Below are 60948 nucleotides of genomic sequence, written 5' to 3'. Positions count from 1 at the left end.
TTAAGCAAGAAGGAAGCCAGAGCAAGTAAAGCAATCAAAAGGCGATACGCATTTATTTTAAAGAGAGCCTTTGCCTTTGCCACTGTTTGTTTAGGTCCGACTGAGTCGTCCTTTTTGTGGTGCGCTCGGCGTTTTTGGGGTATTCATACGCAAGGCTAGAGGCTGGGTGCAAATTGAAGCATTTCAATTCAATTTGTTAAACGGCAGTCTGTTATCAACAACAGGCGTGCAACTTGAGTGTATAACAAAATTTAAGTGGCACTTGGTCAAGCCATCAAACTGTGCGACACTGTGATAAGTAAAAGCACTCACACACACACACACACACACATGTACACGAGAAGTGGCTTGTCTGCAGAATATGGGCCATAGGGCAAACGTTGGGAAATGTGCAACAAAATATATAAATCAACGGCAACATAAATCTAATCGAGTGTCCATTGCTCTCCGATGATTTCCTTTTCATTTGTTAAATTCAATCGCCAGTAAATTTTATTATCTTTCATTGCTCTTTGAGCTGTTGAGCTGCTGCTGCTGCTGCTGCTGTGCCACAATTATGACACGCTATATAACTGTATTATACAAGTATGTATAGTATATGTGTACCTATACGTATTGGATTTGTGTTTGGATGCCCTGTGCTCCTCTAAGGATCCGAATGCGAGTCTGCATGTGTGTTTGTCGGTACATACTTGGGGATTGTCAAATGCGTAATAAATATATTGCACATACAAAAAGGAATGCGACTGTGTGCGTATGTGTCGTCTGTGTTTTTCCTAGCTTGTATTGAAAATATTTCATCTTTGGTCATTGCTCGCATACCTCACCCAAAGGACTCTTCCACTCGTCTCACGCGCTTTGTGTGAAAAGAATTTCTTGTATTTCTTTGTTTGCCTATTGCCTGGACCCCCTCCCTTGCCCACGGCGACCATGCCTTACACTAACACGCCCGGCCCGGCCCGGCCCAGCCCGGTCCGGCTTTATTTGAGTCTCGAGTTTATTATAGACGCTCCGGGAATTTCATGCCGTGCTACAAAAACGCTAGGAAAACACCAATTCCGGCACAAAAGACATGTAAAGCTAAACATTCTTGCCGCACTTCCTGTTGTTTTCGCTCCAGCACAGAAAACCAAAAAAATAAATAAAGAACATGGCACATACATTTTAATTAAGTCGGTTTTGTATTTAATATTTACATAAATGGTGTTAACAGCAAACTTTTGCCAGACTCGCCTGAAGGGCGCTAAACAATGGCCACCAAAAGGTGAAGTCTAATTAAACGAAGTTTTTTCCATCTCAAAAGTTGTTGCTTGTCTTTAAAGCCGAGATTAAAACAAACAACAAACAAACGAACCATCCAAAATGTTGCAACAACGAGTTACCAAGTCTTCGCAGACGACTGATTTTAAATTCGAATTTAAGAGCAGACCCCCCACAAGTTGTTAAGAGAAAATAAATCACTGGGTGCTCTCTTTGCGGTTCGTCCTCCCAGCGCAGGGCCTTTCGGAGTGCAGGTTAGTCCAGTAGCTGCTGCACTATGAGAACCACAAGTTGGTCCGACTCCGAAATATAGCTAAGTGTGAATTTTCCCACAAGTGGTTGTCGAAAAAGATGAAACTAAATGTCTTCTGTGGATTACAAGTATGGGGGATGGATGGTGGATGGTGGCCAAGGGCAGGTAAGTCTCTCTGTCACTTGTGGCAGAGACATGCATTTTCGGGACAACCAGAGGAGACACAACACACAGTTGTCGTTTGACATTTGCCAGCGCCTTGGGATGTCTTTGCAATCATAGCCGAGTAACCGCAACTGCTAATGTAATTCAACAGTTATTGCAGCAAATTTCGTGTTACAGACCCGAAAAAAGTTCTGGCACCCATTCAACAAGCCGCATATTCATTAGACATTTCAACTAGTTGTTGTGGTAGACCAATTGAATTATAAAACAGCATCGAGCGCTAAGATAAAATTACTTTAGCACGTAGATAGGAATGCATAGTACGTGAGCTTGTGGCGAGACGACACATCTGCCCCACCTAGAATATGTATATAAGACCAAGACCAGAGAGTCACATTAGTATTCCAAATACCAGAACTGTTAGTTAACTGCATGGGACGTTTTAAAAATAGAATACTTTAAGCAAAGCACTGTTATTCCCGAAATTAGCTTACAGAAGCTAGTTATCCATTTGGATGGATAACTCTTTTTCTAAACACTGCACTTGAAAGCTCATAGCGTGGATTGCAAAGTCCGAAAAGGCGGTGCAAATCAATCAATACATGATTAACATAGATATTTTTATATCCCACAATATGTATAATTTGATATTTTGAACTGCTATGGGAATTATTGGTACAAAAGAGTTTAATTAGAGATGAGTGAGCGTGAGATGAAGAGCGTATGGAATGAGCACATTGTATTAAAAAATCAGGTTTAACACAACAACAACAAAAAATACAGAACATATATATATACATATACATATATCCACCAAAACTTCTTATATATTATTGTCATACAAATTTGATCGCAATCTAAGTTAGCTTTTGTATGAAATTTCCCAAAACCTCTTCTTAGTGCCTCCTTTTAAACCGTAGAAGGAAACTTATGTCTAAGAATCAGCTTCCTAGCTAAAAATAATTTGTGTGTTGAATACCAATCAGTGAACAAATCCGAAAGTTGTTTAAATATAATTTAAATATAAATAAAACTGAGCCATCTTAATTAAATACATTTACCATTGTAATAAAAAAGTTGCAAAAGTACTACTGATTTAGTTAACAATCCAAATAATCAAACAAAATTATCAAATTTAACTAAGTAAGGTCTCATAAGAGAGTCTGAATGGTGATCAGTGCTCTAATTTTGAAAGTAATCCCGAGGGTTGAGTGCAGAAAGAGTGAAAAATCCTTGATTTATTATTTAGTTAGTTGGTCTGACTTTCAAGTGTCGTGCATTACTTATTATATATGATTTTAAATAACAACATAATTATTTATATGATATATTTGGAATTTATTATTATTTGTTATTTTAATTCTTTGAGTAGCTGGGTTTGAATGCGAACATGACGTACACAAAATTATTTTCAATTCGTAAGGGGTAATAATTTTTTAAAATATAACCCCCATATTTAGAGATCTCTATCTGCCTATAATATTGCGTTAAAAAGAAAATAACCTATCATCCATAAAAATCAATAGTATCTACGTTTATTATGAGAAACAATATATGTACATATATAAACGATTCATCAAAATCGAAGTATGTAGTACACGTATGTAAATATTTTCGCTAAGAATGCTAAATTTTTTTTTTAAGCAAAAAGTCAAAAAAAATCAATCGGATTATATACTAAAATTTGATATGAAAAAGAGTCTATTTTTATACCTAAAAGGTTCTGTGTTTAAAGAATACATAGAAGGCGTTGCTATAAATATATGTTTAATATTCCACTAAAAACATTAGATAATAATTTAAATACTCGCAATAAAAAAAGTAATGGAATAATCAGCATGCGACTATAGGAGACATTTTTTCAAGGTGAAAAATATTAGAACTATTCAGTTGATTAGTTGTGTGAGTTAAGCACACATGACGCTAACACTTTCCGAGCGCAGCTACACCAGTTTAAGCTGCCTTTATAGGGCATGTCGGTGGTAAGCTCCTGCAAATGCTATTCCCTTCTAGCTACCATTATGTGCGTATCGTAGATAGCGACTACGACTGACCGTAGATAGAAACTTGTGGGGGAGACTGTGATGAGAAGATGGGAAAGCCACAAATGCGCGCAACAAATCCGCTTTTGTTTATCTACTTTAAACTAACATCAGGCACTTCGCCTGTCTAATCCTGACCAACTCGACAGCGTGCTTACCACCATCAGCGTCACTCACTCGTCCTCGTTTGTATTCTCATTCTGAACGGCTTTATGCTCATTTGACGCACTTCGGGGACATTTTATTGTCCTTAATACGCGACGTGAGGCGTGTTTTGCCTGCCAGCGCGGGAGGCAAAGTGTTTGCGCTGAACGTTTAAGTGGCTAGTTGAGCCAAAGGGGTCCAAGTGGTGATGAGGTCCGGCCGGGCCCGGCCTCGCTTTGCCTGGCTCGACCGAGGCTGTCAATTGAATAATCGCTCGCGCCTCGTAGCATTTTAATGGACCTTTCACAAGTTTCCCTGCACTCTGCCTTCACAACAAAAACAATTGGTTTACGAAATAGCGATAGAGGCACAATTGTTGTAGGTTTTAAGTATTTACAATAGAAGACAAAAACTTTAGCCATTCTGTTTTCTGACCAAGTTTCTCTGTTTATTTTTGGGTTCAGTTAACGGTGAAGCAGTACTTGGAAAAACTTTTCTTTCAAACTGTTCTGTCTGATTCTGTGTTGGTGACACATTTCCACCAACTGTTTACAATTTGTCATCTGGAAGTGTTTCATAAACAATGACCAACCTAACACCATAAGAAATGTCTCTACACTCAAGGAAAAATACATAAAACGAACTATTCTAAATCGAGTAGGCTTGTCTTGGTGCTTCAACTTAAATCAATCTAATATAATGAAATCTAAATGTAAATGACTTTTTTCTATATGGTTATAGGGCGCGAATTATATTTAAACTGAGCGTTATCTGTACTTTCTTGTTGTTCATTAGAAAGAAATTGTTAACTGTTTGAATTTGGTCATCTGGGGAGAACTTTCGCGAGGTAAAAAACAACTTTCTCAATATTTATTTTGGTTCCAATGATTGCAGGCAAAAACTCTATTTAAGTCATTTCGGTTATATGACAAAGACGGCCTCGATATAAGTATTTTTGCTATATTTGTTAACTTAATAAACGTGGAAGTAAGTTCTTAAAACAGATAGACCAACAAGGAGTAATGATGATCCTTCTACATGGCCGGAAAGTAGAACTTGCAGAGCAAATTTGTTTTTCCATAGTCAGAAGTGTTGCATCGAATGTTTTTAAATTGAGAGTTTGAACTGTAATTGCCGGGCTAACAAAACAAGTTACTTATTGAATTTTTTCTTATCTGATCTTATCGCTTTTCATTCAACAACAATTTTGAAATAAAAGTGTGCTCCCAAGTAGAGATAGAAGGCTCTCTTTGGAAAATGTGCAATTGAAAGACTGAACAGCCGAATTTATTCACTAATTTATGCTTTTTTATGTACCCCGAAGTGGAGTTTGGCATCAGTATTGTTTTTACGAAGACCGAAACAAACTAAAATCGGGATTTTATACTTTAAAATTAAAATACTTTTTTTTTAGTGTAGTCTCACAACTGTGAGCTTTGTTGTAGATGCGTATTTGTTTAAAACTTTACACCTGAATTCCATGAAAAAGCTTTGAAACTACTTACAAATACTATATAGTAAACATTGTGTTTTTACAAGTTCATAAATTAAAAGTTCTCTTTTAGACCATAAAGGAAATTTAATTTGCTATGACCACCGTTTCGAATCAAACAACTCAGAGTGGAGCTGGCAGTTTAGAGACTTTGTCTGACAGTGCTTCGAACAACATCTATACGTAATAAACGAATATTCGCGAATCGGTCGAAATGTTCGACGGAAATTGGTGTGCTCTTCTTCTTCTTCTTGTCTACTACTGGAGCCCCTCTTGGGGCCTTGAAAATGGTCTGGCCCGAACGCCGCCTATGGGTTGGATGCCCTGGGAGCGATTTCGTTGCATCACCGACTGCGTCAAGTTCCCCAGAGACTGCGTCAGGTGACTGTCCGCTTTAAATGCCTATGCGTCTGCCAATATAAATAACGTTGACATTTTGGATTCTATTTAAAGTGAAGTGCTCTTCAAGCGTACTGCGGATCTCTTGGTTTCGGAGGGCTACGCCGATGTGGGCTACAAATTCTTAATAATTGACGATTGCTGGATGGAGAAATACCGAGATTCAATAACGCGGAAGTTATTGCCAAGTCGAGATCGCTTCCCCAGTGGTTTGAAACACTTATCTGACTACGTAAGGCTGCAATTCTCTTCAGTATCCTCACACCCTCAAGATATTTACCCATCTGTTTTCCGCCAGATACACGAGCGGGGACTTAAGTTCGGATTGTACCACGATGTGGGAAAATTCACCTGCATGTTTCAGGGTCCCGGAGCTGAGGGTTACTTTAAGGTCGATACTCAAACCTTTGCTGAATGGGGTGTGGACTATGTTAAGCTAGACGGGTGTTTCACAGAGAATGAGAAAATGGACGATGGCTATCGAGAATTTGGTAGAGCTTTAAATGAAACCGGACGACCCATGGTCTACTCCTGCAGCTGGCCATTTTACAAATCGCAAGTACAGTGCTACAGTGCTATTGGTTAGAGCGAGTGATATTGGATTCGTAATTACACTTTGTAGCCCAATTATGACGATATCGCTCAGCACTGCAATCTCTGGCGCTTTGGTCCTGATGTTACTGACTCCCCTTGGTCGGTCTTGGATATTATGAATCATTACCGCAGGCACCAGAACACATTTGAGCGCTATGGCGGACCCGGACACTGGAATGATCCGGACATGGTGAGTGAGAGGCGCAAATAAAAGATAGCGTACGAATATATATTCACTCCTCAGTTGGTGCTCGGTAATTACCGACTGAGCTACGATGCAAGCCGTTTACAGCTTGCCATCTGGACAATTATGGCTGCCCCTTTGATAATGACAAATGACCTGGAGACGGTGCGTCCAGAAATCAAGGAATTGCTACAAAATCGGTAAGTTCGGAGAATTCTCCATCATGATAACCAAAAGCTAAAACATATTTATGCCCTTTTAGTCATATTATAGCCATCAGTCAGGATCCCTCTGGAACACCTGGAAAATGTGTGTTGGTCGACGAAAACGTACAGGTGTGATAAATAAATTGAAGAGTGCCTGTATTCTTTACAAAAGAGTTGTGTAATGCAAGAGTCATTAAGAATTGTAACAAATTGATGATTGCTTGATCAAATTACCACTCAAATATACTTCGTTACTAACGTTTAGGTTTTTCAAATCCAGTACCCAAAACGAAAAACGATTTATCAGCGTAGTATGAATGTCTGTTAAAACAACTATTGTATTCCAATTACGATCTGCTAGTTTTAAGTCGTCTTAATTTGTTTCAAGTTTCTTGAAGAGTGGTTAGTTCTCAAAGTTAAAACTTGATCTAAATCCATGCTCGAAAGCAGCTGTTCTTGCTCTTTAGATTATAGATGATTTCTTTTAGGTTTGGGTACGTCCCGTCACACCGCTCAACGCCCTTGGCCAATATTCCTATGCTGTTGCCTTTGTTAATACCGGAGACTTTCCGTCTTGCCCCCTGTGTCCACAAACATTTCAAATTAAGCTGGACGACCTTAAACTGGAAAATCCCACGGGCTATCTGGTACTGGTAAGTAGAGTACAAAAACAGAAGTGCAACCATCCAAAATGTGCCATAAAATATTGCAGAATCTCTTCAATGCCAGTGAAACCTTGGGCAGATTTAAAGGGAAGGATGTATTTACCACGCGCATCAATCCGGTGGGTGTCACATTCTACAAGTTTACTGCAGCGGCCTTCTACTGACAAATAAGTTGATTCTTCTGCAATAAAATCAATTGTACGCTTACATAACAATGACCAACAGCCTGAGGAGCTACAAATATGCCTTAAGGCGCCACACAAAGCAATAAAGACATGCATACACATTCTGGACAATAATACGGGTAATCTATCCATATGCTCTTGGCTCAACACGCGTCGCATGAAATTCAATTTCAAACATTTGGCCAAAACCAAACAAACGTGCTTCACTCTCCAGCCAACAGTTAGATATATATGTATACTTATATTTCATGGGCATGTCGAAGGTCAAGGGATTATTGCCAGCATGCGACATTTTGTGTGGCCAGCGCAAAATAAATATCCCTGTTCCTTCATTGCTTGTCTCAATTGCTTTGCGGCATTCCAATTTTCAATTGTGCACAAAGTTTTTCTAAACTTTGGTGCTGTCCAATTTCTGTTTGATCATAAATTTCATCTCTATACATTGGTCCGAGACAGAGCACGCTGATGTCAATATATAATTGCTTCCATTGCCAGCCAACAACGATATACGAGTACGAGTAAGTACATATGTATGTATGTACTATATATAAACGAATGCTGCCATTGTGCAGTGCACAGCCTGAAGGATATTTTCGTAATTGATGGCTCACGGTACATGCGGTAATTTTTCAGCCGGTAAAAACAGCACGCCGAAGCGAAAATACCCTTGCTAAAGGTGCAATAGTCACAATTCAGAGATTTTCTCCTCTAACTCCGTGTATTTATAAATGTTTTTTTGCTTTTAATAAAGCTTTTTATTCACGGTATGTTTTTTAAAATTTCATGCTTGATTATTTATGAAATATGTACTATAAATCGCTAGGTTCTGTTACTTTCAATCAAAGAGATATTCTAAATATTTTTCCCTAAAATTACCTCGGAACAATTGATTTGGAAGAAAATTTATCTCTATTTGGAGAACAAATAAATTCAACGAATTTAAAAATATAATTAAGTCCTAACTTTGAAATACTCTGTACATGTGTGTAGAATAATTATAGATTTTTATAAAATACAAATTTTAAATAATTTTTAATTCAGAAATACGAGTTAAAGATGATTATCTCTATCTTTTATAGTCTCTGAGATCCAGATGTTCATATGGGCGAACAAACAGGGCTAGATCGACTCGTCTTGTCATGCTGATTAAGAATATATATAACTTTTGGGGTCTGCCACGCCTCCTTCTGCCGGTTACTTTTTCAGCTCCCGCAAACATAATATGTACACTCATGTACATTTCATGTATAGAGTAAAAATACCTACTATTTGCTACAAAAACAAAATAGCACAGATCCTATTTGTATCTTTACAAATGCTTCACATATTTTTTGACATATTTTCGGTTTTCCAAATACGGAATAGAAACCGATTATATTGCAAATTAAAACAACAAAACATTGAATTTGTAAATAATATAGTCTTTATAAAATAGAGAAATTTCTATAACGACGATCTGGCACACTTTAATTAAACAAAAAAGTTGTAAGAGATTTGTTCAGATATAAATGGGTATATTACAAGTGTATAACCAGAATGCATACATGCTGGCTCGTCCTTAAATACTAGAATACCCAGCAAAAGCTAAAAGCTTACCTGAAGATCCTATTTAGTGTGCAATCATGGAAAAAATATATTGTTTAGCGTTGGGCTCGAGATCGACCGATAGAATGGGATTAGCATGGTACGCCCACTTAACCGTACTTTTTATTAAGAACTCTAAAAATATAATCGAGCAATAATAGAAGGGATATCTTATGGGACTGACTTTTTTTGCTTACCATTATTTTTGCTGATAAAAAGACTGCGCACACACATTCTTATTCCATTTTGCAATTTGTGTAATTTGGTTTATTCTTTAATAACTACATCAATAAATTACATATCGTATATATCATATTGTATATCGATTAATTTATTTAACTGTCGACATGGTTGGAGTACGGCCATTTACGAGTACCACACAATGGTGTCTTCTCAATATCAACATGAATATATTGCATATGCATTATATATCGGGCTTGCTTACTGCATACATGCATACATATGTATGGATTGATATTCTTTTTCCACAATACAAGTATATTGGACATATTTGCAAGCCAGCAGATCAGTAAATTTTAAATTACATTATTGGTAGCTTGAATTGCGTCTTTGTTTTGTTCGTTTATTCCATACAAGTAGTAGACATTAGGATTGTTCTCTGGTTCTCTGTGTTGGTTGCTAACATTGAGTTTTACAATAAGTTTCAACTATTTCAGGATTTACATTTAATTTAAGCTTAGATCGATTAATGCTTTTTAAGTGTAACTGTGAGAGTGTGTCTGATCGTGTTGATGTGTCTCTGAAGTGTGTGTGAGGCTGGTGCATTCGTGCATAGAACCGAATTAATAAGGCCACTTAGCATAGTTAATAGTCAGTATTACAAAGACACACACACACACACACACACGCACATATATGCGTGAAAAACATTGAATATTTGTAACAGCTTATGTAAATTTCTGTATTGTTGCAAGTTCTTTTCAGATGTTGGCTAAATCTGCTGACCAGTTCCCTCTTCGCTCAAATCTAAAGTGGCCTTTTTTTGTTGCAATCGTTTATTTGTTTTAAATTTTAGAGGCTTAGTTGTGTCAGTGACTGTGCCATTTATGTGTGTGGTATAGTGTAGGTGATACATAGCATTTAATATTCCTAGCAGTGAGGGGGGTGGTCGGTTACCAGTACTTTGAAAGAGTGCAGCCAATGCTATTATCTATTATTTAACAGATTACTTGAAATTAGCATTTATTGCTATTTTGGTTTGATCATACATACTCGTGCATATATACGAGTATAGTATATAGAAACTCTTATTTCCTCTGGCTACATTTCATTTAAATAATTCGGCTTAGTCCTTTGCATTAGGCATATTAAATTTTGTTTGCTTGCTTGCTAGTTGGTTGGTTGGTTGGTTGCATTGTTTGTGTACTGATTATTATTGAATTCCAATTAACGCTAGATTCGCTCAAATTTAAGCTTTTTCAATTGCATTTCCTGTTACGTAGAGTCGTGTAATAGGATAATCAGATTTTGCATGTTTTTCATCTCTAAGCCCACCCCTCCTGTGCACGGAGGAGGAGGAGGAGGATCAACTAATTAAACTACATCATTATTGTTATGTTCAGCTCAATTATGCATTTCATTTACAATTACATATGTTTAGAAAACCACTGGTTTGGACAGTCAGCCATAAGCTTGTGTTGCTGTTGTTGCTCTTAACTAATCAATATGGCATGACTGTTGGATATTTAACTATATGTTAGTTTATTATTATTTAACTTGCTGTGTGCAGCTTTTTTCTAAATTACAATGCACAACACACACACACGCGGAAGTGCATTTATTCACTGATGTTACTATATTAAAAATCTGTTGTTGAACATTTGTTAATGGTTCCACTATACTCTTGATTTAGACGTTATTTGGCAGGTTTCCAGCAACTGATAATTATTTAAAAGAAAAAAATTGAATCCCTGTGGTTTTGTTAACTGACAAATGACAAGGCCAGCAGTATTTGCGAACTTTCTTGAGATCGTACACAGCAACAAAATATATCGAAAACAAATTATATGCTTATTATATAAGTGGTCCGATCTGAGTCTGAATCGTATCTTTTAATTTGTCTTCATGAACAAACATTTGTTTAAATGATTTTTTCAACTCCAGTGTGGTGTTTAGGTTCTCTATTATACAGAAAGCTTCCGCTCGACATCTCTAGAACTGGCAGAAGACAGACGGAGATCGAGGCATATGATAATAGGCAATATAAGAAAGGGTTGCCGTTTCCCATTATACATTTTAGATCACCAGTTCGGATAATTAAAAAGATTATCGTTCATGTTCCGGACTCCGCTTCAACTAACGCCTCATTTATTGCATTAGTTTCATTAAGTTTTATAATCTTACACATATTTTCAAGGCAAAGTTTAAGTTGTTAATGAACATATTTAGTTCTCTCCAATTGGAATTCGAAACATGCTGCACTTGTGATTAAATGCGTGAAATTTTCTGTTTTAATAACCGGAATTCGCCAGTTTTTGTTTTCGATTAATTTAGTAGAATTTCTATATATATAATTTAGTTTGTTTGCTAATCTGTTTTAAAAACAGATATGTGTGTATATATATATATATCTGAATGTTGGTGCATAAGTAAGCCGTAAATAACAGTACATTGGAAAATAGGTGGTATACATCATTCAATATTAAATTATAATTTCATAGGTGGCAAAAAGCAATAATTGTCTAATCAGTGTAAAACACAAATAATAACTTATGGAGCTCATTATTAGACTAATTCGATTTTAGTTACATATAAATAAGGTATGATCCAATTGGTGTATATATATATAGTTGTGTGTGTGTGTGTGTGCAGAGCGATGTTCGTATTTTTATTTCAGGTTGAACGACGGAGCAACACGCGTCTTAAAATGCAGCATTCTGGACAATAGAGCTCTTTTTTTAGTGGGAGCTAAAGCAAAAGTTGTTGTTCTGTATATTGCCTCGTGTGCGCCAACGAATGCAACTTAACAGTGCAACGCTTGCGGCTTTCAGCAGCACTTGGCCGTAACTGCAACAGCCGCATACGCGACTAAAGCGTTCGGTCAAGGTGCGTCGCCGGCAGCGACGCGGTCGCCAACGAGGCAGGTCTTGCCGGCGACGCCGCAGCTGACGTCACTTGCGACGCTGGAACACACGACGCAACGCCCTGCGCCAAAAGAAACGCTGAGATTTTGATTTGGCTATGCGAGCTCCATCGCCCACCTCATCAGCTCCAGTATCAATGTCATTAGTTTTATCGGCCATTGGTTTATGTCCGCCAAAAATGTTGACGACCTCGCCACCAGCCCTGAGACTGTTGCTGTTGCTGCTGCTGTCGCTATCGTCATCATCGTCATCGTCCACTTCGTCACCATCCCCGTCATCGAAATCTGCCTCCCTTACAGAGATGTTATGTGGAGCTGTGTGTCGAACAGGCGTTGGTGGTGCGGTGCGTGCCGTTACCGCTGTCGCACTTGGTGGCAGTGGAGTTGGCGGGGCCGAGGCAGTTGAAATATACGGCGATATATGAAAGGGACGAGCACGCAAGGCGGCCATGGCTGCGGCCGAGGTGGAGGCTATGGAAGATATGGAAGCCAATGTGGTTGCTGATGCTGATGACTGCACATAAGCTGCTGCTGCTCCTGCTGGTTGGCTGGTTCGCAACCAACAACCAGGCTGCATCGTATCTTATCTAAGCCACTTGTGCTGCAGACATTCCGCAGCCGTGGCACGCTTGGCCGGATCGAACTCAAGCATGGGCTTCAGGAACGCGGCAAATGCCTCAGCATCGACCTGTGACCATTCGTACTTTTCAACCAACACATCTACCAGTCCCCATGGCTTTAGACCCGATATGTTTCGCAACTCTCCGTTGCGGTTAAACGTGTGTTGGGCGTAGGTGCCACGAAATACGATCTGTCGCGGTATAGGTCCCAGCAGCTCGATAATATGCGCGATATGATCCTCGTCGCGTGAGTACGTGTCTCCCGAATGCGGCTCAAACAGGTAGTCACCCGTGGCCAGTTCGAAGACCATGCAGGCCGTGCTCCAAATATCAGCGGACGTATCGTAACCAGCGCCGAGAATGACCTCAAGCGAACGATATTGTCGCGTCTGAATGTCTTCAGTGAAGTGTCTATCCACCCAGCAGGCATTGCCCAGATCGGCTATTTTCACACGCACATTGCAGGCTTCCAGAGCCGGATCCCGTTTCAAGGGCCGATGTTTCATAGGCGGCGGTGGAGGTGGGGGCAGTATGGGTTCCGAATAGGGGCCATTCGCCGATAACGATGAGGACGTATCCAACGAATTGCTTGAGATTTTATTGTTTATAATTCGAATTGAGTGGTTTTGTATCGAATTTGATTTCGCAACGTTGTTGTTTAACTGCTGATCCTGCCGTTTTTGTTGGTGCAGTTTATTTGGCTTCTGCTGCTTGGACTGCGGCGACTTCTTTTTGGAGGCATCATTGGATTGTCCCTTTAGTGTGCTTGAGTTGCTGCTGCTGTTCGAATTCTGTTGTGTTGGCTTCACTACGTTGCTGCTGTCGCCGCTGCTCGTGGAGTTCTCAAGGATCTGTTGCGTATTGGACTGCAATTGTTGCTGGATGGACTTATCTGCGGAAAAAGGAATCAAATACGTGTATAATATGTATAAGAGGAACTGCCACAAATACTTACTCTTATTCTTCTTTTTCTTCTTCTTTTTAGCTTTCTCATTGACCGCCAGGGCGCTTACAGTTTCAGCCGCACCACCACCAGCGTTTTGAGAATATCCCTTCTGCGGTGACTCAGTGGCATCTTCGTCATCACCATCACCCTCGGCATAAACGTCCTCTCCATCATCATCCAGATCCACCTGGGCCAGCTGTTGCACTTGCTTTGCTAGCGGACTTTCGCCACTCTCGTCCAAATCAGAGCCTCCATCGCCATTCTGGGAAGCGTTGTGATTGTCAGCGACTTCCTCGACAGCATACTCCTCAGCACCACCGGGTAAACGCGTATCTCCAGCTTGTTCCAAATAATCGCGCTGCTTTTTGAACAACTCCATGCGCTTCTTCGCTTTTTTCTTTAGTTTCTTTTTCTTGTTTTTACTCATCTTGCCGGTGATTTGCGGCTCACGATATTCCTTGGGCGCGCGACTTACCAATGATGGATACATCTTCGAATTCATACAATAGAGTTGTGTGGCCTCCGTGGCTAAGGAACGGACGTGCGGTTCATCGACGCACAGCAACACGTTCTCTGGCTTGATGTCCGTGTGTATTATCTTGCAACAGCTGTGCAAGTAATCCAGGCCCTCGAGCACCTGTCGTGTTATCGCCTTGACATTTTCTAGCGGTATGCCCCTATAGTTGGATTTGCGTATAAGCTTCAGCAGGTTATCGCCCAGCACCTCAAACACCATACATATATGGGTGCCATTGACGCCAGTTATCTTGAAGTCGTCATACATCTGCACGGTCTTCTGCCGACGCGGATTCGCTGGATCCGTTTCTCGCACCGTTCTGAGTATCTTGATCTCATCTTTAGCCGTTTCGGCAAAGTGTGGCGCTGACTTTACAATCTTGATGGCTACATAACGCTTCTCCTGTAGATCCCAGCAAAGCCACACGGTCGAAAAGTGACCCCAACCCAATTTGCGGATGACATGGTAGCGTCCTGTCGATAAACAAGAGAATTTTACTTTATGATCCATCACAGTGATCTTTTGGGGAAGAGTTGATTAAGGGTCAAAGCTTTGTTAGGTACACACACCACTCAGAAAGATGAAATCACAAATGTTCGCCTTTGATGGCAAAAAATCCATTTTAATCGCGTCAGTATCACTCCAACTATTCGCCACACGCTTTGTGAGTTACTGTGCGGTCAGTCTCTGGGCAAGTGACTGACATCCGTTACAGTTACAAATACAAAAGCACAGGCATAGCGCTGGAAATTCAATTAACTGCACCGAGAGCAAATTGCTCATAAGTCTCCAACTCAACGGGGGGATGGTGCAGGCGGCAAATGGGGTTGTATATTTCATGGCACATTGGCTTTGCGCATAAATGGACAAGCATGATCTTTAGTAACCTATTTAGGGAAAGCGCTAAAGCCCAGTGAATTATTTTAATTTCACAATACGAAAGCATTATAGTGTAATTAAACTATGTATAAATTAATACAGAATAGGTACGTCGAACATGTGCCACCTTATCATTTGTTCTTATCATAGTTCAAGGTTATCGGGATTCTAAAAATTGTTTTGAATTTGTCACTTCGTTTCAGTTTATTTTTAAGAGACCTTGAAATGGCTGTCCATTTTTGAGGGTAGTAAAAGGATAAGTCAATCCTAAATGAAAATGCACTTTTAACTGTCAAATTGAAACTGCGCAATTTAACAAAGCGCATGAATGTGGGATGATGCTTGGGAAGGGGTTGAGAATTTTGAGGCTGCTGTTCTCGTTTCCGATAAAAACAACAACGATGACAGCAGCGACATTGATGTCGCTACCAGCAACCACATAGGCAGCCAAATTTGTGTCCAAACAACCCTTGCCCCTGCACCCACATCCGCATCCCCAACCCAATATCCGCATATCTCCACCTCCATCACCAACACACACGCACTTAATTGTGTATCTGTGCATGTGTAAATGGGCGTTTCGTGTTCGAACCCGTCCAAGCGAACGACTGTAACATTGGCAACCTGTTGTTGTTCACGAAACAAAGGGAATGGTTAAATCACAGCCACTGGCATTAAGGCCACGCTGTGGGGTTGAAATGCCGATGTGGCGCACTGGAAATGGTAATGAACGGCTATGGGACTTAAAAGCTTGTGGAAACGTGAAATGCAATTACATAGAACAGAAGCAACAAACAAAACGCAAAGGAAGAAAATCTGCTTGTGACGGCTGCGGTTGAGCCTGAGAGGTGCAAACAGGTGCCATCGCCAGCATGGAACTGAAGAAGGGTGCACTGTCAACTGATTTAGCGGGAAGAAGGGCACGTTGTTATATGATTATTACATTTACGTACCTTGAAATAAATCTCCAATGTTAACGGGATGATAGCCGCCCTTACAATAGTCCTCCTTAAGTTCCTGCTCCTCATTCTCGCTATTTAACTCCGATTCATCGGACTCGTTAGATGAGCTTCGAGGAGGCTGTTGATTGTGCATATTGTTGGTGTTGGTTTTAATTTGCGATTGCGATTGGGACTGCGATTGCTGATAGTGGTTAACAACTGACTCCGGTGCGCTGACCAAACCGCTCGACGTGGAAGCTGTTGCATTATTAAAGGACAATGCAGCTTTCACAATCTCATCGTCGATGCTGCCAGCATGCAATTCGTGTTTACTAGCGCCCTCTATGTGGCTATTATTAGCACTTTCTGGTGCTGCCGTCGTGCAATTTTCCGTTCCCGTCCTCAATACGTTCGGCTGCAGCTTCTGGGCTGAATGTTGTTGATTTTCCTGCAGGGGACTGACAGCTCCAACACCATTTTGCTTACCGCGTTTTTTGTTGTTCTTATGACGCTTCTTCTTCGCTTGAATGGCCAGCACACGGCGGTTGACGTCAGCTTTTGAGTTCATGCTGTCTGTATTTCTTGTACTGTTTTCGTTTTCTCGTGCTCAGCCAATTTTCACCGTATGTGGTACGGTGTGTAACAGCTGTTGATGTTCCGTTGCAAAAGATGAAAATGAGAAATAGGTAAAACCTCAATAAGGCAATGGACGAGGTTTACGTGTTCGTGATATTTTTATGTGCGCACGCCTTGCCAAACTGGGCTTTTCAGCCAAAATCGTTTACTTTCGTCGTACTGCTTCCACTTGTTCCAATGAGCTGCTGCTTCTGCTGCTGCCGTCGACACTCCACCACTGGAATTTGCCACTGCTACTGCACAGAAAATCGAATTGAAATCACCAATTATACGGTTTACGAAAAATGCACGAATTCATATTTTTGCTTTGCCAAAAGTTAACTGAATAATTTGGCGTTCATCTGAAATCTGAACAATACTTTATTGCTCTGACTTTTGTTAAAGGAAAACGTATTTTACGCGAAGAAAAATCAAACAAAGCTTGGGCGAGCAGAATTATGCCAAGAGGAATACGAGCTGCCAACTTGTTTGCTGGCAAAAAAATGTGCGTTTAGAGACAATAAGAAAAACAACTCGAGTCGCTCGAAGTTTTAATTTTGCACATTGAATTTCTTGGCCCGAATCTTAGCAAACACGCCATTCGTAGCTACTATTCTGAAAATTCAAAATCAATTTTGAAACTAGTTGATAGAATTGAAGTTGGCAGCATTTCTAATAGAGGAAAGTCAGCATTTTGCTCTCGCTCACACGTGGGCTAAAACTGAACCTATTGCTGTCTTTGTTGCACGATGGGTTGGCAATCATTCCTACTTGCAATTTTTTGCGCAGTCTTATTTTGCAGCAGCCGCGTAAAAAAGCTAGTGACGCTTTCCGATTGCAACTTACATAGTTTGTAATGGTTTAATATGAACTTCCAGCGATACTGCGAGCCGCTAGGGTCGCAAAACCCATTGCAATGCAGCTTAAATCGGTAGAATTACGCGCACACGTAAATCCGCAAGTTGTAAAATCTACTCCGCAAAAAGCAACGCTGCATCACATCAGTGTTGAATAACGCACATCACACCACACACTCAGCTGTTTTTCATAGTGCAACACAAGTAGTAAAGGCGCGAAAATGATTGGCGCGTCTTCGGGGTTGCAGATCATTTTGGAGGGAAAAATATCGTGGCAGTAGTAATTTGAGCAGTGCGTTGGCACGTCGCGTACATTGATACTAGAATATAAAAAGTTTATGAATATTTCTTAACAATTGGAGTAAAATTCTCTGCCAAAGAGCTATAACTATTGCACTTGCAACAAATAAAATGGCTCAGCCATCAGTAGCTGCATTCTTCAGCAATCGCAAACGTGCTGCAGTGGACGATGCAGTCTCAATTAAGACTAGGGTAAGTGTACTAAAGAATTGTAATGAGTGCTTATGTGTATATAAATGCCAAGTTCTTCTGTGTTTTTTTAAATATCTACAAGCATACGTACATATGTACATACATATGTATGTATGTTTGTGTAGGAGAGGCTTGCAACGAAATGTTGCGAATTTTATTTTGAGTGTTTGCTGATTAAAAAATGTGCCTTTGCTTACAGCGTCTTGCGGAACCCGCAGAGGTGACGGGTATGCGCACCCGATCAGGACGCAGTGTTAAACTAATTGGTGTGGAGCCGTCACCACAAGTAGAAAAGCAAACCAAGCAACAAAAACTTGTACAGTTCGTTAGGAAGGCATCACTATCGCCTCGGAAGCCACCACCTAGTGAGGAAGGTCCCAAGGCGCAGGAGATAAATGAGCATACACCGAGAATCAACACTACATTTGCCTCTAAGCAGAATGCCACAAATGTGCAGCGCGGCATGCGCACACCAACTAAACAAATTATCAAGGACGTTTCACCCATCAAACATGGCGAACTGAAGCGTCTAGTCAAAAAGGAACTCACTTTCGATGAGGTGAAGGCAAAGGTTAGCCGCAGCGCCAAGCTGCAGGAACTTAAGGCATCCTTGGCGCGCATACAGCAGCTGGAGCAGACGCGCAAGGCTCAGGAGGAGCGCAATCGAAAGCTGCGTGAGGCCGGACCATCGCCAGCCAAGGCGCCGACAGTGCAGCTCAAGGAGTTCGACACCATTGAGCTGGAGGTATTGGCAAGGTGAGAAGCACTCATACATACCTAATTGCCTTCCACAATAATTTTTACGGTTCGCTTTTTGGGTTGGCCTAGAATTGGCATAAACAAAACATTCGTAGAGAAAAAAACCGGGTAACATCATTACCATCGAAAAAGTTCTTTTTCTTCAACTGCTATCGAGGTCGTCTTGTTGGGAATGTCTTGGTCTGTGTGAATGCTTCGGTATATGTACATATGTATAAAGTGGAAGCATTGCACAGTTGTCTGTTATTCAAGCCCCTTAATGCTGAGATTGCATTTCTTGGATCGCACCAAAATGCTTTAACTGCCGTTATTTCATCGTGACGTTGTCTATGAGAACGTCACACACGCGGCCACTACACACATGCATATGTATGCACATACATTCGTACATATGTATGTGTATTGGATGTACTTGAATTTGTATTTCGGACAATTTCCCAGATGCCCTTAACATGTTGTTGGTCTGCATAATGTCTGCTTATGCTTGTGTGTGTGTGTGTGTACCCTTCGGCGTCGCTATGGTTGTATTTTTCCCTTGAAACGGGGGTTGGTTTCTTTCTCTTTGTTTATCCTTACCAACGATCGTTGCTGGCCACAGGCTGACTATGGGAATGTGTATGGTTTTCCAACTCAGGTAGAAAGTCAACTGACGATATTTTGTAACGGACTTTTTATTCCTGGGGTGGATAGCTGAGATAAGAGTTATGCATGCACATGAGATTTATGGATACTTATCAAACAAAAAACAAACAAGCTCAAGAGAGAATGTAACAGCCAAGCAAGCCCGACAGATAAACACCCTACACCCAAAAAAAACCTCTGCCGTTGCACAATCCTAATATGCCCTTTTGTAAATAGTTTTATATTATTATTGATTTTTTTTTTGATATGCTGTATAGCCTAATTAACCACTTGGAGTTCGACGTAAATATTTACATGTTCTATTCTGCCGCACCTTATCGATCTCAGAAGTCCTTTAAACATTTCAATGCAACGATATACTTTTTCTTGTGTGATTTATATGAAAATTGGAACGAATTTTTTTATATTTACTGCCACTTCTTTAGCTCAAGACACTCATTGTATCTGCTTACAAAATAACATAGGTCAGAAGTTCGAATAGATTTAGGCCCATTCCGATTCATAAACTTTGAGCAGAAAATGTCACTTTAAAAACAAGTTCCGGAAATAATTACTAATTGGGAAGTTTGTGAAGGTATCAAACCCCCTTTAACACTGTATTTATGCAGAGTTCTTTTGTGGATGTGTTGAACACATATTTAGCCAAAAAAGTTTGCAGTCTTATGATTAAAAATATTAGGAAATAGAGACAACTTTTCTTATTATCTACCATTTCCACTTGCAGCCCTTCAAAGACCTTCAAAACACCGACAAAACTACCTCCACCCACACCGGACAAACATGAGCTTATGTCGCCTCGTCATACGGACGTATCTAAGCGCTTACATTTCAGTCCGGCCAAGAATGGATCTCCGGTTAAGTTGGTTATGCAACCGGCCTACCAGCGTTTCATGAGCCTGGCCGAAACGAGCAAAGCTGGCCAATTGCCTTTGCCCTACAAGTACCGTCACCTCATTGAAATTTTCAAGGGCGTGGACTCGGTGGTTGCAATGTTTCACAATCGTAAGGAATGCATTACGTTCAAGAAACTTAAACCGGCAGTACAACGCATGCTACGAAAGAATTTCACGGAAACACATTTGGCGCAAATCAAACACATCTATCCGGACGCCTTCATATTCTCACAGATGAAGATGCGGAATTATGGGTCTGTGTCAAAGGCCGACTATTTCCAGTTGGTCATTAGCCCGAACGTGGAGCAGCTGCCGGAACAACAACGCCTGAAGAAAATCAATGAGGACGATGTGCTCGCGTCGGCCCAGTCGACGTCAATGAACCCACACATCATGACTGCGCGCATGCAACGCTTTCAGAGCCTGTTGATGGAGCGTGTTAAGGACACGCACGATAAGTTCATCCGTTCTCTGGACCCACCTCTCTCTATTGACAAGCATAAAGTGACGCGTTGGCATCCGGACTTCGACCTGGAGAGCTGCCCTGAGGTGGAGCGTGGCGCACTGCCACAACCTCCAAATGTGGAAAAATATTCTTCTGCACGCGACATACTTTCAACCGCACGCAATCTCTTCAACTGTGCCACTCCAATGGAGCGCGCCATGCAACGCTACGAGGCCAAGCTGGAAGCCGATCGAGACTGTGCGGAGAAATCGGCCAGTCAAGCAACCCCATCTAGAGTGGAATCCAATGCAGAGCAAACGCCTGCTAGTGGGGAAGCCACAATGGAACCAGCAACTACTTCCAAGAAGGACACACCCGTCCCAGCGCCGACTGAAACCACCACACCAATCAATGCTGCAATCGCAGATGGGACATCCAATCTCCTAAAGGGTCTGCCAAAAAGTCTTATAGAGAAAATTCGGGCCAAACAAGCGGCCAAAGCATTAGACGCAATGACACGCAGGCCATCGCAGGACCAGGAAGCTACCAAATACTCTCGCCTGCCTGAACTAGCACGTCATTTACGGAACGTCTTCGTTACGGAACGCAAGAGCGTACTCACGCTGGAGATCGTCATTAAGAAGATCCAAAACAGCTTTCGCACTAGCCTTACCCCACAGGAAATTGAGACCCATCTGAAATTGCTCGCCAAAGAAATGTCCGTATGGGTTACATTCCATGAGGTTCGCAAAACCATGTATCTGAAGATCGCCAAGGACCTGGACATGAACAGGATCATTGAGAAGCTTGAGGGACTAGCGAACGAGAGGAGCAAATAACTGAAGCACCAAACGGATATCACACGCAAAGCACACATTAATGGACCCTGTGGCTACATCCAGCTATTAGTTTAAGTACACGCCTATTCAGAGCCCTATCTATTTTTATTGTCATACTATATTTACATTGACCTCAATACTTTTGACCATTGGTTTCATTCAAATTAACTCCATCACATTTATATCTGACATTATCTCATACACCATTGTATCATTTAGCTTAATTTATAGGATCATATTATTATATTATTGTAACTTCATTGTTCAAGTTGTGTTTTGTTCAAATAATAAATGTTTATTGCTGGAAACTTAGCTGAATCTAAATCTTGTGCAGTTTAAACTTGGTCACATACATATACAGTGGGCGCCAAAAGTCTACATACGACCCAATATTTTGCTTTCTGACAGAACCAAATGTATTTATTTAAAAACTAATGCAGTTTTATGAAAGAAAAGGAAAAATCATAAACTTAAGATGTGGCCTTACAAAGATACTTGTATAAGCGAAAAATCATATTTCTTCTTTGACAAAAGTGTACGTATGTACTATAAAAACATTTTCAGAGTAGGATTTATTTATTTAATTATAGTACATGAAAGAGAAATCACAATTATATGCAATCGGGGATTCACCAGGAAATATCAAGAAAACGGAGAACCATCGACACGTGGGGGAAGGAAGCAAGGCTGAGTAGCCAATCCGTGATCAGTGGATTGTACACTAGTGCTGTAATCAGTAGTGCGTGTGTTGAGCAGAAGTGGCAAAAAGTTTGACCTAAATTGACAAAGAAATCAACATCACCGGAAATCAATTTGTGTAGAAAAACAATTCCAAGAACTGTCATACGGTTAGCTAACGATATATGGTTGATTTGCAGATCTTGAACATGCTAAAGTGTTGGAAAATAATATTATAGATAGACAAGGAAATAAGTTTCATACACGTTAGTCGAGCTTTACAAAGTTATGGTTCAATTATGTATAAACAAATTGATGCTAATAAAATGCTAAGCCTTTAATAGTTAAATTAAAACAAAAAATTCAAAAACATTGTAAATGAAAATGGTCGTTAAATGACAAAAAATCTACCTTAATTTCGTGAATAAGTATGAACAAGAACAAAATTACATGGACGTGGCTATATCAGACATGGACATGGTTATATCGACTCGGCTTGTCATCCTGATCAAGAATATATATACTTTCAGGGCTCTGCCACGCCTCCTTCTGTCTGTTACTACAAAACTAGTATACCCTTTCACCCTTTGGGTACAGGGTATAAAAATGTGATATATTACACGATATTATTCCATTTAGCACGATTTAAAATAACACGTGATCAATGTCTTTTTTACACGACTTTTTCTGGAACTAATCTACCGTGTAAAAAAAGAATTAGATGTATCTCCCTTTATTTTTTGATTGGTACAATTTGAACATTTTATATTATTTATTCAGAAAGTCGGCCACAGCTCTGACGAAAAGTTCCGTCTGCTCAAAGTGCACCATGTGGCCAGCATCGAGCCATTGAATCTCTGCATTGGGAAAGTGCTTGAGTATCTGCGGCCAATGGTCGTCAGAGACGAACACGGAATTCTTGCCACAAATGAAAATAGTGGGCCCACTATATGGTGGCAGAGTCGATATTAAAGATTTGAATTTTTCAAAGTTGGGTAAACTATCGCGCAAAGCATGGACATTGCAGGCCCAGTAAAACTCGCCTGTGTCGGGTTTCTTCCGAAGATTTGGCATTATGAAGTCAACCATATCCGGATAAGCTGTGGCCTCTTTCATTTGATTCATGACCAGTTTGCGACCCTCGCCCAGGCTTAAGTTGGGCGGCACGGAGATTTTCAGCATTGCAGTAAACACTTTATTCATGCCAGCGAATGTGCGGGGAATAGAAATAGGAGATATATCCACGGCTATCAGGCGCTCCGTTAGTTGCGGATTAGTCAAGGCGAAATACATCATGGTTCGGCCACCCATGCTGTGACCAATCAGGCAAGCCTTCTGCGAGTAAATGGACTTCATATAAGCCAGCACATCGGCGGACATGCCCTCCGAACTGTGAATTGCGGTATGAGGACTATCGCCATGATTCCGCGCATCCACCGCATAGATGCGTCGCTTAGTTTTATTAGTCAGGGATCTACAGATACTCCGCCAGTTTTGTTTCGAGCCAAATATTCCATGCATTATGATGACAGGTACTGCGGCAGCATCCGTATTTGAGCTCTCAAACATCTCAGCACTTAAAGGTACTGCTTCCACATAATTACGAATCGCCGCTGATCTAGGGCAGGCGCCGTACAATAGCTTTCCTACGCGTTTTCCACAAAATTGTTTAGAAAACATACTACAGGGCATACTACATGTATATAATTTTTTCAAATTGTGCATATTTCCGAAAATCTTTTACAGGTGTGTGAGTTTTGGAAAAGACATAATATAATTTGAAAAATTCTATGACATATCTTATGCAGATTTATTAATAAAATTTTTTTATGACCTACATTCTCGACAAATAAAGTAGACTTATTTTATGTGTTTAAATTCTATACGCTAATTTATTTTTAAATAGCCGTCATATTAAAAAAATGTTTCGTAACATTATATGTTATGAAAAATCGTAAAGATTGTTATATTTATTCGATTTTTAATAGTTGGGTAAACTTAAAGCAGGTACAAGTATACAAAGAAATAAACATTATGATAGTTTAATGCTTAAATGAAGTGATGAAGCGGCTTAATGCAGTTTGGTAGTAAACGTTTAAATTATTCATAGTACTCGTAGCGGGGCAACACTTTTTTAAAATTGGTGCTGGGGCAACACTGCACCTACTAAAGCGAATTTCGCGGGTATGCGAAAGAATTTTGTTTCAAAATGACAGAGATTGAGGATGAGGTAAACGTGCCAGTGCCCACAACAGCTCCATCAAGCCAAATCAAGGCCATCGCAAAGGACACAGTGCACAAAATATGCTCTGGTCAAGTATGTACACATGATGTCAAATAAATGCAAAACCAAAGCTATAAAATGTTTTTTTTCCGGCCAACAGGTTGTTCTTAGCCTAGCAGTGGCCGTTAAGGAGCTGGTAGAGAATGCCATCGATGCGGGCGCCACCTTAGTCGAGGTAAAACTGCGGGATCAGGGACTAGAGGGCTTCGAGGTTAGCGACAATGGCAGCGGCGTAGCCGAGAGCAATCTGGAGGGCATGAGTAAGTCTCGCATATTTTAGAAGCCAATTAGGCGGAATCTGTAAAATTGTATTGTGCAGCCGCAAAATACCATACTTCTAAAATACGGGAGTTCGATGACTTGCTTGGCGTGGAGACGTTTGGATTTCGTGGTGAGGCTTTATCTTCGCTTTGTGCCTTATCCGATATGGCCATACAAACGCGCCACAGCTCAGCCGACGTAGGTAAGTCTAATGAGATTAGCATCCTTTTAAATCTATTTTATATTTATATGTGTGTTAAATTGCTTTTAGCCATAAGAGTGGAGCTCGACCATGAGGGCATGATTAAGAAACGTGCGCCATGCGCCCGCGGTGTTGGAACTACAGTGACTCTGTCAAACCTTTTCGCGACGCTGCCGGTACGACGACGGGATTTTAGTCGCAACATCAAGAAAGAATTCACCAAAATGTGCCACATTCTTCAGGCATACTGCATGGTCTCCAAGGGTGTGCGCATTATTTGTAGCAATCAATCAACTAAAGGCGTCAAAACTGTGGTGCTGCAGACGCACGGGTCTCAAGATGTGTTGGCCAACATATCCGCGGTATTTGGTACGCGTCAAGTGGCGGACATTGTGCCACTTAAATCGCCTTTGGAAGGTGGCCAACTTAGTGAGGAGTCCTTGCGCGCTGAGCTGCAATCTGACAATGCGGCTGACAGCACGCAGTTTAGCTCTGAAGATGTAGAACGTCTCAATCAAGATGACTTCCAGCTTGAAGGGTATATATCCAGTTGCCGACATGGTGCTGGTAGATCTTCCAAAGATCGTCAGTTCTATTACGTCAACTCAAGGCCCTGTGACTTAAAGAATGTAATTAAAACCAGCAATGCAAAACATAATATATTTTAACCATTTTATTTTTTGTGCCATCAGGTATCCAAAGTTCTGAATGATGTCTACCATCGGTTTAATGGTCAGCAGCAGCCATTTGTGTATCTGAACATTTTAACAGCTCGCAAGGATGTCGACGTGAACCTAACGCCGGATAAACGTCAGTTGCTTCTAAATAATGAGAAAATCCTGCTGCTGGCACTGAAGAAGGCTCTACTCAACACATTTGGCAACACTCCGTCTACATTCACATTACAAAACTCAACGATTGTTAGCATGTTGGACATCAAGCCTAAGGACGCTTCATTAGCTGTTGCTCCAACAAAAACTGAGATGGAAAACGGTGCAAATTCTTTAAGTGAGGATAGCGACGTACCCGTGTCCTCATCCCAGCGTTTCATGGATGTTCTCACCCAATGGCGTCGTACGGGTGACACTAAAGGAGTCGCGCCGCCAGTGTCTGTAAAGCGACGCTGCAACGACGAACTCGCTGCACGTACCTTAAAGATTCAAAAAATTCAGGCATTTCTATCGCAAGAAGAGCCATCAAAAGAGCTTAGCTACCAATCTGACGGCTCATCAGATATGGACACAGCATCCGCGCCAGCAAAAAAAGAACAGAGTCCAAATAAAAGCATACCAAATGTTGTGGAGCTCAAAACGGGTTCGTTGGGTAAATAACGCACACATTAGGAACCATAGATCAGTATTAATAAAATTATTTTTCCATAGCCTATGACGAATTGACACAGAAGGCCACACCAATTAAGGTGGAAGCTACTCGCATTGATTGCAAGGTCAGCACGCCAGCTAAACCACTCCTTAGTTTTATAGAAAAGAAACCCAAAGAAGAAGCGGAACAGACTACCTTGGGCTTGCGCCAGGAGTCGGTATTGCCTACCACTCAGGACGATTCTAGCGAAGGCGAAATAGAATTGGCAACGCGCATTGAATTCGACGATCCTCAGGCAGATGATCAACACTCCACCTATACATGTGGCGAACTTCGAACCACAATAGAAGAAATCGCACTCAAGTTAAAGGCCGAGGAGCGTCAGATAGGCGAACAAAAGCAACGAGCCAAGCTGGAGCGCTTAAGATTTAAAAGCGATATAAATCCTAACCAAAATCAGAAAGCTGAGGCTGAATTGCAAAAGGAAATTGGCAAAGAAGACTTCAATCGGATGGACATTATAGGACAGTTTAATTTAGGGTTCATCATAGTTAAGCTAGACGATGACTTGTTTATTGTAGACCAACATGCCACAGATGAGAAATATAATTTTGAGACACTTCAACAGACTACAGAACTTCAATACCAGCGTCTAACAGTGCCTCAAACACTCGAGCTGACGACTGTGAACGAAATGGTGCTTCTCGATCATCTATCAGTGTTCGAAAAGAATGGATTCAAATTTGAGATTAATCCAGATGGTAAGTATAGTTGGTGTCTGAGGGAATTTAATTACGTTTTCATGCGCTTCTTTTCAGCACCAAGCACCAAGAAAGTTCGATTATTGGGTAAGCCTTACAGCAAAAATTGGGAGTTCGGCAAGGAGGACATCGATGAGTTAATTTTTATGTTACAAGACGCACCAGAAGGCACCGTCTGTCGACCTTCCCGGGTACGCGCCATGTTCGCATCGCGAGCCTGTCGTAAATCTGTAATGATAGGCAAGCCATTGAACAAAGCAACAATGCGAACACTTATTAACCATATGGGAGAAATCGAACAGCCATGGGTAAGTTTTAGTTTTAATTCTTTATTGATGTACATTGCTTCGAAAACCGCGAGAAACCAGCTTGGCTACATATGATATTTCACGTCCTCGAGTCTCGGGTAGATAAAATTTCGTCAGTAGAAACAAGAGTGCGCTGAACATCGAAAAAAGCAAAAATACCCATGAGCCCCAAGCTGTGTGTAGAGCTGGAAAAATCATGCCCACGATGAAATTGCATGCCCAACCAATCTGGTTGCCAAGTGATAGAGCCACCGATCGCGATGATACCTCAAAAAGCTCTATAGTAGGTGGTGGAATATAAGAAATAGAAGATAATATAATAAATAGTTAAAATTGAGTACATGTATTAGAAGAAATTTGAATATAATAGGAGAAAATACCAAATTATAGTTGCCATAACTAACCTGCACCAATGAACGACGGCATGGGCCCCAAAGCCAATTGAAAAGCGATCAGATACAGAAAAATGGAAGCCATGCATGTTATTGAGAACCATGGTACCTGTGCCTACAAAGATCGTTTATATCTCCGCTCGCAGTTGATAGTTAACTCAATTACTTACGCTGTATTCTACCATCCAGGCAAAAGCAAAGAGGAATACCGCACAGAAAAATGTAGAAAGTTGCATTAGTATGCGTCGATTGAACTTTGCCATAAAGAGTGGACTCATAAGGGCGGTTAGCAGGTTTACATTCCCAGCACATAGGTTCATCCACTCGGCGGCACTTGCGGAAAGACCGCTGTTTCGAAAAATCAATACGGAGTAGTAAAAAATCTGTGGAGTGCAACATACATTCTAGACGTTTGAATTTATAGCACTATGTCCTTTACTGACTGCATTTACGCCCGACAACTGCTGACCACCTTGATAGGCAAACAGCAGAACAAGCGGCAGAAGCATTCGTGGATCTCGTAATATTTCCCCCAAGCGGCGGGTGGAGCACTTCGATTGGGTCTCTAGCTCCATCGCTGCCATCTCCTCATCTATAACAGCAGGATTTACATTCCCACGTAAACGCTGCAGCATCAGCCGAGCCTCTTCCCTTCGATGCTTGACAATGAATAGCCACTTGGGGCTTTCGGCGTAGAAGCGGTAGGGTGCGTAGCAAACAGTCATAAATATTACATAGAAGCAGAGAGCAATGTGCCAATGATCTTCCCCGCCGAATACCGATTGCAAGCTGAAGATCTGAGCAAATACCAGTCCAATGGAGAAGCCCAGCGCACATCCAACACCCAAAGTACCGCGCTGTGAAATGGATGCTATTTCGCTGTGATACATGGGCAGACTGGTGGTAATCAGACCAGAGCCGAGACCGACTATAACGCGGCCGAGCAGCAGCAACTCGACCGAGTGCATCCAACGACAGCAGAGAAAGCAAGCGGCGCCTATTAGGAGCAGCAAACCGCTCAGCAGAAAACAGCCACGGCGGCCAAAACGATTGGCGGCCCAGCCAGCCGCAGCTGATCCAAGCACACCACCAATCAAGTAGATGGAAACTATCAGTGCCCAGAAGGTGTCCAAAGCAGTTGTTGATAAGAGAAGTCCATAGTTTTTGCCAAGCGTGTCATGCACCCAGGCTCGCATATGCTTTGGGATTGGATACGGTTAGGAAAATGTAGCTGCGGACGAGTTGCGAACCTCACCACAGCCGGACTATTGATGATACCCACACAGTATCCGCCAGGAACAGCAGCTCCAAAAGTGCTGCCTAAAGTGGTGCACACCAGCAGCCTTGTCCACTGCGCAGATAATGTTATTAGATAGAGATAACAAGGATGAATCTAAAGACCTCATCGGTGTACCTTAGACTTTGGCTGCTTGGACTCCCCCAAAGAACACTCGGTTTCAAATTCGTAACTCTTAATGCCGGACATATTTGGCTCCTCGTGTACCACCGGCAGAATCTTAACTGCCATTTCACTCAGACATTCTGCTGTATTTAATAAGAAGCCTCCTTTCCAAATTTATGGCGTTTATCTGATTAGGGGATTAGGCTACCTGGTATTTTATTTATTTCCAACTTATGGTGGTACTATAAATCAAGGCACCATCTTATATCTAATGCACTTTAGATTTAAAACCGTCGGCCATCAAAGGGGCTACGGCAGATGAATCGCGACCGCGCGTCTCCGGCAAGTAGCGTTTTGTGAGGCAGAAAATCAGCAGACAAACGAACGAGCACGGTAGAAATACCAGAGCGCCCCAAGCATTTTGTAAACTGGGAAAGGTCATGCCGATAATGAAATTGCAGCTCCAGGAGGAAACACTTCCCAAGGCCATAGCCACTGGACGTGGTGCTACTTCAAAGAGTTCTGCAGAGTGAAGCAAAATAAAAAGTATGGTGAAAATGTTAAAAAGAATAAGCAATTACTAACCTGATCCAATGAAAAATGGAATTGGACCGAGGCCGAGTTGAAAGACGAATATGTAAAGAAAGATGCAGGCGACGCAGCCCATGGCGAACCATCTGTAGGACTCCTTATGAGAGAAAAGCACGAGTCAGAAACTGAGTGTTTTTCCACCAAGAATTACTTACAATATAGTAAAGCATCATAGCAAAGAGAAACAGGAATACCATAGAGAAGAAGCTTGAAAACAGCATCAGTGGACGGCGATTTATACGTGCCATTAGTAGTGGACCGAACAGTGCGCCCGCCAAGTTTACGGATCCCGCACCCAAGTTTACCCACTCCGCTGCTCTCTGGGAGAGACCAGCTTTCAAAAAGATCGACACTGAGTAATAGAAGATCTGTAGAGTATGATAAGTTTGTGATCAATACTTCAGATTGCATTCCACTGACCGCATTTATGCCCGACAGCTGCTGACCACCTGGGTAGGCGCACACAAGAACCAGAGGGAGACGGAGACGGGGGTTTCGTAGTACCTCGCTAAAACCGCTTGTCGAACTCTTGGCTGTGGCTTCCTCTTCCATGTTGGCCAACTCGGTTTTTAATTCTTCAGTGTCTGCTGAATAGCCACGAAGTATTTCCAGCTGCGCTTTGGCTTCCTCCTGCTTCCCCTTCACAATGTATAACCATTTGGGGCTATCTGGGTAGCATCTATAGGGTGCAAAGGAAATAATAACGAAAACCGCATAGAAGCTGAGAGCGATGTGCCAACGATCGGCACCACCAAAAACCGTTTGCAAACTAAAGATTTGTGCCAACACGACGCCCACCGTCAGACCCATGCCGCAGAGTGGTGCCAGGGCACCTCTTTGTTCCAGTGCTGCCATCTCGCTATGATACATGGCTAGGAAGGTTGTCGTCAGCCCAGCTGCTAATCCCACCAACAAGCGGCCCAAAATAAGCAACTCCACAGAACCCAGGAGACGACAAAAGAAAAAGCAAGCCGCACCGCCGGACATGAGCATGCCGCATATATAAAAGCTGCTGCGGCGTCCAAATCTGTTGGCAATTGAGGCACCTGTTAGGGAGCCGGCTGCTCCACCCACAAGAAAGATGGACACAATTGCCGACCATATCAATTCCATGCCCGAGTCGGTCAGGTGAAGGTCATAGCGGTTAATCAGAGTCTCGTTGCACCAGGCGCGCATGTGCTGTGAAGCGATAGAAGATTCAGCATGTAAAGCTTAAAAATGAGTTAACTTGACTCTTGCAGGGTACCCGTCCAGCTCTTTATCACAGTTGTTCTACTAAAATAACTAATCCTAGGGTTTTAGTACTAAGAGTCATTTATGACGCCAGTCCTACATATTTCTAGCCGGGCGACAAATACGACCTCTTACACTAACTAAACTTTCGTGTGTTATCACTGATCAGGTAGAGCGGCAAAAAATCGAAATATTCGATGATTGCCATTTAATTATTGATTTGTTTGATTAATCGCATAAAGTCATTACTTTAGAGGGACGCTGATTATATATGATTTCTCCCAGAACTACAAAAATTGTATTTTGTTCAGTTAATTAATTTTATTTTTGAGAAAATATCCTAAATGCACAAACATCGATTCAGTCAACTTCGATTACTTTTATTTTGCAGTTCTATGATCAGTCATCTTTTAACGATTTGCGCCCAAATTTCAGCCATGTCGTAATAATAGTTATCGTTCAACAATCGACTAAGTCGATATCAGTGCTTTTAAACAAGTTGAATATCCTACAGTTACTATTTGTTTTTGAGGGGCAATACGCCTACGCAAATCGAAAACGAGATAGACGCTATCTTTGGAGACTCTCTCCCATCATTTAAATCTGTAAGTTCTGGGCAGCTGAACTTAAGCGTGGCCGCACGAGCTCGTAAGTTTATATTGCGGCTCTATAAAAACTCATAAAAATCTAAGTTGGTAGATACATATATCTTAGTAAACAAGCAGACATTCTAGCAGAAGTAATTTTTTGCACCGATCAGTCTTATGGCAGCTATATAAACTAAGGAGGCTAGATTATATGGTTTCGAATAAAATTGGTCTGCGTATAGATAAGGAAAGTATACGTGCCGTGTTGTCTCTTTACATACTATTCATATCGATTCGTCTCGCTATGCTGTCGTCTATACATATGTATGTATCTACCAGGTCTACCAACTCAATAGCGAGCTCTAATCTATAAAAAATATTTAACTTCGATCATCGATTTGTTAAATCCACAGATAATGATAATATTTTGTAATATTAGATTACGATTCTACTTACTACGGCTGGACTATTCACGACACCGGTGCAGTAACCCGCTGGTACAGCAGTTCCAAGCGTAGAACCAATGCTGGCCCAAGTCAGCGCTTTAGTCCATTGGGGCCGATGCTATGAGGGAATCAAGAAAAAGAATGGATTTCTGTAAGGTTTCTGAAGAAAACAAAAAATATATTTGTGCCTACCGTTTTTCCACTTTGTGCCATTAGAGGTGCCTTCGCAAGTTCAAGTGAGTCCAGCTGAGTAGCATTTTGAGTTTTTGAGGCCATTATATCTTTTAGACAAGTTAACGAGCCTTTAAGAAATATTGGCTAATGATTTTCCACAGCCTGGCGCCGACGGCTGTAATTCATGTACTGCGACAGACATCCCCAAAGTTAAGTTTCGTTTGTTAACCAGATTATGGAGATAACAAAAGTCGTTTTAGTTCAAGAGCAGTTATTCAAACATTGATAAAGCCCTACCAGATATAGCGCTGCTCCGGCAGCAACAAGTAGCCACTATAAGCAGTACATCATGCATAAAACGCTTCCCTAATCTGCTCCGTTTCAGAACTGCCCGCACGGAAGACCCACCATGCGTCATCTAATCAATATCACGATGCTTATGGATGCGGACGAGGATGCCGACTGAAAAAGCTCGTGCAATAAAGAGAAGCTACAATAAAACGAGCGCTGCAGATTTAGTTATGTCTATTTATTTATTTTATGGTACATCAGATTACTTATTATATGATCTTTATGTCGGATCGTGTGAAAGTATAGAAGTGCTCACACACTTATTGTGCGGAAAATGTTGAAGCCGCTATGAGCTGTGGAGAGCAGAACACCGGGAAGCTGTGGATGCCAATGCAGCTCCTTTATCTCCTTTTGACCCTGATGAATAAACAGCAGCTGTGGCGGCAATTTATTTAGTTCGTCTTCATTTTCTACTGGTGCTTGCGCCTGGTCAGCATCTTTTTCCACTGCCAGATCCCACAGCACGATTTGGTCGTCATCGCCGCCAGAGGCCAGGACTGTTGCTTCGTTCGCATTCCATTCGACTGTGGTCACGTGGTCGGTATGATGCTTAAACGTGGCGATGGGTTTCTTAGTTTGGAACTGACGCAAATCCCAAATGTGCAAGAAGCCATCATCGCCACCGCTGGCAATAAAGGGCTCGGTGTGATTCCACGAGATTACGTTTATATCGCTCTCGTGCGCATTTTCACACGTCAACATGCAAGCTTTTTGAGGTGCCGCGCGACAATCCCAAATGCGTATCGTCTTATCTACGGAGCACGATGCTAAAACGCTGCGTTCATTTGGACTCCATTGTAAATCTTCCACAGACTCTGTATGGCCAATTAGAGGGCGTTGATCGACTTTCCATGAACCATCCTCCAGTGGGCTCCACACGTGTATATCTCGCCGGCAGTCTCCCGTAGCTAATACGCCGTCGGCGCAAGCGCTCCAATCAATGGCGAAGCCCTCCTGCTGATGGCCACTAAATGTGTACACGGGCCGCACGGCTTCTGTTGCCGTTTCACGCTCGTATTGCTTTAACAGGGGAGCCTCTTCGACTGCCTGCAGTTGCTTTGACAAATTCCATATATTTACACGGCCTAGCTCACTCCAGGAGGCAGCAAATACGCTGTTACCCAAGCGACGGGCTCGCACTCGATTCACACAGCCTTGATGTTTAATCAGCGCACATGTCATCTCTGGCTTCTTTAGCTCTTCCCGGTCTACACCTTCGTCCTGGTCGTCCTCCAGCTCCTCGTCATCATCGCCATCATCATCGTCATTTTGTGTTTTGTGCAAGTTGCTCATTTTCATCACAATTAGGTTGTTGACGTGTGTGCGCGCCGCTTGTGTTCCAGCCACAATATACGCCGTCAGGGGATACTGCTCCCTACCCGATCCCAGCTCGTCGGGCACGATATCAAAACTTAGGCAGGGAGCACCAGTGGAGGCTTGGTGCAGCATAACGTAGGCACTTTCATCACACACCAACTCTTCATTTTCATCTAGCGCTCTGCCCGGCAAATAAACTTCTTTTTGATTCTTCGATGATGTTAAGCTATTTGGATCCTCGTCTTCGCTTCCGCTGTCAGGTTCCATATCGCTCTCGGCGTCTTCCGGCTCCACCACCTCCATGCTGAGTTCATCGTTCTCCATTATTCAATCAATTCTAATACGAAAAGTTGTTCCTGCGTGTATATTGTTGTGATAATACACGTGTTGACGTCCAGTGATGAAAAATGCTCGAACATTGTCGTTTGCAGAGCTGCATTCGGGTTTTGATTTTGAAGAAGAAGCAGAGTTTAGCAGCACTTTTGTCGCCGCTGAAGAATAGATTGTTGATTAGGAAGAGATAGAACTCACTGAAAATGGTTAAAAAAGGTTTAAATCCAATCAGCATTGTGAAAAGCATTTACCACAACGAATTTCAATGGTAAGCATAAGCGTACACAACTATTTTATTTATAACGCAAACATGCGTCGTTTACATAACCAATCTTTTTTTCCTCCCCCGCCATTGCAGGAGTCTAGTAAAGAGCTTCGGCTTGTTCTTCCTCGGTGTGCGAATAGCAAAGGAGTTTGTTGGAGTTGAATTGATGCCCGCAGTGGCGCCGGTATAGTAGAGCGCAATAAAACGGTTCACGTACAAACAAATCAAGCCAGTTAAGAGAAACGTTAACTAATTATAATAGTAAAAAACCAACAGATCAACATCTATGTATTTACATTGGGACGAGAATTAATTTCAGTTTCGAGTGACTATCAGATCCTTGATCTTGGATTCGTCCGTGTCTATTTCATGTATAAGGCTCTTGGCGAGTATGTTTGGTGTCATTTCGCGCTGCAGGAAGTTAGCCACCAGTTTCCGACTCGGCACCGCCCCGCCGTGCGCTAAAATCTCGCTACGGTACTTCTCGCCAGACTCTCGATTAAAGGGATTCGCCTCAAAGTACGTTTGCCAGATCCAAGAAGCAATTGTTTTGGATATCAGATATGAATAGTACTTTGCACCATAGCCGACCAGATGGGAGAACCGCAATTGCCATGCGGTGTTGTCCACATATGGAAGACCGTAGTAGCGGTTTTGCACGGATCGTAATGTCTCCGTGGTATTGGCACCTTGCTGTGCCACATCTCCTCCATGGTAGACTTGATCTAAGGCCGAGTAAAAGACCTGCAACTGGGTCTCGCTGGCGGCAAACAAGTGTTTGGAGGCACACAGTCGCTGCAACATATCGTCCGAGATGGGCTTGTGCGTTTGAAAATGGCGGGCAAAGGTGCGGAGCACACGAGGATCACTGGCAAAATATTCCATTAATACAGAGGGTACTTCGGCAAAGTCGGTGGCGCATCGCGTGCCTGTCACGTGTTGGTATTCGGTTCGCGCCAACATAGAGTGCATAGCGTGTCCCATCTCATGGAAGAGATTATCAACGCGCGCTGGCGATAACAGAGTCGGTCCAGTCCACCGTGGCTGTGCCAAGCCCAGCATAACCACAACAATGGGAACTTGGTAGCTGCCGTCGGCCATACGCTTCCCACCTTGTATGGTAAAGTGGCAGTCCTGATTGGGTTTGCCGTTGCGCTCAAAGAAGTCGCAGTAGATGTAGCCAAGCAGTCCTTCTACCTCGTGCACCACAGCTAGTTTGTATATGTCGCTGTGCCAGGATTCACCAGGTTCCATTTCAGTGTTCTCTAGCCGCACGCCATAAAGCGCGTGCAGTAAATTGTCTAGTCCCTCCATGCAGCCACCAAGTGAGAAGTAGGGCAAAAATTCGTTCGAGTTGGCCTCGAGCGATTGCCGCTTAAGCTGGGACGTAAAGTATGGTGTATCCCACACCGCTACAGTGGCATTTGGCTGTCCACTCTCCATGCGTTTCATTTGTGTCATCATGGCGAAGTCAGCATCGGCACGTGGCCGCAATTGCTCCGACAATTCATCAATGAATTCGCGCACCAACTCTGGCGTTTCCATGGTGCTGGCGTTCAGAGCGCGATGCGCGTAAGTTTCAAAGCCACAACTGCGGGCCAATTCATGTCGGCACATCAGCAGGTCTTTGAGAAGCTGCTCCTGACTCTCGGAGGGTTGTAGATACAGTCGATAGGCGGCCTCGCGCATTTGAACATTCTCTGCGTTTGTACTTAGACCTGTGACAATGATGTTGTTGCCGGCTGTGGGAAAGCTGCAAATATAAGCTGTGCGTAATGGCCGGATCGTCGCAACGTTTAATGACAAACTTACTAGCTTCTTATAGACTCTGGCACAGCGCTACGCGCCAGGACTGTCGGTTGCACTGCGCCGTTCATGAATTTCTGTCCTAGCTGGAGTATGTAATCATTTAAGCGCACCACACGCAAACGCTCAGACTCGGGTAAATGAATGCCGCACTGTTCAAAATCGAACAAAAAGAGCTTGGCCACATGCGTATCCACGTCTGTAGTGGCCATCAAATCGCCTTGTTCGACCACATGGCTCAGCGCCTGATACAATGGCTTGTGTGTATTCAAGCTACACAGGAAAGGGAAAATGAGAAGCTTAGATCGGTAAGTCCCCACTTCATCTCAGTTATTCATAGTCCTACCTCTCCACAACACCACAAATGCTAATGCAAGCCTCTTCCGCCGCCTGCATATATTTGTTCTGTGGATGCGCTATACGTATGAACTCTGCTAGATCGGCGACTTTGCACAGCGAATTAGAGAGTTCGTCAAAAATGTCCACCATCTTGCGCCGCCTTTCCTTTGAGATTGCCTCGGCAATTAGGTCCTGCGTTTTCTGCTCCGCATTGTCTCGCAGCAAATAGAAGCCCTCGAACGTCCGCAGCTGCGGCATTCCAAATAGACCCTGTAACCACGCATGTTACTCAAGTTTATTACCATTCGACATTTCTTGTTGCCGGCCACTTACCACATCGTCTCGGGTGAAATTTATTCGTTTAGCAGGCGGCGAGTTGAATGCTGTGGCCAGTGGCGACCATGTCGAGACCATTTTGCGCTGGCGCCATCGCTGCAGCGCTCCGTTTGTTGTGGTTCGACATATTTGCAACATGATCCTCTGTGGGTAGTGGGGCTCTATTAATTGTTTACCATGTATTACATATTCGCACTGCAACAGCAATCAGCTCGTTTGCAGCCCATCATTCTTTCCCGTGAGCGTTGCCAACCCGCTTGCTAATTCGAAAGAGCTGGGGCTGCCAACTCGCCTGCATGATATTTACATTGTGGCAGTTAAAAGGACTAATTCAAAATGTATTTTCCAACAGTATTTGACATTTAAATTGGACAGATCGCGTTCATAATAAAACAGAATTTTATTTACTTTTACAATTGAACGATGAATTTTGAATACAATTTTTTCGTATTTTGAGGTTAAATTTGTAACATGTATTTATGCATAGCTTTGATATTATTCTCAGTTCCAAATCCGAATCTTTTTTAATACTTGTATGTTATTTCATTTATTCATGAGGGATTTAAAACTTACATATGTATGTTTCAAAATATTTTCAAAACATACCCCAGAGACTTAATTACTTTAATAGTTGCGCACTACATATTAAAATCAACTAACATTGCAATTCGGGTTTTATTGTTCAACAATAGATGAATATATTTTTTATGTCATTCCATAGAAGCCATAAAGTCCAAAGCGGGTTTGATGTAATGTTTCCAAAAGTAAAAAATAACAACAAAGAAAGCTTTAGTTTATTTGGTTTTAGTACATAAGTATGTATATAAAATAAAAATAAACTAAATTTAACTTCAATACATTTTAAAACCTACACGAAATTAAATCAAAGTAAAAATACTTGTGTAGAACGTGAATTTTATGTTCTATATCTACGCATAAATTTAGTAAAGTTCAATAGCAACGAAAGTCAACGTCACATATATCAAAGTAAATATGTATATATACTTGTATGTAACATTTTCAACAGTACCCACAATACGTACGTACATTTGTATATTAAATTATGCATAATGCCACTAATAAATATACGCTAACACGCCATGAACGTCGCGTCGGCGGGGAGACTACACACAAAGACAACAAGTACATCATATAGTTAACGACACGTCTAGAGATATAGGGGTGGTGTTGGTAGGGGTTGTGGTGGGAGTGAAACAAGCACACAAGGCGCTCACAAAAGGATCACACAAACATCTAAAGACCCGAATAATAGTTATTTCAAAATGTACATTTTGAGTAATTGTAAGTATGTGTGTGTGTGTGAGTGTGTGTGTGTGAGTGTGTGTGTGTGTGTGTTGGTCTGCTCATTAGACCAACAGATAAAAAACAGATAAAGCTAACGCTTGCTATCTATCGCTTGGCATATGCTATATGGCGTCTGTTCATTGGAAACATTCATTTCCGCTTTGGTAATTTGTAGTTCGGTGGCGGTTGTAGTTTTAAGTGGTCAAGGAAGACTGGCTGCATGTCCGCATGCCAAGAGATTTCCTCACGCACGCGAACTGGCCCATCCTTGCAGGTCAGCCAATATGTGCTCATGAGTCCTTTGCCCTGCAAAGAGATTTTATGTGAATAGAATGCTGACCAACGGTCTCAGTGGTGTCACAGTGAAAAACTAATATTGTGTTTTACTTTTCTTCTCATGCTCACCTTTATGCTCAATTGTTCAAAATTGTCGATTACATTTTCTGAACTCTTTTGTAGTGTACAACTATACGTAGAAGGAAAACTTGCTTCTATCTTGTAATTATTAATGCATTTATGAATTTAATGCACAATTTGGATTACTAGGGAAATTTTTATGAATCTAGATACAAATTAAGTTTAAATGTAAATAAAATACAAAAAATGTCTAGAATCTTCCCAGAATCTCAACTTTGGCTTCTTCTGCGTAATTTTCTAAAGCACTGAACTATCCCTTGATTCCTTTTTCTGAAAAGCTTATAATTTTTCCTTAGATGTAAATTTTGAACCGCTTTAGGGATGCATTTTTCATCATATGTTTTTCATTTATAAATTTAAAATCAAATTTATCAAAAGCATCAAATGTGAACCTAACCAAACCCACCCATATTATGAGGAGCGATCTGACTCACCTTTACGTCGATGAGGCCGCGATGCTCGGTTTTAAAACCGCCCACCTGTTGCAGTGCCTCGTTCATCTCCTCGGTGATATGTATCTTGTGCGCCTCGCCGGTGGACTCCATCCGTGAGGCAGTGTTGACCGTGTCGCCAAAGAGACAGTAGCGCGGCATTTTCGTGCCCACAATGCCGGCGACCACAGGTCCAGTGTGCACACCACAGCGTATCTGTACGAAGGAGTCGTCGGAGGCGCGCGGGATTCGAAAGACCGACGAGGCGTCCAGCAAATCAAGTGCCATTGTTGCGATCTCGCTGATGTGCTTGTTGCCTGAAAAAGTCAACCAAATATATCCATGTTTGTGTGTCTGCCGCGTTGTGGAGGCGTATGGAGGGAGGTTGGGGTTGGCTGCAACATGTGTGAAAATTTTCCACAGCCTTGGCGGCATGGGCACAGCATAAATTAAGGCGCATGTGCACAAAAGTCAAATTAGCGCAAATCTGCGGCAATGCCAGCAATGAAAAGGGTCAACGTTTGCCTCGCTGACAGCGAAATTTGCATAAATTACCTCACTGATGCCGCTCACTCACCGTTTTTAACTGGCAGTCCCGAGGCCACCATATAGGAGTCGCCTATGGTTTCAATTTTGTACACGTCATAGCACTCGATGCGCTCGTCAAAAACTCGATAGATCGAATTAAGGAAAGTTACCACCTGTTAAAAAAAAAAAAAAAAAAAAACTAGAAACGAAACGAAACAATGCCCCATTCCGATGTCCAACTCACCTCGAGCGGCGAGCACTCGGCGGCGATTTCAGTGAAGCCCACAATGTCGCTGAAATAGACAGTCACGGCCTCGTATAGCTCGGCAGGAACCTGCGGGGGGGCGGTGGTAAGATATGGAGAGCATAAAATGAATGAATGGCACGATAAAGGATAACAAAGTTGCATTGACGGCTAATTAGTTGGCTTATAGCTGGCCAGGATAATGGATAATGGCTGCCGTCAACGATGGGCTAAGTAGTCGGAGCTCTCACCTGTTGGGTTTGTTTCAATTGTACGGCCACGCTGGGGGGCAGCATCTGAAAGAGGAGAGAGTCACTTTTTCGCTTCTCGCGCTTCAGCTCCTTCGCCTTCTGGGCCAAATTGAAGGCATATAGCTGGGAAGATATAAATAGTGTGAGGGAGAGAGAGAGAGTGAAAGAGAGAGGTGGAGATAGTGGAGACAGAGAATATCAGCGAGTACGAATTATTTTAGAAATGATAAATGAAAGGAGCAAGGATATTCACACCCAGTGGTTAACTGTTTAAAATATTATCGGGCTATCGAGTTTATTTTCTTAAAAAGTATTTGCAGCTATTTGTTTCTCATTACTTGGCTCATCCGAAATGTATGATATATTTGGAGGAGACAAAACATCTTTTTGTGTTGATAGTGGAGACAGAATATCAGCGATAAATTATAAATGAAAGGAGAAAAGATATTCACGCCCAGTGGTTAACGTGTTAATTGCTTAACAGATTGTCGGTATATCGAGTTTATTTTCTTACAAAGTATTAGAGCTACAGAGATTCTATTTGTTTCTCTTTACTTGTACTTTTTTCTCATCTGAAATGTAGGATATAGTATTTGGAGAAGACAAAACAGCTTTTTGTGCTCTTGGCAATTCAAATGAATGGACTTTTTGTAAAAAGTGTGTGCAGAGATTAATTTTAATTTTCTCACCAGTTAACCTGTTTAATTTCTGGCCATTAATGCCACAAGTGTATCAATAGGTTTGTATTCCTACCTGAATCGTAGCCGCAGCGTTCTTCACCAGAATTATTATGATTGGCGATACAATCAGCACTACCACCAATATAGCTATACCTATGGCCTCTTTTCGATCTGCCTCAACTAGTGTCTTATCCACATATTCCCTACAAAAAAAAAACAAACAAACAAATTAAACACTGCTCAGTTGAGTGGCAACTGGGGTTACTTAATCAGCCTGCGCAGCGCTTTTTGCAGAATTCGTAGGTCGTCCGTATAGTTGTGCATAAATTCGTAGTATTCGAGGGCACTCCGTTCATCCGAAACATTTGGTTTGTTCTTCAACACAATATTGCTCCTGGAAATAGCGATATAAGTTGGATGTTGGAAATGTTAACTATTTTGTTTTTGAATATATACATTAGTTTGACTCGAAGAAACTTCTTGGTGCTGGTAATATTAGTATACATAGGCCGTAACATGGGAGCATAATTTAGTGAAGAATTGATGAGTTCCCGCGCCATGAACTCATACCGCACGTAAGACACAAAATTATCGGCAGATAATGCGCCACGTCCATAATAACGTATGCCGAATGAGGCGGCAATGTTCTGGCATTCGATGCTCTTCAGAAGATTCTTGAAGCCAATAAGGTAACTGAAAAATGAAATACGGGTTGGAAAGTTTTGTGATTCTGTAATACATTTATAAAATGTTGCACTCCTCAGGGGAACGAATAAAATAACAATTTTCTAATTTCTTTCTTTTCTTCGTAAACATAACCTAACACCTTATCTATAGTATTTGGTAAATCCCATTATTTCTCATTCATTCTTAAAGTAATTATTTTGAAGCTGCTTTAAAAACCTTAAAAGCAATCTAGAGTAAAATTGATGTTTTGAAATCGTTGAAAATACTGTGGATTAAAACGAAAGCCACAAACAGGATCGATCGTCTGAACTAAAATTAATATTTAAAATACTTTTATATTATTACAAAAATAATGTCCTAGAGGTAAACGATGTTTTATAATACTTAATTACAGTGAAACAACTGATTTGGAAACATTCTGGACAAACAAAAATATTAAAACATTTAAAGCGAAACATCAAATCTTTCGGATTTAATGAATGGAATAAATGACATATGTACTTTTTTTCTGTTTAATCAAAGCATGAAGTATTTTAAATATGTTGTAATATTCTGGAATAAGATTTCGTCCTTGAATTGAAATCATGATTTTTGCTTCGCTGTTTGATAGAGAATTGAAAATCGCTCGTAAATTACTTATTGCAAATAGAGTTTGATGATGAAGGTAAATATTTCAAATATCATGTGTGCTTACCGCCAGACGCCGCTGCTGTCTGTCTCCTTAACCTGTTCATTTAAATGGTGTAATAGGCCTCGATTGATGGAAGTGTACCAGTTCATTACTTCTGTTATAGAGCTGTCTTCTGGCTCAGACCGCACACGATCTCTGCAGAGTAAATGAACATTAAAACAAGTTAATTTTTCATTGATTTTTTGACTCTGAAGCTCACCGGAAATCGTTGAGACGACTCTGAAATTCACTGCGATTCAGCATCACTTCCATGTCGTCCTCATCACTGTCTGGGGCGGTGGGGACACTAACCTCGCTCCAAGTCGTCATATTGTTTAGGGCATAGTCCGTGATGGCAAAGCGCTGCGTAAGATTGGCGCTGTAAAGATATTGCTTACTGGGAAATCGCTCAATGCAAAACTTTTCTCACTCACCGCTCCTTGCTGCCATTGGTGAAGATATAGAAGGCCACCTCAGAACGTTCTAGTTGCAGACGGGTCACGACTTTGCCCAAGTCTGTGGCTATGGTCACCTGTCATAGGTGGGAGTAACAATTGTACTTCGCATTTTCTTTTTTCGTCCCACTCAGCTATATGTTTTGCATTCTAAGTACGTGACCCCATTCAAAAGTAGCCGAGTACACCCACTCCCTCCCACCAATTCCTCCCAATGCGTTTTAAGTGTTTCGCCTTTTCTAGTGCCGTCTTACGGTCCTGCCGCCCTGTCAATGCATATTTTTCTATGTGCGCTTATCAATTCACTTTAGCATCATATTTTTTATTTCCCATCGAGCTTCATTGCTGAAGTATTTGCATAAAAAGAAAAAAGCACTCAAGTTGGAAAATTTGCTGTGACTGCGCGGAACGCTGCGTGCGTCCGCAAGCGCCGACCGGACTGGGCAAAAGGTTGTCCAGGCACTTACCTGGGTAAACAAACATCGCCTCTGCGAGTATAGACTCGCACATGCATACTTCCATACACCCACCCGCACTTTTCTTCATACTATATACATATATTTGCGCAGTTTCATAGCCATGGCCAGAAGCGACACTGTTTGCTGGTCAAGTGAACATTGACCACTCGCCAAACACTCGAAAAAAATGAAGAAAGCATTTCGATCGGAAACTCTGAAAATTCCCTTCAATGTTGGGTTAATCGGATCTTAGGTCTCTTCTATATAAGGAAATGCAATGCTTGATATTTAAATATCATTTCGATAACCCACTAGAACAACATAATTTCAATACTACGAAACAAAGCCGATGTCTGTATAGCTTTTTTATTATCAGCAGGCTTTGGTCATAATCCTAGTCTAGGAAAATCCTAGCTGTGAAAAAACCTAACTATTATTCATGTTCTTCGAGTCAAACAATTAAATATTTGTCAATTTTTCAAGTCGACTTGAAAAATCCATCGCAAAAATGTTGTTGATATGATTAATTATATTTTATAATACGATTATTTATATTTTTGCTTAAAGGGACATGCAATTCTTTAAGTACCAATATGTGTGCCCATCACTTTAAAGAGTTTAAAATTTCTATGTATACAAAAGTTGGAAACGTTCTCGTTCCCAATAGCGATTGCGATAGATCGATCATTACTGATTTCACATGCTGACCGCTGTGATTTGTGATTCGGATAAGTAAAAATGTCAAGCGAAAGCACAAAACACAATAATAATAATTCAAAACAACAAATCACAAATCGTAAATCGCTACGATGTGCTGAACGCGCCCATTGATAATGCCTCGGAGTATACAAACTTCCGCATTTCGTTGGTATATGAACTATTTTTTTTAATGAAAATATGCTCACTACTTTGAAATGTTATTTGTTTTAATTTAAAAAGCAAAATCTTTGGTCTACTTTATTTAAACAAGATAGAACGCTACAGTCGAGCAAGCCCGACAGTAAAATAGCCTGTACTCTCCACAAAAAAAGAAAAATTAAAAAAAAAAAGTTTAAAAAAAAAATTAAATTATTAAAAAAAATTAATGAATTAATTAATTAAATTAAATTAGAATATATGTTTATGTTTAGTTTTAACAGCATACATTTACATCACGTACCTATGCGTGTTTATATGCGTGTATGTATGCAGCACAAAGTTGAACCAAAGCAGCAACAACAACAACAGCTGCGGGCAGCGCTGCCGACAGAGGCAGCGCATGAGCAGCGATTTTACTTATGGCTATAACTTTCTTCAGAATTGACCTATCATGATGAAATTTGGCACACGGACACATTAGTACTAACTGGATGTACCTACCAAAATTGATTTCAAAATTCCGAGAATTACGGAAGTTATAAGAAAAAACACGAATTGCGGGGGAGTGGGGGGGTGCATCGAAAAAAAACTCAAACTCGTACTTTCTCGGTCTTAGGAGAATATGGAAACCAAGTTTGGTTATTCTAGCTCTTATACTTTCTGAGATCCTTGCGTTCATACGGACAGACGGACAGACGGACAGACGGACAGACGGACAGACAGACGGACAGACGGACGGACGGACGGACAAGGCTATATCGACTCGGCTTCTCATCCTGATCAAGAATATATATACTTTGTGGGGTCTGCCACGCCTCCTTCTGTGTGTTACATACATGCGCACAAAACTAGTATAGCCTTTCACCCTTTGGGTACAGGCTATAAAAAGTTGAAAGGCATTTTAGTACCTTCCGATATAGGAAGTGGTGTTATACGTTTCTTAATGGGAGAATAGTTGATAAAGGGATTAAAAACAATTAGCTTGAACGTAATTATTATTACATTTTTTAAATGTAATGCTATTTCTGATACACAAAGCGCTTAAAGTCTCTTTGTTTGACCATCATATTACTTTGTACTTTAATTGAAATCGAATTATATGAATGCCATTGAGTAGAGAAATATATTTGTGGCATTTCATCTCTTATGTAAAGAGTCCAGAGTCATAAAATTGTTTGAAAATAAAAAACGCACCATTTTTTAACACAACACTTAATAGTATCCCAGACTTTTTGTTATATAATATTCGTATTTTAATTAAATATATCCATTAAATATATTTGTTTGTATTTTTTTTGAAGGCATAATTTTTTACATAAATAGTGATAACAAAAACAGCGAAACTCTATTTTGTATAAAAGGCAATGGGTTTTTAATTTGAACAGAAAATTCGTAGAGGAATGTACTTTAAAACAAAAAGAATTCTTTCATCTGATTTCATTATCTTTATAAATTAATAGAATAATCAAAAACAAAGTAAAATATGCATGGAAAAAATGTCTGTCTACTGTTGGTTCTGCGAAAATAAATTCAGACAAATTGGCTGGCCTTAAGGATTTTCAAATTATTAAAAAATAATTCAATACCCCTGCTCCTATAACTTAAACCAGGGACTGTAATCATTATAAGTGTTATTAAAAAAATTACAAAAAAATGATTATTTTTTAATTTTAATCATTCGATCAAAATGTAATGATTAACTTTGAGTTTTACTTTAAAAATTAACCAATAATTATTATTGATGAGTAAAAAAATAGAACTTATAAAATAATGATTATGCTTTGAGTTTTATTTTTTTGATCAAAAGTGAAACTCAAGCTGTAATTTTGTATTTTCGTAAGGATTAAGGACAAAATGTACATATATCTTTAATCAGTGAGTATTAATTTTTAATTAATGAATTGAAAAAAATAAGCCAATAATTAATAAAAGAAAGTTGGCCAAGAAAAAAACAGATTTTGCATATTTTAAAAAAGGGTTTTGAAAGAGAGAATATTTTTTCAAGTGCCCGCCTACACACACAAATACAAAGACACATGCTCTTTGCTCTTTATCCTGCACTGGCATACTTGGCGTATGATTGAATTTCAGTAATAAATTTTAATTACGCTTCAAACGCAGTCTCTCACACACACACACACACACACACACACACCACATTCATTCATGTCTGTCTATGTTTGTGTTTGTGTTGTGTTCGTGCTTTTGCCTGCTTTGTCTGTCCTGGTCAGGGATATGTGTGGTTGATGCTGCGGCTGCTCCTGCCGCTGCGGCTGCTGCTGACACTCACCTGCGTTTCTATGTCAGCCACATCGGCCCGATACTTGAGTATCTCTTGTAGTGTCAGCGATGTTTGCACAATCAATGCCAATATTGGTATAAATGGTAAAATTATCATCTGGAAATGGAAAATGGATACGCATTGCAATGAATGGCTGGCGACATTGCCAATTGCCGCGCAAGCATTTGAGCGGCTCAAAACAATCTATATCCATTAACTATCGCCAAGTTTGTTGTCTAGCTTGGCATTTCGAAAAAGGGGCGCCCAGTTAAATGAGCGGCCCTGTTCTGCCCTTAATCGGCGGCATCTGTGGGTCAGCGGAAGAGCTTCCGTACTCCGTGATGCGATTCCGTACGCATCGCCAGCAATTAGGGAAGTACCTCTGCCCGCCATTGTGTGGCGTCATTTGGGCAATAAAAACGTGATTAGTCTTTATCGCCCCAACTAATCGTCGCCTCGCATCGCTGGCGCATCCAAGTCGGCGACACTTCATTAAGAGAGCGCACGTGACGCTGCCTTCTAATAATATCTGCTATACTCGTACACACTACTACAAGTAGATATCGACGCCGATGTCGATGCGCTAATTAAGACGCATACGTACCAATTGCTGATTTACGTCGTCTACTGCCAATTTGCTCGACTTTTTTGTTTTCACTTTCGCGCTTCGAGCCCGAATTTGGTCACTCACCTGCATCAGCTGCAAACGACGGCCCGTCTTTATGGCGGGATTGCGGGCGGCGGCACTGCAGCACCGGCCGGTTCCCCCGCTCGATATATCCTCGGAGCTAATCGAACGCACCGACATTCTGTCGAGCTGATGGTTGTGATGTGTGGTGACCACCAATTCCTCGCCCGGCTTCACACAGTTGCTCATATCGATCTTCACGGCTGGCACTGAGATTGTCCTGCTCCCTCCTGCATCGGCAGCCGGTGCGGGTCCGGTTGGTGGTTCTGTTTGCATCGGATCTTTGTTTCTGCCCTTGTCGTCGTCGTTGTTTCCGCTCATTATGTGAGTTTTTCCATTTAGCATATTGTTCATGGGTTTCCGTTACTGTTCGTTTGCGCCAGCATCGACTGGCCAGCACTAGTGTTTACTGGAAAGTTCACTCTCCTTGGCACCTCGACACGCAGTTACCCTTGAAATCAAACAAACTGAACTAAATGCCCTCAAACGTATGTAAGTAGTTAGGCAGCTAGTAAGTCACTAAGTTGGAGAAAGGGAAACCACGATATTAGAGCGTGTAATATAATAATAGTGGGACCTATCCTAGATAGATTATCCGTTTCTACAATGCTAAACGAAACCAGTATCTAATTGAAACAATTTTGTTGGGCTTTGAGAAAGCATTTGTTCTATACACTCTAAGAAATTTATGGCATTATCACAGACATGGATGCATATAAGACCATTTTTAAAAGTCCATCTGGCCAGTACACCTTTTTCATACCCTTTACCCGTAGGGTAAAAAGGGTATATTAGGTTTGTGCAAAGTATGTACTAGGCAGAAGGAAGCATCTCCGCCCCATAAAGTATATATATTCTGAATCAGCATGAGAGTAATCGATCTAGACATGTCCGCCCGTCCGTCTGTCCGTTTGTCTGGATGAACGCCTATATTTCGGAAACGGCTGAGCGTACATAAACCAAACTTGGTATGAAGACGCTCCTAGCACGTAGTCTATACGAGTTTATTTTACTTTTTTGAATTCCATTTAAACGTAGAACTAATCTGAAAGTGTAAAACTCTGAGGAATTCGTTCAGCTCTATACATTGTTGCTTTTTAAACAACTATTTTCAATAATAAACATGTCCATTAAGGTGAGGAAAATAAGAAAATATAAAATTAAACTCCTGATCTTAGTCTGTCTATACTATGAATGACAATTTTTTGTTGTTCTTTGTCCTTCAGCGGTTTTTGCTAAAAATGCAGGACATTTCGGGAACTATCTTACGCTGCCAAGAGCAACTATTAGGGCTGTTTGCTATCTTAGCTAGATATGGAAAAATACATATGTCGTGTCTGCGAGACAAAATTAATGAGAAAGTCAGAATACGCATTCACTTGGCAAGGGTATGGAAAGTTGGGTTTTGTTTTTTTTTTTTACTCTCATATGATTACGACTCATAAACATTAACATTTATGGACACATTTCAGTTTGGCGGCCATGAAAACTATGCATAATTGTATCTAGTTTGTAATTGTTCGAATGGCACTTGCGAAATTCCCGCGCCCGCGCGCCTCTCGGCAAACAGAAAGCACGCGTGCGATGGCAATGCGCAGGATAACACTGTACATAACGGGACATAGGACATGGGACACTTGTTGAGTTTCAATGAGCCAAAGGGGGAATGCAATAATGAGAAAGGCGCGTAAAATAATTGCAAAGGATAAATAAACACATATGGGCGCAGAGACACACACACACACACACACACACACAGACGACCCAGCGATTCATCGACCCGCCATTTCGCCAATCCGGCAATCTGCCAACCCTTCAGCAGGATACTATCAGCCCACACCCATCCGTACACCCCACATACAGACAGAACGCTTAGTTCCCGCACAGTCAGACCATAATAAATTTGATGGATGAGCGACGTTTAGTCAGCGCGTAAAGTTGCGCGTCCAGTTGCCATTGAATGTGTGTGTGTATGTGTGTGTGTGTGCGTGTGTGTACATATGTGTGTGTTTGTCGCACTTTGCGTTTAATTGAAAGGACATTTGATTGTTCGGTTGGTGTGGCACAATGTAAAAAAAATATCAAACTATTGGATTGGACGAAAAATTAATCCTTGGAAGCAACGTGCTGTTTTTCTCAGTGTTTAGGGTGCGGGGTTATCGCTAGCTGCCCAAACAAGTAAACATATCATGGTGTCTCTATATGGATGTGTTGCTTTTCCTCCACATATCCTGTTTGTTGTTCTCTGTCGCTTTTCCTTTCACACTCATCAACCGTTTTTATTGATTAAAGTTTTAATTGCGTTGACAAATTATCCCTGAGTCAAATATTTCTAACTTTCGCAAGTCGTTCCGTTCTCACAAATAAAAGTGCGAGTCCTTTATTAATTTTTTAAATTTTAATATGTTTTTTAGACACAGCACTACACAGCTTTTGAACTTTTATTTTCCATCTGAAACGCTTTAAATTTTCTCATTGCGAATGAGTGCAGGTTCTTTATAGTATAATTCAAATGGCGATATTCTCAATATTGCACACCATTATCCGTTGAATGCTTCACCGACAACCCACAAAACTGTATTATTTCCAATCAATTTGTTAATGTTCACAACGCACACATAAAAATTTTTATTGCCCGAATTTTAAGAATGTCACACAATATCTGCGCTTGTCACAAAGTAACTGTAGATATTATATATTTTCAAAAAAAGGGCCCTTCACCGTCGTACCGTTCCCATAAAGCGCTTTTCCGATTTGGCAATTTCGAAATTCACTCAAGGAGTGCACAGCGGCAACTGAGACTAAACCTGTTGAGTCTGGGCCGTTTATAGTACACACGTCTAATGTCCCTTGTCGCTCGAGCATGTGCGCCACATAACCACCCACAACCACCCACAGCCACAGCCAGAGCCACAGGCAGAGCCACTGCTGCACTGTTAACCCTAAAAGTGTAAAACAAACTTGTACCCTTCATTCTTTGTTTGCTCTGCATATTTGGTAAATGAACACCTTTATTGCCTATGTTTTGGCCGCCAATTCAGGGCACTTGTTAATTCAAATCCGATGACAATTGTTGTTTTTAATGAACTATTAAATCCGAATCAGTTTGAAACATCAACTTAACAGTTTTCTGTTATGTTTCGTTCGTTGCTGTTAACTGCTTGTTGCATCACTGCTTGCACACTGCTTCGCAAGACCTTGCATAGCTGCTTGCTATACAACACATTGTAACAGGAAGCTCATTTTTAAAGCTCGCATGTATAGAACCAAAGGGAATCCCCAGCACAAATGACGATTTAACTCGGACGCTGCGTTCTTAGGAAACCTTGTGCTTAGCAAAATCGTGTAATCGGGATTACACTCAAAAAAAAAAAACACTTTAAATTTAAATATATATTTAACTAAATATCTAACTTTTAATTATATTATTATAAATTAATAAATATAACAAATAAGAATAAAAATTAAATTAAATGTATTTAGATTAATTTATATGATATGTATTGTTATAGCTAGCCGGACTGGCATTTAAATTTTCCCCCACCGGGTTGGAGATTTACCTCTTTCTCTTTCTCTGTCTTTGTATCTCTCTTTCCCTCTTATTTTTTTCTTTTTCCTCTTCCTCTTTCTACACCTTACTTTTTCTAATTAGTTCTTAAGTAGAATTCATTCTTCTCTTCTACTTGCTATTTGTTTAGTTTATTAGGTCTATAATGTCTCTGACCACATTTGGCTGTGAATCGGGGCATAGCTGGCCAACTGGCAAATAAAATTCCCCCAACGTGTCGGAGGCATTAATAGACGTCATTGTATAGCTCTCCCTTAGGCTTTCTTATCTTTTAAGTTTAACTTATAATGTAATACTATAAATGTCTTTATTTTACTTTCTAATATTATCAATTATTTATTGACAGTAAATTTGTTGATTTTTTTATAAATAAATAAATAAATAAAAGGTATGTTGATATAGATCTATGTATTTAGTGACTAGCGTACTAACTTAAAAGTAACCAAATACTTGTAACGCTAGTATAGAGATTACAAATAAAAATTTCAAAAAAATAGTGTTAACAAAAGTTATTCTGTTCACATTTGCGTAATAAATAATATTTTCAGAATTAACAAAAGTTACGTCAACTCTTTATTTTCAAAAACGACAAAAACTTACTTCAAGCGTTTACTATTTAAAATTAATAGTTTAAGCTTATTAAAAAGTCATAAATAACGTAAAAAGTTATATTTATTTTGTTATATTTATAATATAAGACGTATTCTTAATCAACAGGCTTTTTGTGCTTTCGATGTTTAGGGTTTTTTCAAACTTTCTTTTGAATAACTACTTAACGTACATTTTTCCAACCCTCCAGTTGTGCCTGTGTTTGGATCTGATCCGCTCAGAATATACAAAGCAGGATTCCAGGCAACTTGTATATATGCGAATTCTACTTGAAATTTGTCAATGGTTAATGGCATTTTTTCCACCAAAGCCCAGCATTGCAAGATTTGTCAGGTCTTCCTATTCAATGAATCCTTGAATTTCTTGTCGGTATGTGGTAGGTGCTTTATCATCGGTTAATACCAATTCGCCTTCAATTGTGCGTTGAGTGGGGAATCCTTTTTTAAAGCCAGCGGGCTGGAAGAAGGCTCTGATGTTGCTCAAGCGCTTTGTGCGAACAAGATGTGTTCCAAAGTAAACAGGACTTAAAAAAAAAAAACAGAACAAATGGTTTTTTCGGCAAAATCAATTTATTTTATTCAAAATAGTCTCATTTTGCTTCAATATAACTTTTTGCACGATCCAAAAGCAGTTTAGCTCGTTGGCCGGTATGGCCGTCAGTATGCCGGTGCAAGCCTTTTGAATGGCCTCTACGTCTTTCCTTTCATGGGCAAATGCATTTTTCTGAAAAGATAGAAGTCGCACGGTGCTATATCAGGTGAATACGGCGAGTGGTTAATGGCTAAAATGTGATTTTTGTCAAATAATCGGTCACAAGCGTCGATCGATGAGAGCAATTTTAGGTCGTCATTCAATTTCTGCGGAACAAACCGTGCACACACCTTTTGTAAGCCCAAATGTTCGGTCAAAATGCGATAAATCGATGTTTTGGAGATGTTCAATTCCATTTCCATAAATTTCAATGATGATTTCGGCTGATATTTGATGAATTCACGCACAGAATTTTCGGTGATCACGAATTTTGATTGGCCCATTTGTTGATCGTCATTTATGTCCTCACGACCACTTTGAAAACGTTGAAACCACTCGTGCACTCTGCTACGGGATAGGAAATCATCGCCATAAACTTCTTCCATCAATTGAAACGTTTCCGTAAAAGTTTTACCAATTTTAAAACAAAATTTAATGTTGGCTCTTTGTTCGAAGCTCATTTTCGCATCGATAACACAAACATACTGACCCTTAAAACGCAATAACTTCACTTCCAATCGATGAAATGCCATGAAATTCTCACTGGACAATCGATAAAGATAGCAGATTCTAACGCACCAGTCGACATATAGAAAGCGCCACCAGGGGGCGCTAGATTCAAAAAGTCCTCTTTACTTTGGAACGCACCTTGTATTGTTTTTAATCTCGGAAATGCATATTTGGCAATATTAGTTTTTCCACCTTTAAATCAGAAGATTTCTTGCCGTATTTTTTCCAATATTCCAAAGTATCCCTTTTTAATCGCATTATATTATTTATAATGATTCTATCAACCGTGTATGCTTGGTTATTCTTCTTATAGTCTAATCTGCTGTAAACCACTAAGTGTGCATAAAAAGATACATTAAATGAGGCTGACATTAAGGGAGCACCCTTACACCCCAAAATTTTGTATAGAGCTTAAGCGTACTTTTCATAATCTTATACAAGTACAAGTATGTATGCATTACATGTCTATTAAGTAATCATCATTATGTGATGTTCGTAAGCATTTTAAAATAATTTTAGCGCTTAGATAAATACGTGCTAAAATATAATAAAAATCTGTGCATTCTCTTAATTTCATGTTTTAATATAGAAAATAAGTGTAAAATATATTTTTAGGAGCACGTTTTTATTGAGACGGTTCTTAGCTACTTATAATTGTTTTTTCCTAAATCAGAGTTTTTTTCTATTAGAGTGCTTCAACATACTAAAGGCACATATAAGTGGTTTTCAAAATCGGTGTGGACTACCAAATCTGTTTGATTGTCAATTTACATAAAACAAAACGTAAGAGAACAATAAGAGCCAGCTTCAGCAGCGATTGGCTGAATCCGCAAATGAATAAAAACCAAAATTCCAATAAACTTGTTCTAAACGGAGAACCGGCAATACTGTTGGTCGACCACCTTGGCGATCGTCTCATGAAATACAATTGGATCAAGTAACTTTGAACTGTGGTGGTGGTGGTGGTTGTGGTGGTGCTGGTGGTGTTGGTGTCGACTATGGTGTCCAAATTGATGTTTCAATAAAGAACATAAATTTATGACTAACGAACCGAGTGGACATTCTCATGCCCATTCTGGTTTCTCATAGGCCAGGCAAGTAATGAGATGCGAGCTGTTGTGCGTGTGTGTGTGTGTGTAAGGTGAGGTGTAACGGTGACAACGAGTAGGTGTCGGTGGAGGTGCCACAATGAATTAATTTGGACAATTTATGGGCCAATCTCGCATCTGACAACGACAACAACACCTGAAGAATGCTTGACTTCATTGGTGGTCGCCAGTTTATGGGATGATCGACCGCCTCGTGTGTTCGACAGTTTGGCTATTCGGAAATTGAATTATAATTTGATACTTTGCCACATACATGCATACATACATACATACATACGTACGTACAAGTGTATGTTATCGACTGATGGAGTTTTAAAATGCCCATAAATCTAGCCATCAAAGTAATGCCTTTCCCCATGCACCACAGCGACACAATTAGCGCGAACAACACCATTGTTATAGCTGATGCTAGTAGGATAGATATAGTATGTATAGCTATAGCCCTAGCTCTGTCAAATGGCACAAGTCTGAATTTATGTGACCGTGAGCGACTTTAGTGACTGAGACTGAGACAGCCACCCAAAAGTGGCAACAACGCATTCGCCCCAACAAAATGTACATAAATAGCTTGAATTATTTTCTCTAGAGTCTAGACCCATGCCGGTGGCCACGCTCAAAAGAGCCCCATAGCGCAGATAAAAGCCGCCAGAGCTGGGCCATCACACACATATACATATAGTATGTGTAAACAAACATAAATGTATGTACATATGTATCTATGTATGTATGTAGTCGTATGCTCGTATGTGTTTGAAAATTCGTTGCGTTGACATTGCAACAACAACAACGGCATTGGCAGAGCGTCCACCGAGCGACAACGTGCTCTTAAAATGTCTCATTTAAATAACTTGCATGCATTTAGTCATCCTTTTTGTCCAAAGTTGGCAACACCCTGTCCAAACCACAACCAGCCGCAGCCAGTTCCGATTCTGCAACGAAGTATAGTGGCATGTTTTGTCAACTGCGTAGACAAATTCATTTTTCATTTTTTTTCTGCAAAATTGCGTCATTTAAGTTTTTCTAGGGCTCGAATTTTTGGCGAACAAAATATATTTTCCTGTGGTACTTTCGTTTAAATTCCTGCAACGTCACTTGATAAAGATATTCAGATATGTTTCTAAGGCAGAAATATTGTAATTTAAGTTATTTTTAAAAATCTTCTAGTCTCCCCGATTCTCTCTAACAACAAAGAAATTACTCGTAATAATCCATAACATTCTCCATAATCCCAGATAACATGATTGAACCCGCAACTGGAGCATCTACATGAGCCTTAGGTAATCATAAATGAAGTAAAAATATTGGTATTTTTCTAAAAATGCTAAAAGTATACAAAAATATAATAAATCATAATTACACAAACAAAAAAAAAAATGTGTATGAAGTTTCTAAAAAATGTATTACATAAAATATACCAGTTAATGTAGACAAAGATGCTAATCTATATATATAACAAGTAAAAAAGCTAAAGTCGGGTGTCCCGACTTTGAAATACTCTGTACATATGTTTACAATAATTATAGAAAACAAGTAAAAAAGCTAAAGTCGGGTGTCCCGACTTTGAAATACTCTGTACATATGTTTACAATAATTATAGAAAATACAAAAAATTAAGAAAATAAAAAAAAAAAATTTGATCGATTTTACCTTTCTCGGTATTCGAACTCACGTAAAGGGTATATAATTGCACATATACAAAGCAATTGCGTCTATGTGAGTGTATGTATGCCTATGCACATCTATTCGTGCCTGTGTAAGCATTTTCGCAGTCAACTAAACAGCAACATCAACAACAGCCGTGGGCAGCGCTGCAGCAGCAAATATATTTATGGCTATAACTTTTTGTTAAATCGGTCTATCATAGTGACACTTGATACACGGACACATAATAACCAACTGGTGGTATTTCCAAAATTTTAGTTCGAAATTCCAAGAATTACGGGAGTTAGAGAAAATTGCATTTGCGGGCGAGAGGGGGGAGGGAGGGAAATTCCAAAATATACATTTTCTGCGTATTCACACAAGGCATCTGGGACTAAAATTTGGTGTTCCTAGGTCTTATAGTCTCCGAGATATAGGCGATTATACGAATGGAAAATCGGGCAAACCCCCATAGGGGGGAAGTGGGGGGGAAAATCAAAAAAGTAAAATAAACTCGTATAGAATACACACATAACGCATCTTTGTGCAAAATTTGGTGTCTCTAGCTCTTATAGTCTCTGAGATCTAGGTGATCATACGGACGGACGGACGGACAGACAGACAGAAAGGGCTAAATCGATTCGTCTTGTCATGCTGATCAAGAATATATATACTTTGTGGGGTCTACCACGCCTCCTTCTGCCTGTTACATTTTTCAGCTCGCGCAAACCTAATATACTCTTGTACATTTCATGTACAGAGTATAAAAATGGAAGTATGTATATATGTATATTTAATATCTTGTCATGCTGATCAAAAATATATATCATTTGTGGGGTCTGACATACCTCCTTCTATCTGTTACATTTTTCAGCTCCCGCAAACCTAATACACCTAATTCTGTTTTTACACGATAGATTGGTTACAGAAAAAACCGTGTAAATAGACATTGACCATTTGCAAAAATAGGTGATTGGTTGCTTATCTCTAAAACCTATTCAAAACAGTGAAAAAACAAAAATTATTTATTTATAAAATGTGCATACCGACCCATATAAGAATGGTTTCTATCTGTTTGTCAGCTGTGTCAGTTTTTATTTATTTATTTTGTGTTATTTTCCAGGGATTTTCGGAAATGCCGTTCGTATAATCAGCTATATCTCTGTGTTGCTTCTCCACTTGTTATTTAAACGCATCGCAAATTATTTAATCAAATTTTATTTATTATTTTTATTATTTTATTTTCTTTGGCCCCGTTGGAGAAAACTGCGTACGCCCTTGGAAATATAAATTAAATCGCAACAAACTTTCAAAAAATTAGCGACAGAATCGTGGAAAAATCGTTGGACAGCAAAATGAAAGCATCGTTGCTATCTTGCCAGATTTACTCTATGAATCCATTTGTCAATCGCCTTCCAACCCTTATTGTAAACCAATGTTGATCAATACTTTTTGCAAAAGCCTAGGTAGTCGAAAATATTATTCCAGTTCAGCATTCAGTCGTAGGACTCTGCCGGATGAGGACGTCCGTAAATTGTTTTGTTTTACTTTTTAATTAATTTTTTTTATTTTAAATTGTATACTACTATTTCTCGGGAATCTTATCTTAAGCCATTTTTGATTGTGAATTTCTTTTGTTTTATTTAAATGTCGAAATATTTTCTGATGGGCTTTGAACCACTTTTTTTACTTGGACAAACTTTTTAACTTGGTTTCTTTGTTGTGTTCTTATTGATGTCGAGACGAGTCGATCTAGCCCTGTCTGTCTGTCCGGCTGTCCGTATGAACACCTGGATCTCAGAGACTATAATAGGTAGAGACACCAAACTTCCCACAAAGATGCGTTATGTGTGTACGCAGTGCAAGTTTGTTTTATTTTTTTGATTTCCCCCCACTTCCCCACTATGGGGGTTTTCCCGATTTTCCATTTGTATAATCGCCTATATAGCGGAGACTATAAAACCTACGGACACCAAATTTTAGTCCCAGATTCCTTATGTGAATACGCAGAAAATGTGTATTTTGGAATTTCCCTCCCCCCCCCCCCCCCCATCAAGCAAATCGCGCTTTCTCTAACTCCCGTAATTCTTGGAATTTCAAACTAAAATTTTGCAAGTATTCCCAGTTAGTAATTATGTGTCCGTACGCCAAGTTTCATCGTGATAGACCGATTTAACAAGAAGTTATAGCCATAAATATATTTGCTGCTGCAGCGCTGCCCGCGGCTGTTGTTGATGTTGCTGTTTGGTTGACTGCTAACATGTTTACACAGACACGAATAGATGCGCATAGGCATTCATACACTCACACAGACGCAATTGCTATGTAAATGTGCAATTATACACCCTGTACGTGAGCCCGAATACCGAGAGATGTAAAATCAAACAAATTTTTTTTTTTTAATTTTCTTAATTTTTATAGCCTGTACCCAAAGGGTGAAAGGCCATACTAGTTTTGTGCGAATGTATGTAACACACAGAAGGAGGCGTGTCAGACCCCACAAAGTATATATATTCTTATACTTTGTGGGGTCTCCCACGCCTTCTTCTTTATCCTTCTGTATAGTATAGCCTTTTACTTTTTGGGTACAGGCTATAAAAACTCCAAGTTCGTAATTAAAAAAAACTCTTCTCGAGCTAGCGGGATATTTGGCCAATTAGTGTTTCTTTGTTCTTCTGTTTATAAACTTAAATATTGGCCGAGAATACCAAAAATGAATTGGGAATTTGTGGGATGGGATGTCAAATCATGCCACAGTGCAGCGACTGCTATGCGTCAACTTAAGTGGCAAACCGTGGACGCGAACGCACAAGGCACGACAGTTGGCCGACATCGTCTGGTTTGGCGTTCTGCCAGCCTGCCAGTCTGTCAGTCTGTCGGTCGACTTCGATGTCGATGCTGATTCTGATTCTGATGCTGTATGAGTGTCGAACGCGAGTCGAGTATGTAAATCTTTTGCTCTCTTGCCCTCGCTTGATGCTCGCATTGCCATTGAAGTTGCAGTTCCAGTTGCAGTTGTCTTTGTGATCGATTTTGTCCTCGTCAGTCTGCCTTGGTTTGCTGCCAGGCAGCCTTTGGTTTTTATTTTATATATTTTTTGTTATATTTTTTATTTTTGTCATTCAAGTTCTTGTGTGTGAGCTTTCAATTGTTTGCCAGCTCGAGCCCGCAATGCAGACACAAAAGATACATGTGTAAGAATAAAGATTTCCATCTTGTGTCTGTGTGTGTGTGTGTGTGTGTGTGCCACAGCGCCGACATAATGGAGACGTTCACGTGTATGTCCAGATGAAGGCGAAGGCTCAGACTCCAGCTCCAGCTCCAGCATAGAGACAGAGTCTGGCTCAGTTATTGTGCTGTGGCTGCGATTCGGTCCGCCGTGTATTTCTGCATTTTTATTACGCGGGCTCGCCATCGATTGTTCGGCAAATGTTGCAACATTTATTTGACAAATTTTTCGAAATTGATTTGCAATTTTATTGCTGCTGGGAAATTTGGTTGGGCAACAGCCAACACACGGATGGTTGGATGGATGGATGGATGGATGCATGGCTGGCTAGTCAGTCGACGCGTCGTGATCTTTGTCATTGAACAGACGACAACAGCATTGCATTGCAGCGACGTTCTATGTCGATTGCAACATTTTAATTAATTCAAATGCAATTCAGCCTCATGTCAGTTCGCCGACTGGGTTGGCTCCTCCGTGAGTGTAGCTTCGCTGATTGAAGCTGAAAGTCAGCACGTGAGGCCAGCAACCGACAACAGCGGCAGCAGCAGCAGCACTGTCACTTTTTTGTTTTGTTTTGTTGTTTGTCTCTTGCTTAAGTTGGTGACAAACTCCAGCAGCAACAGCAGCAACAACAGCAACAACAGTCTTACCAACAACATCAGGGCCAAGCTGTGCAGTTGACGGTTTGATGCGCTGGACAGAGGGGCAGACATTCATTCAGTAAACGTTTGTGATTTGTAACGATTGTGAAGTACATAAATCAGTCATGGATTTATTGCAAGAAATTAAAGTTGCCGGCTGCTAGAGCTGCGATGTGATGTGTGTTCAGGCGCTGGTGGTGGTGGTGCCTTGTTGCTGGCCATGCCAAGGCGATGGCGATGGCGATGGCGACACCATCACAGGTCGTGTGAGTGGCGCTGCGTGTGGGTCGCATAAATTTCACGCTTTTGCGCAGGCGCTACAAGACTGCGCGATGCCAAAAGTCTCAGTTGTTAGATGAGGATGCCTGGCGTTTTTATGAGTCACGCGTTGCTGTTGTTACTCCTCCTTCACGTCACTGGCCCATCAATTGGCTTAGATTCAGCACAGACAGTGCTGCGTCCCATAATTCTTTTGTTCAACAAATTTGCCTTAGCTCTGGAATTTTTATGACAACCCGGAAGTTGTTCTAAGCCGCTTGAGCTGCTCGAGCTCAATAAATTTTTTCAGCAAACGCTCTGCCCCATGGCTTCAGCTTGTCAATGCTATGTCAGTCAGTCAGTTGGCCAGAGGACAGTCTTTCCAAAAAGGGACGCTGCCTTGTTACCTTCAAGGCAGGCCAAGTTATGTGTCTCGTCAAGAGTCAAAATACGGTTGTGGCCCGCCTTGTGGCTAGTATTTACGTATTTACGTGTGTGTGTGTGTGTGTGTGGTTGGTGGCTTGCTCCCAATAGGCACGCGACAGCATTCTTGCGAACGCTTCGAATAGCGGCGTGTAAATGTCGCGCCGCTCTTGCGTTTGCTAATTGCTCGCAAATAGCAGCTTCGAAAAATGCCGACAAGCAGCCACATCAGTCGCCAGTTGCCAGTTGCAAGTCGGTCCAGCCCAGTCCAGGCCAGGCCAGGCCAGACTGACTGAAGTCCGCAAAGGCATAAATTTATGTACAATTCGCATTCGAATCATATCAGATTGCATGACAGTTCTCAATTACTTTTGCCTGCCAGACAATTACGTTCAAAGCAAAAGTGACCAAAATACTTTACAAAACGACAACGCAGCTCCCTTCCATTGCGTCGCGTCGCGTCGTGTCCGCAAAAATCATGGCGGCCACTGTGCACCTCCATTTGTTGCCATCTACATGGAAACGCAAGAAGCAATTGCCGGCCATTTTGAAAATGTGAATACCAGCAGCGTGACATTAAACGGTTTCAGTTCTACAGTGTCTGTCATAGGCTTTCGAAATGAAACTCTAGCGCACATTTATCACTATTATGACTTTTGGTTTCACAATTATTTTTTCGACACTTTTTCAGACAGACAAGTAACTGTAAGTTGCACTCCCGAAATGGAGCTGAAATACTGACCAACATCAAAAAAGGCAATTGAAGTCAACCTTTCTTTTGTATCGGACTGTGTTTTTAAAACTAGAATGCACTTTAAACAATAAAAAAAACCTTTTCTTAAAGTCACGAAATCACCATCTAGTGACGAAATGGTGTCGGCACACAATACTCCATCGGCTATACCAACTGAGGTGGCAATAAAACACACTTTCAAAAATTTGGATACAAGACAATTTTGTATTTGCAGTCTTACTTTTCTCACTAAGTTTCTTTCCTCATTCAGAGGTTTTTCTTTACTTGTAGCTTGAACTTACTTTGTTTTTCCCATTCTGAAGCATAATAATGTAATGTGCCTTTAATTATCACTCAATCCATCTACTATATTATTTAATAAAGGATTTTGACAATAAGATGAAGAGTTTATTG

General features: G+C 40.8%; 11 protein-coding genes across 12 annotated transcripts; 4 read left to right on the top strand and 7 right to left on the bottom strand.

Moving 5' to 3' along the window:
• The first annotated feature begins 5442 nt into the window (after nt 1-5442).
• Nucleotides 5443-7705, top strand: LOC115634013 (alpha-N-acetylgalactosaminidase-like). Of its 2 annotated transcripts, XM_030531537.1 has the most exons (8): nt 5443-5737; nt 5810-5987; nt 6054-6314; nt 6378-6539; nt 6594-6733; nt 6796-6868; nt 7228-7392; nt 7452-7705. In XM_030531537.1, exons 1-8 carry the CDS (start codon nt 5571-5573, stop codon nt 7566-7568), a joined length of 1263 nt encoding a protein of 420 aa, XP_030387397.1. In that variant the 5' UTR covers nt 5443-5570; the 3' UTR covers nt 7569-7705. The 2 variants fall into 2 exon arrangements, 1 of the variants encoding a protein (XP_030387397.1); XR_003996401.1 differs by lacking the exons at nt 7228-7392; nt 7452-7705 and having other exon boundaries at nt 6378-6543; nt 6796-6854.
• A 3038-nt stretch (nt 7706-10743) lies between these two features.
• Nucleotides 10744-17251, bottom strand: LOC115634225 (SRSF protein kinase 3). Its single transcript, XM_030531817.1, has 3 exons — nt 16192-17251; nt 13852-14832; nt 10744-13788 (listed from the first exon to the last, which is right to left on the bottom strand). Exons 1-3 carry the CDS (start codon nt 16745-16747, stop codon nt 12860-12862), a joined length of 2466 nt encoding a protein of 821 aa, XP_030387677.1. The 5' UTR covers nt 16748-17251; the 3' UTR covers nt 10744-12859.
• Nucleotides 17252-17673: 422 nt separating this feature from the next.
• Nucleotides 17674-22033, top strand: LOC115634227 (DNA replication factor Cdt1). The gene is made up of 3 exons (XM_030531818.1): nt 17674-18143; nt 18343-18899; nt 20269-22033. The coding sequence occupies exons 1-3, from the start codon at nt 18063-18065 to the stop codon at nt 21719-21721; spliced, it is 2091 nt and encodes a 696-aa protein (XP_030387678.1). The 5' UTR covers nt 17674-18062; the 3' UTR covers nt 21722-22033.
• A 1134-nt stretch (nt 22034-23167) lies between these two features.
• LOC115629330 (protein ABHD11-like) lies at nt 23168-23968 on the bottom strand. Its single transcript, XM_030525814.1, has one exon. The coding sequence runs from the start codon at nt 23966-23968 to the stop codon at nt 23168-23170; it is 801 nt and encodes a 266-aa protein (XP_030381674.1).
• A 531-nt stretch (nt 23969-24499) lies between these two features.
• On the top strand, nt 24500-32881 carry LOC115619996 (mismatch repair endonuclease PMS2). Its single transcript, XM_030513083.1, has 8 exons — nt 24500-24716; nt 24784-24943; nt 25003-25146; nt 25216-25775; nt 25839-26469; nt 26529-27230; nt 27288-27538; nt 32749-32881. The coding sequence occupies exons 1-8, from the start codon at nt 24609-24611 to the stop codon at nt 32827-32829; spliced, it is 2637 nt and encodes an 878-aa protein (XP_030368943.1). The 5' UTR covers nt 24500-24608; the 3' UTR covers nt 32830-32881.
• On the bottom strand, nt 27540-29473 carry LOC115620002 (solute carrier family 2, facilitated glucose transporter member 3-like). The gene is made up of 6 exons (XM_030513095.1): nt 29345-29473; nt 29186-29281; nt 28374-29129; nt 28101-28313; nt 27943-28045; nt 27540-27816 (listed from the first exon to the last, which is right to left on the bottom strand). Exons 1-6 carry the CDS (start codon nt 29456-29458, stop codon nt 27560-27562), a joined length of 1539 nt encoding a protein of 512 aa, XP_030368955.1. The 5' UTR covers nt 29459-29473; the 3' UTR covers nt 27540-27559.
• On the bottom strand, nt 29524-32554 carry LOC115620007 (solute carrier family 2, facilitated glucose transporter member 1-like). The gene is made up of 6 exons (XM_030513109.1): nt 32382-32554; nt 32200-32307; nt 30344-31102; nt 30079-30291; nt 29918-30020; nt 29524-29854 (listed from the first exon to the last, which is right to left on the bottom strand). Exons 1-6 carry the CDS (start codon nt 32463-32465, stop codon nt 29601-29603), a joined length of 1521 nt encoding a protein of 506 aa, XP_030368969.1. The 5' UTR covers nt 32466-32554; the 3' UTR covers nt 29524-29600.
• Nucleotides 32878-34390, bottom strand: LOC115620016 (glutamate-rich WD repeat-containing protein 1). Its single transcript, XM_030513121.1, has one exon. The coding sequence runs from the start codon at nt 34353-34355 to the stop codon at nt 32967-32969; it is 1389 nt and encodes a 462-aa protein (XP_030368981.1). The 5' UTR covers nt 34356-34390; the 3' UTR covers nt 32878-32966.
• A 102-nt stretch (nt 34391-34492) lies between these two features.
• Nucleotides 34493-34910, top strand: LOC115621144. The gene is made up of 2 exons (XM_030514704.1): nt 34493-34632; nt 34723-34910. The coding sequence occupies exons 1-2, from the start codon at nt 34568-34570 to the stop codon at nt 34817-34819; spliced, it is 162 nt and encodes a 53-aa protein (XP_030370564.1). The 5' UTR covers nt 34493-34567; the 3' UTR covers nt 34820-34910.
• On the bottom strand, nt 34863-37488 carry LOC115621136 (mitochondrial intermediate peptidase). The gene is made up of 4 exons (XM_030514693.1): nt 37108-37488; nt 36782-37044; nt 36442-36708; nt 34863-36382 (listed from the first exon to the last, which is right to left on the bottom strand). The coding sequence occupies exons 1-4, from the start codon at nt 37246-37248 to the stop codon at nt 34945-34947; spliced, it is 2109 nt and encodes a 702-aa protein (XP_030370553.1). The 5' UTR covers nt 37249-37488; the 3' UTR covers nt 34863-34944.
• Nucleotides 37489-38542: 1054 nt separating this feature from the next.
• Nucleotides 38543-47384, bottom strand: LOC115629245. Its single transcript, XM_030525702.1, has 13 exons — nt 47067-47384; nt 46385-46492; nt 42758-42855; nt 42544-42702; nt 42348-42479; nt 41423-41659; nt 41232-41360; nt 41040-41169; nt 40287-40409; nt 40036-40125; nt 39841-39964; nt 39267-39580; nt 38543-38721 (listed from the first exon to the last, which is right to left on the bottom strand). Exons 1-13 carry the CDS (start codon nt 47382-47384, stop codon nt 38566-38568), a joined length of 2118 nt encoding a protein of 705 aa, XP_030381562.1. The 3' UTR covers nt 38543-38565.
• Between the last annotated feature and the right edge of the window lie 13564 nt (nt 47385-60948).

The sequence above is a fragment of the Scaptodrosophila lebanonensis genome, unplaced genomic scaffold, assembly GCF_003285725.1.
Source record: "Scaptodrosophila lebanonensis strain 11010-0011.00,11010-0021.00 unplaced genomic scaffold, SlebRS2 tig00000001-arrow-pilon, whole genome shotgun sequence".
Lineage (NCBI taxonomy): Eukaryota > Metazoa > Arthropoda > Insecta > Diptera > Drosophilidae > Scaptodrosophila > Scaptodrosophila lebanonensis.
The sequence above is the reverse complement of the archived record's forward strand: the minus strand, read 5'-3'. Positions and strand labels throughout refer to the sequence as shown.

Coding starts and splice junctions, on each gene's coding strand:
- LOC115634227 (XM_030531818.1), top strand. CDS start 18,063: ATGGCTCAGCCATCAGTAGCTGCATTCTTCAGCAATCGCAAACGTGCT. Junction 18,144..18,342: donor CAGTCTCAATTAAGACTAGG/GTAAGTGTACTA, acceptor CTTTGCTTACAG/CGTCTTGCGGAACCCGCAGA. Junction 18,900..20,268: donor GAGCTGGAGGTATTGGCAAG/GTGAGAAGCACT, acceptor TTCCACTTGCAG/CCCTTCAAAGACCTTCAAAA.
- LOC115620007 (XM_030513109.1), bottom strand. CDS start 32,465: ATGGCCTCAAAAACTCAAAATGCTACTCAGCTGGACTCACTTGAACTT. Junction 31,103..32,199: donor TCGTGAATAGTCCAGCCGTA/GTAAGTAGAATC, acceptor ATCGCTTCACAG/CACATGCGCGCCTGGTGCAA. Junction 30,021..30,078: donor CTATGATGCTTTACTATATT/GTAAGTAATTCT, acceptor TTCTCTCATAAG/GAGTCCTACAGATGGTTCGC.
- LOC115620002 (XM_030513095.1), bottom strand. CDS start 29,458: ATGGCAGTTAAGATTCTGCCGGTGGTACACGAGGAGCCAAATATGTCC. Junction 28,046..28,100: donor CCTGGATGGTAGAATACAGC/GTAAGTAATTGA, acceptor CGATCTTTGTAG/GCACAGGTACCATGGTTCTC. Junction 27,817..27,942: donor GCCGTCGTTCATTGGTGCAG/GTTAGTTATGGC, acceptor CACCTACTATAG/AGCTTTTTGAGGTATCATCG.
- LOC115634225 (XM_030531817.1), bottom strand. CDS start 16,747: ATGAACTCAAAAGCTGACGTCAACCGCCGTGTGCTGGCCATTCAAGCG. Junction 14,833..16,191: donor CATTGGAGATTTATTTCAAG/GTACGTAAATGT, acceptor GTTTATCGACAG/GACGCTACCATGTCATCCGC. Junction 13,789..13,851: donor GAAGAAAAAGAAGAATAAGA/GTAAGTATTTGT, acceptor CTTTTTCCGCAG/ATAAGTCCATCCAGCAACAA.
- LOC115621136 (XM_030514693.1), bottom strand. CDS start 37,248: ATGTTGCAAATATGTCGAACCACAACAAACGGAGCGCTGCAGCGATGG. Junction 37,045..37,107: donor ATTTCACCCGAGACGATGTG/GTAAGTGGCCGG, acceptor GCGTGGTTACAG/GGTCTATTTGGAATGCCGCA. Junction 36,383..36,441: donor CCAGAGTCTATAAGAAGCTA/GTAAGTTTGTCA, acceptor TTATATTTGCAG/CTTTCCCACAGCCGGCAACA.
- LOC115629245 (XM_030525702.1), bottom strand. CDS start 47,384: ATGAGCGGAAACAACGACGACGACAAGGGCAGAAACAAAGATCCGATG. Junction 42,856..46,384: donor TGGCTGACATAGAAACGCAG/GTGAGTGTCAGC, acceptor CACCTATGACAG/GTGACCATAGCCACAGACTT. Junction 41,660..42,347: donor GACAGCAGCGGCGTCTGGCG/GTAAGCACACAT, acceptor TTCATTTTTCAG/TTACCTTATTGGCTTCAAGA.
- LOC115621144 (XM_030514704.1), top strand. CDS start 34,568: ATGGTTAAAAAAGGTTTAAATCCAATCAGCATTGTGAAAAGCATTTAC. Junction 34,633..34,722: donor TACCACAACGAATTTCAATG/GTAAGCATAAGC, acceptor CCGCCATTGCAG/GAGTCTAGTAAAGAGCTTCG.
- LOC115634013 (XM_030531537.1), top strand. CDS start 5,571: ATGTTCGACGGAAATTGGTGTGCTCTTCTTCTTCTTCTTGTCTACTAC. Junction 6,315..6,377: donor GGCCATTTTACAAATCGCAA/GTACAGTGCTAC, acceptor TACACTTTGTAG/CCCAATTATGACGATATCGC. Junction 6,540..6,593: donor ACTGGAATGATCCGGACATG/GTGAGTGAGAGG, acceptor TTCACTCCTCAG/TTGGTGCTCGGTAATTACCG.
- LOC115620016 (XM_030513121.1), bottom strand. CDS start 34,355: ATGGAGAACGATGAACTCAGCATGGAGGTGGTGGAGCCGGAAGACGCC.
- LOC115629330 (XM_030525814.1), bottom strand. CDS start 23,968: ATGTTTGAGAGCTCAAATACGGATGCTGCCGCAGTACCTGTCATCATA.
- LOC115619996 (XM_030513083.1), top strand. CDS start 24,609: ATGACAGAGATTGAGGATGAGGTAAACGTGCCAGTGCCCACAACAGCT. Junction 26,470..26,528: donor GCTCAAAACGGGTTCGTTGG/GTAAATAACGCA, acceptor ATTTTTCCATAG/CCTATGACGAATTGACACAG. Junction 27,231..27,287: donor ATTTGAGATTAATCCAGATG/GTAAGTATAGTT, acceptor GCTTCTTTTCAG/CACCAAGCACCAAGAAAGTT.